We start from the raw sequence: 72,089 nt of genomic DNA on the forward strand, positions 1-72,089 counted from the left end.
AATGAGAGAAAATAGTGAGAATATTGACGAAGCCGTCGAAAGAGTTAAGGCCATAATGCAGCGGCAACGAAAAGGTCCTGAGGCGATAAGGGAAGTCGAAGAACTAAAGGAAGCGATGGAGGAAAGGGAAGCAGATTACATGCGGCAAAACCGACTACTCCTTGATGCTCAAAAAAGAGAACTTGACGACAAAAACCAAAGAATGATAGAACTTAGAGAACAAACAGACAAAGCCCTGCGCGATAGGAACCAAGCCCAAAAGGCCTTCGAACTTGCCCTGCAAGACCTAGACATAAGCAAGGAAGAAGCCAAGGACTTACGTACCACCATAGCTGGCTCTTTAGAGGAACGGCGGCAGTTGGTTGCCGAAATTAACACTAAGGAAGAACAAATCCGGCAAAGAGATCAGGCTATTGAAGACCTGGAGGGGCAAATAGAGCGGCAGTAGGAAATAATCAATGACCAAACTCGTTCCGAAGAAGAAAGGGAGGCAGCCCAAAGGGAAGTAGAAACCCTTCAGGAGAGAGTTGCGGAATTACAGGCACAAAAGGAAAACCTGGAAAGGGAGTTGGGGCTTACCACCAAGGAAAAGGTAAAAAGAGCTCTGGTGAAGTATGGCGTTCCGCTGGCATTTGCGGTCGCTATTTCGAGCGTAGTAGGAGTCATCCTTGACGCGCTTAAGGCTACAGGCGCGGGCGTAAAGAAATTAGGCAATGGGCTGACGGACTTGGGAAAAAAGATGGCAGCCGGTCTTCATGGGCTGCTGGGTTCGGTTGTTTCCTTGGCACTTAGGGCCGGCGGTGAACTGTTGAAGTTCGTGGGGAATAACATTTGGATCTTGGTCGTCGCTATTGGGGTGGTACTCCTGAAGAAGATGAAGGGTTAATCTTATCCTTGTGTATTACTGGTGGCTTATCGTCGTCAGGCATCCGAGGCGTCCTCGACTGGGGATAAGTAAAGATAGTATTCACGCCGCCTTGATAATGCGGAACTAGCGGCAACACACTCATGGTGCTAATGGGCTTGTGATTCCAAGTAGCATCCGTCGAAGGGTTAACGGTCGGGGCGGCATTTATTCGTATGCGTCCGTTACCATCGCTGGGGCGAACTTGAAGCTTCGCATATTGGCAATTAGCAATCATATGGAAAGTTACCGGTGTCATGTCTTCCCCTTGTGGAGGAACGGGCTCCGACGAAAAATGAGTTGGATGCCTGGTATTACTTTTTACCCTGTATGGCGGCAATGGGTGGTTATTCTCATCAACGATCCTAAAGCCGGCATTGCATGAGTACCCCGCCGAAATACAAATAGTGCACATGATCAATCCCAGGCCTCCAACCTTCACCCACAATCCGGCGTCTTGCCACTTGTCGCCCACGTACTCCTTTTCCTCCAGGTAATGGAGAAGCCAATCTTCCTTCGCGTGTGGATTCATATATTTTAGCAAATAAATTTGCTTCTAAAGGCTAAGCACCGTAAGAGTGCTAATGGTTGCGTGATTATAAGGTCGATCTCTTTGGTCATGTATGCTATTTATCGTTACTACGCCCGTATCGTCTACTCTCATTTGCAGCTTTACCTTCCCGTGGCAATCAGCAACCATGTGGAAAGTCCAAACCGAGATGTTTTCGGCGCTGCCGGGGTTGGGCTCTACGGAGAAATGCGTAGGCTCCCTGTTGTTTGTCTTCACACGCATAGGCTGCAGTATGCCATCGTCATCCAGGAACCTGAAGCCCACGTTGGCATGGCTACTCGTGCCAATGCAAATACTACAAAGGATTAACTTCTTTCCTGAGTAGTTCAGATCCACGGACATCCCGGCGACATCGACCCAAGATGCCTGGGTGTATTTTTTCTCGCCTGTGTAAGTCGTATAGACACAATCTACTCCAGCTACGTAGGGGTTGTTCATCGCCATATATAATAGCTCAGAGCAACACCCGCGACTGCTAGGCTGGCTTTTGATAAGTTATGGTCATATTCCTCTTCTTTTTTAGGCGCTCGGTATACTTCTTTTGTTAGCTGCACTTTCTTAGGCGGTTGCGTATGGTGCACTTTTTTAGGCTGTTCAACAAAGTGCCTTCTAATAGTGTCAGAGTTCACGTCATTCACCCCAAACTTCATATCCTTAGTAGCTCGTTGAAGTTTGTTGTTGTATCCTACTACAGAGCCAGTATTTATAGATAAATTACTGGGCATTAACCAACAACCCGGGGCTACTGCGTAGTCCAACCTCGCCTTAGAATTTTGTATAGCTAGTTGGTAACGCTGTACGCCCTTGCTAATGTCGCCCTCCAAGATTGAACTTTCGAATAAGATCAAGGCTTCGGCTCGCGTCTCTTCTGCGGCGCCCGTATTTCCAATTATACTTGATCGGGTATTTACTTGGGCTCCAAGGATAGAATACACGTAAGCTTCTATGCTGCGATTCAAACGGGCAAGGCCGGCTCTAGTTAGTCCTTTACCTTCTGGGGGTATGAAATTAAAATATTGCTTCGTTTTCTCGTCGTTGGTAATTTTGATAATCAGTGGATTAGCTCCACCATACTTATCACCCTCGTCTTTGAACAGAGGTCCGTCTCTGACTTCCTTAGTGGTTTTGGCATTTGGTTCAAAGAAGGTGCTACTGTCATAGGTTTCTTTGGGATACCCAGTGTTCCACTGCAACCGCAGCGTATGCACTTCCTTATCGCTTAGCTCGTGCCCACCAATCTCCCAATAAGCCCAAACGTGTCCCAGCCCATTGTTAGCGCCCGTAGTGCATCGGAAATCCTTCCCTACAACACCAAACTCCTTACAAAGTCTATCATAAGCTGGCACGCTGTATTTGTTATCTCTTGGATAAAACGTGGCATCTCCCGGCAGCGCAATAACACCCATCTCATGCAGTATTCTTCTAACCGTGAAGTGAAAGTGAAACATAAATATCGAATTCTTCATCAACTTCGCACTTACACCGCAGCCGCTGGTGGCACACCAAACTGCGAAGTTCAATTGCTGCGGCCAATAACGCATGTTAGGACCACTTAACCATTCATGAGATTCCTTAGCGGTGGTATGAACAATGGGAACGTTTTTGAAAATATCTCGCACCTTTAACGGAAAGGAATGGTTGTTTGAGATCCGCATGTTCAACGTTAGGTCCAAGCTTGGATGTTCATCAAATGGAACCGCGGGTATCGGATAAGTACTGGTACCCAGCAATAATTCCTTTGACCAACCTTGTACGGGCTTAGACTTATGCGGTAAGATCTTAGGATGCTTCAGCTGAGAGTCTATCTGATCAACCAGCGTAGGCTTCAAATCGTCATTGCTGTACATCCTAGAGCCGTTATAGTAAATCCCATCGGGTCTCCTTTCGAACTTACTGGGGTCTGCATGCGGAAACATCTTCCTAAATGCTCTCCAATTCCAGTAATCCCGGTTGTCGTGATGTGGCTGCTCTTCAATATCATTCCCAAAAGCGTCGTACATTAGTATATATAATGGATGTTATACCATCAGCACCTCCACTTTATCCTGAACTTTCCAAAGAGGGTCCTAACGAATTAAACGCTGAAAACTTTCGTCTGAATAAAGCAAATTTAATCCTGGCTTACTTGGAAGGGCAGGCAAAACACTATGAAAAAGTTAGGAAGAAATACGTCAGAGCCCGGAGTACGCTACATAAGATTGCGATAACTTCAGGATCCATATCTGTTGTGTTAACGGGCTCCGGCGTTGCTACTTCGCTTACTGGGCCGGGAATGATTGTTGGAGTTCCTTTGGCCGGCGTTGGGGCAGCCTGTGGTATTATTTCGGCTGTTGCTACGGGCATTATGAAACAGTTGTCAAGCAAAATATCCAAGCATGACACGACAATAGCTCTGTCAAGGGCTAAAGTAAATACTATTATCGATCTTGTCTCAAAGGCTTTGCGTGACAGAAAGATAGACGACGTAGAATTCTCGCTTATTCTGGCCGAAGAAGACAAATACGAGAAATTAAAGTCGGACATAAGGAACAAAAAAACAGTCGTAAAAGATCTTTCCGAGGAATCTCGCAAAAAGATCTACCAAGAAGCGAAAGAAGAGCTTCAAAGAAAGCTTGCTCAGTAAACATCTGCTTTGAAAAAAGCATGACAGGATTCTATTTACATATCGAACGTCAGTCTAGAAATTATGCAGATTAAATATAATATTTTTCACATACATAAGCGTCCAGATGTGTCTGGCGTTCGCTTGTGATCGTGGACTTTGGAGCTGGGGAGGCCTAAAGTCCCGAGTTCGAGCCTCGCTGTAGACGCATTTGGACCGGTTGCTGTGAGTGAAAAAAAAGCCTCCCCCACTCACAGCAACCGTGGGGGGAGGGGTGGAAAAGATAGAAAGTGCGATTCAACCCCGCGATGGGGGGTTTCGCGATTGGAAAAGTCAGGGGGTGTCTCGGGACGCTGTCCGGAGTTCACCCTCTGGTGGGTCGTAAGAAAGATATATGTGTATGTACTAGAGGGCCTCTGGCGCGGGATGAAATAAGCGCCGTAAGCCCAAAATGCAAAAAACCCCACTGGGGATAGCTTGGTGTTCTGCGCGATGCATTCCCCAGTGGGGTTTCTGGCAAAATAAACGCCAGTTTTGCATTTTTATTTTCTCGGAATCCATCCTAACAGGGGGTGGTTGGGGTCTATTTTGTAAAATATTTCGTAGATTACGTCAGGGTAATAAGGAATATCCTTATCCAGCCGACAAAACATCCACTCAGCTCTGCTCATATCAGAAACCTCGGGAATAGACTTACTGGTAATTTCAGACAAAAGATAGGGAATAGCTTTGTAATATTTCCCTAGCTTTAATTTTTTCAGCGTTTTCCGTAGACTTTGCGGGGTTGGCTCTTCTAAGTGGTCTATGATTTTCTTCCTTACTTCGTTATTTAAATATACCGGTCGATAACCTTGGATATGACTCATCCAGTCCCTAAAGTATTTTATTCTCTTATAAGGCGCTTTTTTACGACCTCCATTGGCGTAATACTGCTCTCTGGTAGCATTTGGTACGGCATTACGAATGTTTTTACCACACTCGTAACACTGTGCTGACGTGTCGTCTTCTATTTGCATTTTCTTACCACAACACCAGAAACCCTTGGGCTTGGGTATGTTAACTTTGGGTCTTAGGCAAATTATACAGAAGTCATTGGTGAACTTTTTACATTCATGCATATATAAGACAAATATTCCCAACATAGCAGCAACAAATAACGAGACACGGGTATTTCCCGTGCCAGACCATTCCTCAAACCGCCCGTAAAACCCGTAAATCTTTGACATCCACCGCGAGTCCCCCTTACTGCTGCTGGCAAAAGTTTACGATTTATTTTCGTCCGGCTTTAATTTTGTTGATGTTATAACCAGAATAAAAAATCCATAACTGGAGGTAAAACTTCAAAGACTTCCCATAGCCAGTTGGGAGAATAGCTAAGACGTCTTTTTCTTTAAGGCAAATGGCTTCTAGTACTTGGTATTACTTTTCTTTTAAGTTTAAATCTCCTTTTTCAATTATTTCTAGTCCGTAATCCAATGCATCACGAAATGAATGTAATTCTTGACGCCTGGCCGCCATTTTGAGAATTTTGTGCCTTGTTCCCTTTATGCCTGTGATTTTTTTAGTTTTTTTGTTTTGTTTTGTTTTGTTTTTTTTTTTTTTGTGGTTCCCCCCCCCCCTCTGTTTTTTGTTTGCTGGAAATGCTTTCGTCTTTGGCGCTTGTAGGCCTCCAAGGTCCTTACCGGCACTTGCTGCGCAGCAGCACTCTCTTTATTGGCTCTGTAGGCCTGGGCATGCGACACTGTGTGGTCAGAGTTAATGAAGGAGAGCTCCATCGCAGACCATGAAAGGTTACAGTTGCTGTTCGCGGGCAGGAAACGGTGGGGCATCCTCTGCACCTCATCGCCCTCTTGCTCCAGTGCAGCCACCTGCACATTCGTCTCTTCAGTCAATGAAGAGACTGAGTCCTCGCGATGAGGCCCAAAGGAGCCGCCAGTGTTTGTCGGTCTGGTGGCGGCGATGTGATATTGGATGTCATCAGACAGACGGTACAGCGAGCATGAGTCTGCAGAAGATGAGGGGATAGAGGATTATCAGCCTCTGGAGACGGTAGCCGTTGATAGGCATTTTCTCTTGCAATGCTGCAAGTTTCTTGTTTAGTCATCATTGTCATTGTTTTGCAGCATTGCGATGGAACTAACGTAGCAGAAGATGGTGATTGCCTGCTCCCTTGTGTACTGACCAATGTTCAACTGGTCTGGCATCCATGGACATCCATGATGTCTGTAGACACGTGATGTTTCTCGAGTAAGAGACGTTGCGCCTCTCCAAGGTGTCCAGCACCTCTTGAGTGTAGTTGGTGGCCCTCGCCGCCACCATGGGAGATCGTCAGAGTGTAAGAGATTTGAATGTACTGACGAAAGTTCCAGGATAGAGTGTAGTTCTTCCTCCTGTCTATTGTGCTGAAGCTGGGGAAGAACTTGAGTCGCAGGGAGTTTAAACCAAGGGACAGCAGTTACTTGACATCCAGTCCTTTTCTCACAAGCAATTCTACGGCTCTTCCCAAGGTGGCAGGGTAGGGGAACTTGTTTCTGGTGTCAAGCAACTTAGTGAGCAAGTGTGGAAGAGTCATATGACTAGTCAAGGTGACTGGTGGTTGATATACTGACTGGCCAATAGCTGCCATTGGGAGGCAGTCGTTGTGCCCCCAGAGATCCTGCAGTACGAGCTTGACCAAGGCCTCTCCCACCACGGAAGGGGAAGCGCCCAGGTTTTCTCGAAATGCGAAAATGCGAAAACCCGCTCGATCCTCAACTTCTTGCCTTCCTGGTTGGTCCAGTTGGTGAGTGGAGGCGGGGAGAGGCCAACGGACGCACTTTGGTGTGGAGACAGCCCCAAGATGCATCGCTGGTAGGTGGCACTGTCCTCGTGGCAGGGATGGACGCCCAGGGAGGCTGGAAGCTGGCGGTCTCCAGGCGAGATTTGCTGCCCATGAAAGAAGTACTCCAGTGCCAGCTCCCACTGGTACGCTCGCCACTAGGCATCATAACCACCTACTCCGCGTTTGCCGTTGAAGATGGTCTTCAGTTCGTTGAGAAGGTGTCCCAGTATGGCGGAGAGGAATGCAGTAAATGTAAGGGGAGAGGTGGAATCGATATCGTGTACGGGCAGCAGCATGGGTGTCGATGTGAGGAGATGGAGAAGTGCTTGTCAATCAAAGAAAAAAGAGGGAGACAGGACAGCGGGCAGGTGGTCTAATGAGTACGATGCATTTCATTCTCACACTCATGATGTGGTTGGTCTTGGTCGAAAGATCGGTGCCACGATGGATCGTCTCCCTGCTGGTATCTGGATGCATGAGACTTTCCAACCCCCCCCCCCCCCCCATGAGCAAGTAGATCGAAGTAAATAATAGTTAGGGTGTTAGTAGTGTTTCTAACATGTAAAATAGAAGATATGATGATAAGTTTTAATCGTATTTCATGCAACTTTAGAGCAATAGACCAGTTTCGAATTCCAAATTACCGCTGTGTTCCTTGATTACAGACTCATCTGCACAGTGTTAGCCTCGTATCAGTTTTTAAATATTCACAAATACCAACGGTAAAGTAAAGAATGCACAACTTCAACAATACAAACATTTTGAAACTTGACAGACCTTGACTGGAACACGTGAATATTCTGCACAAACTCGAGGCTAACCCTGAATTCTTAGGCTAAGTTGGATTGGCAGGATTTGAAGGATTAGAAGGAGAAGCGATACTCTTAAGTGTTGTTGTAAGGGTACCCAGCCAAAACTATGAAATATATCATTTGTTCTTTCATCATAATTTGAGAAGGTTATGATTCGCGCAGCACGATTTTGAAGCTTCTGTAGTTTATCTGCAAGACCTTTGTTGCATCCATCCCATACTGCGCTGCAATAATCAAAATGCGGTTGAACGAGAGCATTATAAACTACAATTGGTGTTTCTCTTGGTACGAATTGCCTAATCCTTTTTAAAGCACTTATACCTGATGCAATTTTTTTTGATACTGACTGAATATGGTTCCCCAAACTCTTTCATCTTTAATCACGCCAAGAGATTTAGTTGAGGACACCTGAGTTACTGTTTTGTCATTGATTGTAAGGTGAGGGGGAGCAGGAAGTCTCCATAACCGCTGTAGCTTTGAAACTATAAATAATAGTACTTATTCATTACAAATGTTGCGTAATTGAAAGTACTTGCTCAAATGAAATGAATCTGATGCGATCGTGAGCTTGCGTGTGTTTGTCCTATTTCATGGGTTGCAGCATTTACACAAGTCTGCTGAGCTCGTAATGTCTTCGTGATTACTGCACCATGCATGGACAGCTCTTTTACAAATTGTGCAAATGTGTTCCCGATCCACAGGAATACTTTGTATTAAACATACGCTGCATAGGTTTACAGGGTAAACAGCATGCAAACCACCAGTTGATGGTATACCATTGTCCAGGGTATTAGTTAGATTGTCTGCCAAATCCTCTTCAATGTCACAAGGACTGCTAGCTTGTCGGATGCACTGTCAATATGATTCCGTTGAATCTGCAACTTCCTCTTTAGAGACCAGCACAGGGAAGGTGCCACCAAGTATTAGAGTTGTCACAACAAATGCTGTTTTCAACTTTTGCATTGGCGATCTCAGGAGGCTCTAGTATAACACTTTCACTCTTTGGACACTGGTAGATATCTCTATACCTTAACAGGCAGGGAAAAATATACGTCTTGTAGAACAGAGTTATGTTATTTACTACATTGCTACAGAATCCTCTGTCCAACTCCACCCTCATACCTTGGCTTATGTCCCTTAGTCCACACAATGAAAAGACCATGGTCAGTGCCAGTTACCCGCATCTGAGTGTAATATTTGTGAGAGCGCTTTATACACTGTTGGAACAGAACATGTGAAATGGCTATGAAACACCTGTGAAAACTTTCACAGGGTTGTCACATATTGTTTTTCACATGTTGTTGTAATACAAATTAATTTCACATGCAAGAGAACGTGAAATCACACGAACTGCAGATCTGAAAATATGCATGTGATCCGCATGATCCAACCTTTGTGAAAAATATAACAAAAAAATTTGAAACATAAAAACATAAGCATTTGAGTATGAAAATAGTTTCATTAAAATAAAAATGATGTTTGATATATAATCTTTAATAAAAATATGATTCTACCACTTATATCATACATTTCTATATAGGGTTTATTTATATAATAAATTAAAGGCCCTCAAGAAGCGCATATGTTTAGTCCAAAGAAGTAAAATGGACGGCATGAGGACAGGAGAGATCATACTAAAGTTATTAATAATTCATGAGTTCAACCATGTGATCAGGACGGACCAAGGAAATAAACTTGTATAGAAAATCAAGAAAGGGTATTTCCCATGAACTTTGAAAATTTGTCAAAAGCGAAACGTAAATCCTCATTACATGTATACATGGGAAATTATGCGCATGATGATCAGAAAGGCCTAAGGCAGTTTTCATAACTTTCAATTTTTGTACACCTTCGATTATCTTATTTAAAGTTTTTGGTTTTATTAGTGGTGAAGGTTTTTAATGACATATAAAAAAATTCGAACCATAAGTTTTATTAAAAACTTTTACATTTGAATAAACACTGCTGCTCGTTTTTATATATAGTACATAATATTTCTGAACGACTGTTTTCATTGACCTTTTTTGTTCAGTTTCAAATCTGCTGTATATATAACAAAAACCTATCACGTGATTGCAAAGAAATAGAAATAGTTTTAAGACAATGTTGCCTTGTCGATCGTTATCGATCACAATAAACTAATATTAGATTATTTCAAAGATATGGTTTTTCGATTGTTCTAAGAATGAATTTGAAAATCCCATGAGCAAAAAGCTGAATTATCTTAAAATTCATCAGAAGAGATTCAAGATACATTCCACAATTGGTCTGATTTAATTCACAACCGACAATGCGTTTTTTTTGTTGGTTTGTTTATATTAATGAATTCCCCGAAGGGCTGAATATGTCCCGTAAAATACGGCCTCATTTATCCTCCAATTAGGAGGCTCAGTATAGTTTTCAATATCGTTTTCAATATATATATACATTTATAGATTTCAATATATGAGAAATGAGTTTGTTTTGGATGAGACTATCTTGTGGAGATAGCACTGTCGTGCGCTCTTACTTGGGCCCAGACTTGATTAAGATGGCGGAAAATTTGTTGTAGCAACTCGAGCCATGAGGAAAAGAATTGATTATGATTTATACGATGATGCAATACACGAGTGAAAATGGCATACACCATTTTATCGGAAGTTTATTGCAGTGAACATGACTGAACATCAGGCCTGTATAGTTGACAGGAAGCATTTTTGTGTGGCACGATTCCAACAATTAACCCCATGGGGGAAGGTCTAGTGGCCCACAGCAGCACGTCAAAAATTGGCCAGCCGTTTTGTTTTTGCAACTCGCTGTCAAGATCGGCCATGAAAACTCTTATTCCACTGCTTAGAGATGTATAATGAAAGCTCTAACAATTAAATGAACTGATAAATTCAGAAAATTAAAAACTTGCTGCATAAAATGCGAAAAATAATTCACCCTACCAGGGGAGGGGAAGTGGCCCACAGAAGCACGACACCAATTGGTCATCGTTTTGTTTTTGTTTTTTTTTTGCAATTTCGCTGTTAAGATCGGCCATGAAAACTGTTATTCCACTTCTTAGAGATGTATAATGAAAGCTCTAACAGTTAAATGAACTTATAGATTCAGTAAATTAAAAACTAACTGCATAAAATGCGAAAAATGGTTCGCCCTACCAGGGGAGGGGAAGTGGTTCACGCTACGCGATAGCATAGTGGTTAGCCGTCTATCGACGGACTAACCACAAAAATCAATGCCAGAATTAATTATATCAAATCAATAAATAAAATTTGTGAAATATATTCTAAAACAAATTATTGAAGGTTTCTTGATGACAAGAACTATTCTCATCTAATTATCATAGTCATATCAATTTAATTATAACTTCATCCTAAACAACTCTCATTATTATTATTATTTTATTTACTTTTCATGACAAATTTGGTCTTTCATACAACAGGCTCAATTCATTATCATCATCATCTTAAATATAAGTTATTTGAAAAAAATAACTTTAATCAATGCATTTTTGTTTAAAAAGAAAAAGAAAAGTGTCTGTATAGCCTTAATATTGATTGCTGAAATTAGATTGCTAGATAGTTAATCAAAATCAAAGTCTAACCTATTTTGGCTGGTATTCTTTTTTGTTTTGATGGTAGGTTTTCTTGGTTGTGTCCCTCGACCACATCATTAGTTAACCACCACATAAGCATATTCCTTATATTGTTTAAAAATAGTATATGTAGGCTTAATATCGATTGCTGAAATTAGACTGCTAGACAAGTTTAGTTAATAATCAAAATGAAAATCTAAACTTTTCTTAGCTGGTGTACTTTTTCGCTTTGATGGTAGCTTTTCTTGGTGGTGCCCCTCATGATCAGACTCATCATCTTATCACCCATATTCTTAAGCAGTTCATCAGTATAGTGTAGTAAAGCAGCTTCAGTGGAATGGAGTTCTTTTCCTTTTCCCACTTTGCGGGTTATGAGAGTGTGCGGATCTTTCACAAACTTTAGATACAACGTGTAGTAGAGATACGGGACGTGTGTCTGTTGGGCCAAAGGACTGTAGGACTGCAGCCACAGACAAACTCAGAACTTGAGCAGCTAGGTTTACTCTCATAACTGAATATGAATTTAAATTAATGTGATCATATGTAAGTCTTGGCAGCAGCTTCAACCCATTTTCTATATCTTGGTAGAAAAGGGATGGGATGCAAAGAGATTAATAGTACGATAGCACGCATTAGTGTTTGCATTCCCATCTCACAAGGAAGGCTTAAAGCAAGCCAGAGTTAATTTCAGGATCACCAAGGTCAGCAAAACCTATGAGTTCCCCAGTAGCTTTGTCAAATACAAGATTACACATAACCTTCATCTCATCAAAGAGAAGGACAACATATCTTTGTACATCAAAGTATGAGTTTGTTTGTGATTTCAAATCCTCAATAACTCTGCCTGAAATCCACGTTGAGGTTTGATGGCATTTCTTTAGTCCTTAAGTCTTCGTTGACTTGGCAGTTTTAACATGCCACTATCTCTCAGCTCTTTATAGCACGAAGGTGACTTGGCAGCAAGTGAAAGGCAGAATCTGATGATCATTGGGTGGTAACGAATACCAGTACTACTACTTGACATCACTTTCTTCTGTTGTTGTCAGAACAAGGACATGAATGTAGTAAGTTTGTTAGAACTTTCTTTAAGCTAGCTTCTTTTTAAAGCGTCGACATACTCGAACAGGACGAACAGGACACCATTATCTTCTGCAACGGCAATTTTGTCAGCACAGAAGTTCAAGCCATGGTACACTTTACAGGAGCACTCGAATAGATTTTTGTTCTTCACCTGAGGTTTTACAGTTGACGGATCTATGCCGTACCTGCTCTTGACTGTAGGCATGCGTTCTTCGTTAGATGCAGCCCTCATGATGGCACCGGTTTCATTAAGAGGGAGGTTAGCCTTTCAAAAGATGTCTTGTAGGTTTGTTAGTGGAACAGATTTGGTCGGTATGTTTGCCTCTTCCGCAGTAAAAAGTAGACAGCGGGGATTGTTGGAAGCAGTATTCTAACACACAAAGAATGTAAATCTGCTTGCGCTGCAGCAATATTACTTGGAAAGCGCTCGTTACTTTTACTTATGCGGTCCAAACTAGCGGCAACTTCTGGGATTCGCTTCATACCTACCTTGCAAGACATCTTACACAACTCAAGAATGGGAAATCTGTAAATACTGAAATACTAAATAGTGTGCCTTTCCATTCGTTTGCTGAAGATTTCAATCTGCTTTGCCATTTCCAAATGCTGGAGAAAAGATTGCCTCTTGTCGATCACCTCGACATTTTGCCTCATCGCTTCAGTGTTTTGTATCATCGCGTTTGTTTTAGGCGTCGATGGGAGTAATTAGGGAAGGCACCCTAAAAAAGGCTCTGAAAAGGAAACAAACTTCAAGGAAGAAAGTATATCGTTTTGCAAACCTTTGATATTCTCGGGGTTTTGGGAACCACCTTGAAAAACCTGCTCGTCACTGGTATTTCTTCGCTGTCTCCTTTTCCTTGGCATAGCCGCGATCGTTTGGCTGTTGGTGTCGCTATCGCTATCACTAATTAACGCTACATCCGCCTGAAATGGCGAAAGGGAATCTTTTTTGGAATTTTGCTCTAGCGTGAACACTGAAGCCGCCATTGCAGTAAACACCATTTCTTATAAAATCGTTTATGAAAAATTTCATTGGTAGGGCTTCTAAACCAGCCTGAGTTGTAACGGAAGTAATCATGCATGGCTTCATACGGGTAAGGTATACTCCTAGCCCAGATGATTGAGAGAGACTAGGGAGGGTATAATTGTCAGGGAAATTTTATTTAGTTAGCTAGTAGTCATACCTACGATAGCATAAATTAAGCTATAATAAATATTTATGTGCACAAATGTGACTAAAATATGAGACCAATCAAGCGAATTCCCTTCGTGGTCTAGTGGTTAGGGTAGGTCCTTTGCAGTTTGATCTGTAATCCATCGAGGGGTGATAGCGCTGAAAACCACTACCCCAGATAGGATATATATTTAGAAATCACCACCCTCCTAGAGAAGATGCATGAAAGATCACCACCCCCAAGAACAATTATTAAGACAGTCAAATTGAAAACGTACCAAAAGCAAGAAAGTTTTGCTGTTCTCATTGACTAACTTTGGCCTGTGGTTTTCCACATGGTCTTGCAATATATGGCACAGTTCATGGTCATTCTGAAAAGAGAGGCGGACAGGATTAGCAATGCTTTTCTTATTGCAATGCATTACACAGACAAAACAGTACCTGCAAAACTTTAGTGTCTGTACCATAAGTCTTTTTTGTTTTGTAGTTCTTGAATTTAAGCAACACAGTGCCATCCTCAAGCAATTGTACGAGGTTCTCGTTGGAAATTTCTGGACTGGCCATGGTCAGTGCTTCTGGCCATGGTCAGTGCTTCTGGCAAGAGTTTTAAAGTTCTTATTTCTAGGCTTCGACTAGGCGGTAAGAGAACATAAAGTGAAAAGACTAAAAGGTCTCCCTGGCTTTGGTAGCAGCTGTGCGAGCCATCTCGTTCCGGTCCAGCCACCGTTTCGGGGATTCGAGATCTTTGGAAGAACCCTCTGCAAGTTTGCCACCTGTCTAGGAAGCTGTTTGATGATGGGAACATCAGGGAAATATGGTGAATGTTCCAGGTGCAAGTAATTTTGCAGGATATATAAGGGCAGCTGCGTAATTAGCCATTGTGTTTGAAGATGATTGCCTGACTTCCTCTGAAGCGAGAAAATTACTATTTTATTTATTGCACTAAAACTAAAGTGATCATATTTTTTCCTTCTTTGATTCAAGATATACATTACCCTGGTCCAGATGGAGCATTTACAGTACTATATTAGTTATTATCTCGACTATCTGTAGCCTTACCTTTGACCTCATGCAAATACCCAAATAGTAATTTACCTTAATTTCGTTCGTAAAGTTTTTACACACGTCAGTATATGATAAAAAGAAAGCCGACAATAAAAATATGTTTTAGCCATCCATCCATCCCTCCCTCACTGCACTCGGCCACCCACCTACTGCAGGCTCAGGAACTGGAGCCACTCCTGGTGCACGGCTTGGTCCTGCTCCAGGGCAGTCCTCAGGGCTTCAATGGCAGCTCGTCCCGTCTGGACAGGGCTGCTTCTTAACCGCTACTCCCTCCTTTCAGGCTTCAGCCCAGAGGGAGGACCACCTGCAAGCCAGCTGGATGCTGAGCCACTGCGGCATGGTATGGGCCAGGCTGCCCACATTGATCAGGCAGTTGACTTTGCTCTGGCGAATGTGTAGCACCTGGCCGAAGAGAGGAAGGACTTGCAATGAAATGAAAATCAGCCAAGATAACACCATTTTGTGGATGATGGCGATGAACGAGCTTACCTCGAGCTGGGCGCCATCAAGCCTTGTGGACAGTTCGTGGAACTGTCACAGCACTGGAACCTTATTGAGGAGAGTGGCCAGACGGTGGTGTTTGGTCTGGGCTGAGGCTGAGGAGAGGCTGGGGAGCTCCAGAGCACCCAACCTCTGATGGAGATGACAGGTGGGGCAGCTCTCTTTGGTGCAGGAACAGGTGGGGCAGCTGCGCTGGGCTTCCGCGTCGCATCTGCAGGTGACCGACAACAGCTCCCACAGCCTTGTGTGACTGGTGCTGGCTTCCTCTTGCCAGCCATCTGTGGCCAGCCATCTGTGGCCTCCTCCACTGTGGATTCCTGGAATGAGAGAGAGACATTGAAACATACTGGCTTTTCCAATGAGCTACCTTCTAGGTATGCCAGTCACCATTATTGTTCTCTTGCATTCCTGTCGCTGTGTTAGGTCGCATTGCAGACAGACAACAATGGTTTGTCTATGAACAACGTTAACGCAATCTAAAAATCTCTTACACTACCTATGCTGTGGACTACTGTGATGCGGTCTGGAACTGTTGTTGCGCGGGAAGGTTAATGTTCATTCGCTTGAAAGATTGCATCGAGCAGTAGTGATGATCCAACGTACACAAATTAGATGACCCAAACTGCAGTGTGTATAATTTAATTCGTTAGAAAACGCGCATCTCAGTTCAAAAGCAAAAACTATATAGACAGCATGAAAAGAAAGATTTACGCTACAGTAATTATAGCGTTATTTTACCGCAAAATCCTTATTTACATATCTTTACGCTATTCTTTAGAATACCGTGAAAATCGTATTAACGATATCTTAACGGTACTTCGCAATGATCCGTCGAGATATAATTTTCGGAATGTTTACGTGCATCTCAAATATCGTAAATTAAGCATTAACGTAATCGTACAGGCTCGTAAAACTTTTATTTACTATGTTTTAATGATCTTTAAGTAATGAATGTGTTTGCGTAAACAAAGCTTCTTGGACGCAATATACTTATTTACGTATATAGGTATTGGCGACAGAATACACCTGAACGTAAATTTTACGCCAAATTACGGCCTTCCCGTATATTTTCATTATCCTATGCGGAATTAGTTATTCTAAGCTGACCGCTAAATTTACCCAAAATAGCAAGTATTCCGTTTGTTTGCCCATGGTTGTTTATCAAACAATATATATGATATCTGTAAGAATATTTCTCAAATGCATGTTTTCTGATCTCCAATCAAATCATTGTTGCGCAAACATCACCTGGTTTAAATTTTCTGTCGCTGGAACTGAATTAATATATGTTACAATACTTTAACGACACAAATGTAACAGTAAAAACATTTATCAAAACATATTTGCAATTTTTTTTTTAATATTTAAAAAACCTGAACCTCTAAAAATTATTAAAGTCTTTATTTAGAATTATTAGATATCATCATAAATATCTTGTTACCTTACAGCAATTAAAAAGTATTTTTCATTGTTTAACATTTTCGAGAAATGACAAATTAAAATAATTGATGGAGACAGATTTTTGATTCTCATTAAATGAAATATTTTGTATGATGTAAAATTGCACATAAAGCACGTTGGTTGGCACAGAGTCTAACTTTTATTTCAAAAGTGAAAAATTGAAACTGGAACTGTAACCTGAAAATATCTAAGGAATAAACACTATCATTATAAAGAACTCAAGCCATGCTTTATTTTAAAAATGCTTGATAAAAGAGAAATTGTTCAAACAGAACCTTTCTTGTTGATTAACTCTAAATTTTTTAGCTGAATTTACATCATTTAATCGTATCATTTACACATAACTTTACGGATATTGGTAATTACTTATCTATATGATATAGAATATGGTAGAAACCAGATAAACTAGTTAACCGCGTCGGTGTTTGGAATTAGAACAGTAGGAGAATTGATTTAACTTAATACACCGTATGATATGTGATGTTTTGAAACTGACGTTTCGGACGTCAGTCCTTCGTCGGAGTAAATATAAAGTGATGGAAGTGGAGATGTGCATGTGTATGGAACAAGGAAGGAATAGACTAATTAAAGGCGAAGCACTCGTTCATGCCAAGAGGGTTGTGCGTACCTAAGGTGTGAATAAGCCTCATTTCTTTAGTTTTGCGACAATGGTTACCGCCGGTAATTAATGATAAGCCAAAAACAATTAGTCCGAATATTATAGAGATGATCCCTTATGCGGTCACCTTAACGGCGTCCAGTTTCACCGATGTATAACTGATTACAGTTAGAGCATTGAATGCAATAAATAACGTTAGATGTGATACAATCATAATGGTCAGTGATGGTAAAAGTAGATTTGGGACCTGTTACAGAAGTGTTGCAATGTTTACGAGAACAACGAAAGGTGCCAGGTTCTTTATCAGAGGGAAGAGTTCCTTTAACTAGGAAAGCACGAAGGTTACACATCTCCACCTCCATCACTTTCCACAGTACTTTTCTGCTAAATCCATCTATACCTCCATGGATGGGGAAAACCATAAGGCTTCAGCTTATCATACCCTGTAGAGACAAAAAGTATACGTAGGATGTAAGGTCCAACTATTTGAAAATTCTCGGAATGATATAGTTTGTTCACTTGAAGGGCAGAAATGAGCTGGGTTCATAATCATTTACTGAGAAACTAGAAAAAACTAAAATATAATCTCAGTAAGTTTTGCTTCTGTCAGGAATAAGCATAGTGTTAATTATACCATCTATGTGCCAACATTGATTTGGTCCATGGGATCTGTACTCTCTTCGTCTGAGCTTCTTTTTCCTTAGCTTGCTTGCATCTGGGTCTAGATCATGAAGAATTTTTGCAACAAGGGTTCTTGGAACATGTAAAAATGATGCTTAATTCTTAATGTGTGCCACATCTTTCTGTATCCATACCGGGAGCCACAGCCTTGGGCTTCATTTCTTATGATAGCTCTGAGATTGTGCTCATCAACAGAATTACCTTTTCGCTTAACTTTCATTAAGCCAAGTTTGCGTTTAAGAGTTCCCACACATATATCAATATTGTGTTTCGTGCGTAGTAAATGGGTAATAACTGTATCCTAGATGGAAATAATATCCTATCAAATCACTCTCTGGAGAAAAAAAAAAGATTAAATATTAACGAATTGATCTTAAGGAATTGTCAGTAGAGGGACTAGATGATTGGAGGAGAATGGAAAAACAGGCCATAAAGTTTTTAGTTGATAGAGGGGGGTCTATTAACTATGCTTATAAAAGAGAGGGTTATGACAAAAAAAAAAGAAAAAAAACCATTAAAAAGGGGAAAGTTTGCTATTTTAGGCAAATTCTAGTGTAGGGTCACGAAATTTCAAAGTCATATTTTCAACGCTCAGCGAAGTCCTCTCAGAATTGTATACAATTAAGTCAGCATTTAAATTTACCTGAAGAGAGCCTTGCTCCACAGTGTAAGCAAAAATTTGCATCCTGGTTTGCTGATAGTTTTTGTCCGCAATGCTGACGAAAAACCTTTAGATTTGAGTTGGGTTTGGAATCCATACTGTTCTCCTTCATCCATGGAACCAACTTCGTGTTTTGCCGCGAAAACTACACGAAAGTGGGCATGCGTAGCAGCATCGCAGGCTATATGTAAGTCTTATCATATTGTACGGGATACCTGTGGAAATATACTGAAACTTTCTTCTACGGAGAAGATTTACTTCTACGGAGAAGGTTTTCCCTTTTACGGGGAAAGTTACTTCTACGGAGAAGGTTTTCTTCTGCGGAGAAGGTTTTCACTTTTACGGAGAAAGTCTTCGCTTCTTCAGAGAAGGTTTACTTCTACGGAGGTGTTTGTTATGCGTCGAACGCGTGCTTTTCAACGGAGAAAGGATACGTTTTAGAAAAAATATCTTGTTCAAAGAGAGAATTGTTTCCGCGGAAAGAACTTGTAATTTTGCATAGAAATGGTAGATATTAGCAGAGAACAACTCGATTTCCAGAAAAGAAAGTATTTTATTTGTACAGAACACATTTCATTTTAGAGGGAAGTGGTGTCCCTTGTGGGCCACCGTAAGAGATAGATAGAAAGACACCTTTATTTAACCTTACATTGTAACGGCGTATACGTTTACACGCGAGTTCCCGGACTCGCACAGCAAATAACCACGGTTTTGTCACTATGATGGTTTATTCAATGAGAGGTCGACTGAAATACAATTATGAATAGCACAATGAATATTACAGTCCACTGGTTACACTTGATTATTATAAGGATGATGGTATTATAAGGTAGTACGACAACTGAGTTACACTAACAACATAGTAATGTCTCTAATCAGAGGCTATTAGAAATAGTCTTATTAACTACTAAAGGCTATAGAATAATGATAAGGAATCACATGGTGCTTGCTAAGTGTGTATACAATCAATGGGTATAAATGGTTGAACAATACATAGACATAGAAAGGGGTATTACGTACCAATATTCGCGGCTAAATCGGCTGTTACATGTTCGTATCAAGACTTGTGTAAACTAAACTAATGAGGCACATGAGCGAAATGAAATATGATACGTGTATACGGTAACGTGGCTCCCCTAAATTGTGACGTCAATTTACCAATTAAAATTGATTGTTACTAACAAGAATTGAAGGAAATTGAATCATTTCTTTCAAATCTGTTGAGAATCAAATTATAAATTTTTGCTGCTTGTTGTGCTGCTCTGCACAATCTTTTTTCAAGGCTCTGCGCCAGTAAAGTTTCGGCAAGTTCTCGAAAGGATTTCTGCAAATAAAATGTTTACTTCACCACATATAGATGTTTGCGTCTAATTCGGCATTTACCTTTTCCTTGAGGCTCAAAATAAACGTGTGACATTAACAAAACAACGAGAAATCACCAGATAGGTACTGGAAAGTCCCTTACCATGCCACCATCTTTTTTGGGATTATGTATCTAATGCTAGTGTCATCAAAATCTAAATAAACGTTTAATAAATTCATATCAGTATTATTTGTTGATACTAACTGTTGTGCTGTTGCTTATGTATAATATATTTAAGAGGCAGTCTCTGTAAAAGCGGTCCGGTGCAATTCGGGTAGGGAAACAGATTCCCTTTAAACTTTGCCAACAAAACTCTCTTACTTCAAAAGTAATTGGAATGCATTTAATTTTTAGAAATATTTCAAAATGATTTTTTTACACGGTTTTCTTTCCAGAGCCGAACTTCGCTCGATTTTGAATAAATTAAACGGGAAAAATAGCCGATATTCGACGGGTTGCGGCATCAAATACAAAAAGTATTTTCACAAACAATTATTTTTCCAATGTAAAGCAGTTCTTAGATAACAATTTGAAAGTACTTTGAAATAATTTGCTTTTTTTGAAAAAAAGATAAAAATCATGACGCGAGGGCTACTTTTAGAATACGTGACTGAGGGCAAATAGAAGTGATTTTCGTGGGTCGATTTTTTAAAAGTCTGGCGTATTTAATGCAATCTATCGATTGGATCCTACTAAAGAAAGACTCAACAGCAAGGAAATGTAAAAATATCTTGCGGTTTTTATTTCTCTGCGACACAGTGAGCCAGTAAATTCAGTAAAACTTTGAGCATGTCATGGGGATTGCGTGACGTAAAGCGAAGCGTATGGCCCCTTTCGAGTCGAACGTAAATTGGTATTTCTCACCTGTTAAAGGTTTTATTATCATTAAAACATGCAGCACGAGTGGCCTACATTGACAGCAGTAAAACCTTTAAAGCTTTTGACGATTACAGTGGTTGACATTTCGAATTTATTTATAAGGCCCCGTCCACAAGTATCCCGCGGATATTTTTGAACAAAATTTGTTCTTTACGGATTGGCTTTCCGTTCGGTGAATACGCCACTTGAAAAGGCAACGTTTCGACGTGTGGATGGGCCAAAAAAATTCAAACACTCAACGTGCAGATGATTACTTAAAAAAAAACGTACGGATTAAAAAATTTCCGTTTGTGCCGGTGGATGGGCAATCTCTTTCAGCCACACGTACAGCTAATTATATATAGTATTGCTCTTTTGACTGCCTAGTAAATTAACTGCATGAAAAACTCTTTGTTAATTAAATGGATTCGGGCCCAGTTCCTTGCTCGTTTTGGAAATGTCTAATGACAACTGCAGCTTGAGACCATATCAGTCACTGTACTGATGAGAACACCTTTAGTGTCTCTATACTTATGAGGAATCTCGAAGTAGGTACAGATCTCCCTAAGCATTTTCACGGTGAAGGAAGTAAGCTTTTGCTCATCTGTCATCTTGCATAAGTCGAACACATCATACATCACAGGGTGGGAGATGTCAATATCAGCGAGTACAGCTTTACTAGTCGCTCTTATCTGTTCTTCATCTTCAAGATAAGAATATTCCTCGTCGCTATCATCGTCTTGTTCGCTTTCAACATCATCCTCTGTTTCTTGATTATTTGGTAAAATTCCCTTCTTCGCCTTTGCTGCCATTCTTGAAAATAAACCCTGTATCTGCGTTTTACTGAGCCATTCGGTTCTCTTAAACAACCTCAAACCATCTGTAGTACACGCGGTTCGCATGGCTTTAGCAACTTGGGCAGGGTCTTCTTTACGTCCAGTATTTTGTCCGATCTCGAACTTCTTCTGGAGGTAATTTCGAACATTAGGAGAAAAACGTTTCTTGCCACGTTTCTTGTGCAGTGCCCATCCCATACACTCGACGAAAAAATGGATTTGTCATGTAGGCAAACATATAGACAAATATATGGGCAAATATCATATTTGACTAATAGTAGACAATATTTGCCCAATGACTGTATATGATATGTACCTACACATTTATCCCATGGGCACAGATGGCAAAGTCCGTATGGCCCAGTAAAATCCCAAACGGCAAATATATAGCAGATATCATATCATCCATACATTTACCCGGTAGTAAATGTGAATGCTCATTTGATATGTGCACGTATTTGCCCAGCCCGTATATGTGTTTTATGCCTTACGTATACCCTGTGTTTCCCCAGGCCGTATATGTGATTCATGCCTTACATATACCCTGCATTTTCCCAGGCCGTATATGTGATTAATGCCTTACATATACCCTGTATTTTCCCAGGCCGTATATGTGATTCATGCCTTACATATACCCTGTGTTTCCCCAGGCCGTATATGTGATTTATGCCTTACATATACCCTGTATTTTCCCAGGCCGTATATGTGATTTATGCCTTACATATACCCTGTCTTTGCCCAGGCCGTATATGTGATTAATGCCTTACATATACCCTGTCTTTGCCCAGGCCGTATATGTGATTAATGCCTTACATATACCCTGTATTTTCCAAGGTCGTATATGTGATTTATGCCTTACATATAACCTGTGTTTGCCCAGGCCGTATATGTGATTAATGCCTTACGTATACCCTGTCTTTGCCCAGGTCGTATATGTGATTAATGCCTTACATATACCCTGTATTTTTCCAGGCCGTATATGTGATTAATGCCTTACATATACCTTGCGATATGCTCTGACCGTATATGTGATTAATGCCCCCTTAATGCCTTAGATGTACCAGCGCGTCTTAGCCATATTTGCTCAGTTGAATTATGCTCATCATATTTGCTAAATTTAACTATGTTATCAGTCTTCAACTATTGTCACTTATGGCAGGCCAAAAAAAATAGAAACGATATATGTCGTGACAACCACCTCATACTTTAAACATAGCTAACCTATGCTAAGAAGCAGGAAAAAAGACATAAATTATACTGAAACATTTTTATTGTGAATTTTCTTTTCTTGACGACTGATTAACTATGAACAATTTGTTAACTACAACTAATTGAAAATGCTAGTTCTGTAAATTAATTATAGGTGTTTGATTCATCTTGTGACAGACTTTGTGAAAGAAGATCATAATATATGTAGTTTTCAATCGATCTGTGGCTTATGTACGATTCTTTTTAGATATTCTGTAGTAGTACACTTCATCTATAACTGCAAAAATTTAATTAAGGACACCGAACGAGGTTGGGTTTCTACGAGTTTTATGAATTAAATCTTGTGTCACTGTTCCTCCGTTCCTTTGGCCTGATTTCTAGGGTTTTCCTTCTTCTTTCGATTTTTTGAACATTATACTTGTTTACTTGAAGAAATCCAAAGGTCAATAGGCTTAAATAGCCGCTGCTATACCGTTTGAAATTATATCAAGTACCCATATATTAAAACTTGAGACAAAATTTGTTAGAAATTTTGGCATTTGGACGACAATTACTCCTTTAGCATCCATTTGTTTTTGCTTTGTTTTGTTTTGTTTTGTTTTGTTTCGTTTTTGTTTTTTTTTTTGTTTTTTTTTTTTTTCCCATGTTATTTTATTTCAAACTGCTTCCCCTCCCTTCGGCATTTGAATATTTCTAAAAGGATTTCGTTACCCCCTCCCCCCCCCTCCCACCACCACCCTTTGTCCTCACCCCTCCCCCCCGGGTTAACTTTGATAGGTGCATAAGGCCTTTCGCACTTCGTAATATAAAATACATAAATACCTTCTAACTCGATGGCAGAGACATCCTTATGAACATTCAGAACTCTATCCCTTATTGCGTTATTAATCTGTTCGTTGACGTCATCTCTTAAACTAATTAGGAAATGCCATATTTGAGTGGTAAGTGGAGAAACTATGGATGATTCAGACAAGATCATTTTTATTAAATTTTCATACTTACGCTTTAGTAAAATCCCATATAAGAGGGTTTTCTTCCCTGTCCCGTAATTTCTTTGCTACCAAGCGTACTTCAGACTTTAATAACATAATATAATTCATTAAAATCATAAGATGTACCTTAAGTTATTCTTAGACATAGTAATAATGTTTTCATTATTTTTATGGCTGTGATTGTATAATATTGGGAAAAAAATCGAAATCAAATCAATTCCTTTACAAAAGAGGAAATTATCATTATCATTCAGTGTCTTGTTATTGGAAATCAATAGTAAAGTTTGGTAGCATTAACCACTACCATGGCGGGTTTCCCGCCAATTTTAGCATCGCATAAATTATACCGCTGCATAATTATACCAACTACTCTTCGCGCCAAGAATTCCCAGTAAAATTATCAATAAAAATAGCCTGCTTTTTTAAATATTGCCACTTTACTTACTGCAACAGCCTTTGAGACAGTAATCTTGGTCTTGCTGTTGTCCTTGTTCTGCTGGCTTTCTTTTAAGGCCGCTAGTATTTGGCGGTTTTGTTCTTGCAGTTCTTTAAACTGTTTTACAATCGTTTCGAAATTTGAAGAAATTTCTTCTTTTTCGCTGTCGGAGTCAACGTTCTCATTCTCTCTTGTTGCTTGCAATAGGCGATTTCTGTGTTCTCTTAGCACATCCTCGTTACCACCAGGGACAGAGGGAATAAGTATATTAAGCCTTTGAGAATTGGCGCCATTTTCAGTATGTCTACTCGTACTGCTTGTACTGGTAGTTGCAGTAACAGAATGGATTGGCATTGGGCGTCCTGGTTTTGATCACGACGAATAAACGCAATTTATAAGCAAAGATATAGAATGTGCGGGAAACTAGATGACCGACAGAGTTTGTTACCTGTTTGTGACCAAAAGGCGAATGAACGAATAAGTACATCCACTGAACAAATCTACCCCCTATCTATCACGGCGTATCACGTGACTTGTGATGACATATACGTTCATATAATGAAGTCTAATAATAAAAAAAGGAATAACTGTCTTATAAAAATGCTGAAGTTGTATCCAGGATTCATGTTAAGTAATATATCTATTATCTTAAAGCTATTTGCTCCATTTTATAAAGTTATGAAATTTTTTCTATCGCGTATCACGTGACTTGTGATGACATATACGTTCATATAATGAAGTCTAATAATAAAAAAAGGAATAACTGTCTTATAAAAATCCCACTGGTCTTTCCTTTAACGCATTATGCATGTCCTCAGCACAGATAATGTCATGGCCCTCGTTGCAAAATCGTCTGATAGCAGCTTTCATCGGACACAGGATTCGATCACAAATATTTTTTCCAAATTGCGGCTCTGAGTGGTCGTACCTAACAATCTGAATGCTATGTCGTTTTCCTAATTGTTGAAGAGATGCAATCAGTTGACTGTTATGATAGCAGCCCGCTTCATCAGATCTGAGATAAGCTTTGGTGATGCCTGCGTTATTGGTCTTTATGATTGAAAGTAAGTTTTCTAAGACAGACAGAACAGCATACCAATCCTGCTTACATTTGTCAAATAAGTGGGCATAAGAAGTTACCTGTAGCTTCTGGCCTTCTTTGAAGATGACACTGCTGATATGCCAATTCATTCCCCTTTTCCCATACGATTCTGCTTGCTTCTCTCTGAACTTCATCGCAGTAAATTTCATCGCCCAATCAACAATAAGAACCTCCTCCTCTCCAAGAGACTTCAAGACGCCATGCTTGCTACTTTCTTGATTTTGAGCACGAATAACATGCGCTTTCCAGTCAAAAATCTTTTTCGAGGCGGCGTTTGCATCGAACTGCAGGTCTTCCTTCTTTCCTTTGCCGAGTGCTGACGAATGGTTTCGAATTTCCGACTAAACATGGTAAAAATAAGGCCGAAACGTAAACTCAAGAAAATGATCTAGCTTTGCTTTGTCTATTCGAACCCTGTGTTGTAATTTTTTTAACGCGGGGGTTCCAGGTCCTTGAGCTGCCGAATGCTGTCTGGCCTTTTTTATCTGTCTGTCACTTAGCCGTTCAAATGGCTCATGAATGGCCTTCAGTTCCCTAGCAGAATATCTGCTGACGTAAATACTGAGTATTTGCGTCTTGAATGGTTTAGATGGCGCATTCTTATAAGCTGCTACGAGAGCCTGCAAGCCCACGTCGTTATCATTGCAGCATCGATTTTCCTGAAAAGCTTTAAGAAGGTGATTACTATCATTCGGTGCTATAGCAAGGCATATCAATCTGCAGGCATCTTCGGTTGTTTGTAAATACATTTCTTTTTCTGAATTGGTACATCTATCCCGAGAGACAACTTGAGAGCTCAAGAGCTGCATTCTCGGTTTATTGATAGCATCGGCAAGTTGTGCCATTGAGCTGTTGAATACCTCTAATGCGTGTTCACTGTTATCTTCACAGTTCAGTTGTAATTGTGGCCCTGGTGTCCATGGGTCATCTGTGCAGCTTTACGCTTTCTTAACTTGTGGAGTAAGAAATGGGGAGTCAGCACACAATGCCTCCAAGGAAGCTGCGGCCGTTACTTTGGACGACCTTAGAATTATTAAAAAGATAGCCGTCTCAGTCTTGTATATGTTGATCAGGACAGGGTTGTTATGTATAAAATGAAAAGCAAATGCGAATGTTTTATCATGGTTCCAAACACCGATAAGCTGATGATAGCACGAGGCCGTAGGTTTTTCATTTATTTATTCATTATTCACCTGCTTTCAAACAGAGTTCTTGTTTACTTCCGATCAAAATAAGAAATTGTAATTTTTGGCAAGTCTTTTAACGTATGCGCTCTTATACCGTAAGTCCAATAAATCCTGGTCTCAAAAATGGATTTTGCCAGAGCCCTCGTTCTTCGCCGCAGGCCAGAAGAAACGCAGGCTCTGGGTACGAGATAAGTTCGTACACAGAGCCTTTATTTCTTACTGCGAATGCTCGACGAAAAAAATAGCATGCACACAATCGTAGTTGCAACAAATAAGGTATTTTTGGACGTCAATCAAAGCGTTTGCATGACAATTCCTAGGCACGTGCCATTGCATGTGTTTTCCCACAATGTTATGGAAATACTGTGATTGACGTATACCAAAACCGGCCGTATTTCGCGCGTCTCTTTTTGAAGCAATATAGAAATGGTTTCACTATTATCAAGAAAACTGAATGTCAGAGCATAGGATGAGAGGTGCCCACATCTCACATTAAGAAGAATCCCCTTCTGAGGCCTTCCAAGAAAAATCGTTTTTCAAAACCTGCGCGTACTCATAAATCAGTTAAAGCTAACACACCTTATCCTCTCAGCTGAAGGTTCACTATCAGTTTCAGGTTTAGGCAGTGCTTCTTCGGCAGTCCAAGTTAATTTGTCAAATGTTGCCTTGTGGTATCTGCGACAAGTGCTGCAAATAACTATTGATAGCAATAATAGATTTCGCCTTATTACATCGTCATCAAAATTGCCATCTGATCAACATAACGATAGAAAAAAGTTGCGAGTGAACAGTGAGTATTAGTTGAAAAACATAAATATTCGTAGTAACATCAAGTTATTGTAATTAATGAAAGCAGTTTCAGTATATATATACATCAAATATATTGCGTCATACCTGAACCTACTGGAACAATAACACCATAAGCCTGATGTATAACTTTAGACATTGCCAAGTTGCACACATCTCTGCCTTGTACTGCAGCTTTGCTTCCCTTGTGTTTTGGATATTGACAAGTCTTCCTTGCTTGCCAATATTTTCCAAGGCTATATCGGTGTTTTGGGCAAATCAACAATTCCTGCACTTTTGATGTCCCTTTCAAAGCGAAAAAACCTACTCCTGCAAGGATAAGTTCGTATTCTATTAGCTTCTCGTGTGATAAGTGAATAGAGAACAAATGATTTTCAATGGGGTCTGTGCACCCAGAAAGTCTTACAAGTTCTGTCAAACCACGTGAATCACCACAGTTTTCCAAATAAGATAAGAAACACGACATTTTCCCTTTTGACCTTAAAAGTTTGTTCGGCTGAGGTTCTTTACGTCTTTCATGCTGGCGAAAAAATTACCAAGTGTGAAATGTACTAGACAGTTATTTGGCGGTAAAATAATGATAAAAGAAAACCATTTCAGTGTCTCGAACCACTATTTTTCTAGTGATTTTCATCTGGTATAGCATATTTCACTTAAAAGATAATGTTCAGAAAACATAGAAAAAGAGAGTTCAAATTTAATCATTTTAAGTCAGTTACAGCTACATGAGTTATGGGCAAAAACAATGTGTTTGAATATCACTAGCTTGCCTAAAGTTTTTTTCTTATCTGGGCACACTAATTAGTTCAGTCTGGACTTTCGACATTAGACAGATAAAATGTAGGTCCCAGATTTTTAGTCGGCGTACCAAAGTATATACCTGTGTTACGGAGTAAAGAGGGCTATACATAATAAAAATTCTAGTAAGTTTGCTTTTCCTAATTTTTCGGGTAGTTTCCGAAACATATCTATTTATATTGTATGACCAACAATATAATTATTGAATGCTGAACACATTCCATACACTTGCTTATTTACTCAGGTTATTGCAGAGAAAAGCGCTCAATAATGATGGTACATGAAGTCCTTATTGAAATTATACACCATAGAAAATATTACGCTCTTTATTTCTCGAAAAAACCATTTATATTGAGTTTTTTTTGGTTTGGAACTAGTCAGCGACTTCGCTTTTATATCACGCAATCCCCATGACATGCTCAAAGTTTTACTGAATTTACTGGCTCACTGTGTCGCAGAGAAATAAAAACCGCAAGATATTTTTACATTTCTTTGCTGTTGAGTCTTTCTTTAGTAGGATCCAATCGATCGATTGCATTAAATACGCCAGACTTTTAAAAAATCGACCCACGAAAATCACTTCTATTTGCCCTCAGTCATGTATTCTAAAAGTAGCCCTCGCGTCATGATTTTTATCTTTTTTTCAAAAAAAGCAAATTATTTCAAAGTACTTTCAAATTGTTATCTAAGAACTGCTTTACATTGGAAAAATAATTGTTTGTGAAAATACTTTTTGTATTTGATGCCGCAACCCGTCGAATATCGGCTATTTTTCCCGTTTAATTTATTCAAAATCGAGCGAAGTTCGGCTCAGGAAAGAAAACCGTGTAAAAAATTCATTTCGAAATATTTCTAAAAATTAAATGCATTCCAATTACTTTTGAAGTAAGAGAGTTTTGTTGGCAAAGTTTAAAGGGAATCTGTTTCCCTACCCGAATTGCACCGGACCGCTTTTACAGAGACTGCCTCTTAATACTTATTATCATAATCATGTAACGGGAAATCGAGTTTTCAATAATGGTTTAAGAAATCGTTATCATTGCCGGATTTCAAGCCGAGAGAGACTGGGCTCTAGTGTTAAACTTTCCGGACGGAAGTGATTTTCCCTCGCGTATATTCAATATGGCGCAGCAGGTGGAAAAGTTAGTTGAAGATAAGAAACCTATTTCTTTAAAGAATCTGAGAGAGAGAATAGCAAAGAAAGACCCCAAAGGTTGGAATAATGATACTTTAAAGAAATGCTTGAGTGAATTACGGTTAAGTGTAGCGGGAACAAAGGAAGAGCTATCAAAAAGGGTATGCAGATTGAAGAAAAACCCGGAATTGTTAGATAAACTTATCGAGAAGCAAACAAACATATTCGAGTTCAAGACAAGGCTATCCAAGAGTGATATACCTCCACCAGAAGCACAGTGGCTCTCTGATACTGCTTTTTACCCTAAGGTATGTGTATTTCGCTTTTCTTTCGTTGGCATTTGAAGTTTCCGGAAACCCAGTCGTTTGCATCGTACAGTTGTTACATCAGTCTATATCTTTATACCACATAGGTCTCAGAAGATGATGTTCAGTGCTACCAAAAGCTTAAACGTCAGGGCAGTGAAGGACAGTATCGAAAAGCGCTTAGGATGTTCAACAGCAGAAGAGTGAAAACAATAAAAGTTTTAAAAGATGGAAGTAAAGTTTTTGTTAAGGCAAACATTCATAAAAGTTTCAGCAATGGCATAACCAGGCCAGCTGTCATTCTCTTTAGAAATGGCAAACCATCCCAGGGACATTGTGAATGTGCAGTTGGTTTATCTGGAATATGTTGTCATGTTATTTGCATTTTATTATACCTTGAACACTTTTCAAAGACTGGTACAAAGTTTCTTTCCCTCACTTGTACTCAGAAATTGCAGAAGTGGCACAGGAGAGGCAGAACTACCTCAATCCAAACTCGGTTATTTCACCTTCCAATATCTCACTTTAGAAACTTAAGATCTTCAAGAAAAAAGGCAGGTAACTTACGCACCAAAAGGAAAGTAAACAAGGGTCAAGTAATTAATGAAACTTCAATGGATTTCAGTGATTGGATGAAAAGAGATATCAATGACATGGTATCTAAAATTGAAACAGGTATCAAGGGAACCCAAATAAACATAGAGAATCATGTTTTACACTACACTGAAAAAACATGGGTTAAATTCTGGTTTATTTGGCCAACTTAATTACAACTACCATTTCAGGGTGAAGCAGGCTCTAGAAGATCATGATTATGTACCTGGCTTGTTTGATCCAGCACCCCTAAAGTCCAAATTTACCCAGCATAAGGATATCTGGCATGTGCCACTGCAAACAAATGCTGATGTTGACACTGGAACAACTACTGGTAATTTCAGTGATATACATGATACCATTGACACTGAGCAAAAACCCATTTATGAGCACCCAGAAATAAAACAAAAGGTGGAAATGCTGCAGACAATAATAGCGAATAGTAAAAATAAAAATGATGCAGATTGCAAAAAAGAATTAAAAGAGCCAGATGTTTTATACTTATCTATTCCTAAATGGCCAAGATTAAAACCATTTGGATACAATTACCATGCTGTTGAACAAAATTCTAAGGAATGGCTGGACTTAAGAATTGGAAAGGTTACTTGTAGCTCAATTGGTAATCTAATTGGTCTTTCAGGAGAAAAAGAGCACCTCCACATACTAACATGTATTACCAACAACATTGATCCATGCAAAGTGAAACCAAAAAAATTCCAGAGTTTTGCTAGGGGACATAAATTTGAAAATGAGGCCAGAGAGGCTTTTGAAACATCCACTGGTGTGCCTGTTAGTACCTGTGGCTACTTTAGTCATCCCGATGATAACAAATATGGTGGAAGCCCTGATGGCATCGGACCAGCATATTTGCTAGAGATCAAAACAAGAGTTGCAGGAAGCAAGAGTCCACTAACAGCAATCACTGCAGATCATTTATTGCAAACCAATTTCCAAATGGCTATTACAGGGGCAGCTGTAACATTTCTACAATCATATCTACCTGAAGAAAAGTATTCTAATGTATTTCTAATTGAAAGAAATAATCTTCTTCTAGATGTAGTGAAAATGGTGATTGATCACATGATAGCTAACACTACAATTACATATTGGGCTCACGAGGAGAATAATCTTTTGAAGAAAGTAGGTGAACAAAACCTTAACAAAGTTCCCACATTTGCATCCCTAAAACCACTGAGGGCTTGGATCAGGAAAGAAGCAGCAAAAGTTAAAAGAGTACATTTTACATAACCCAAATCCATTATTGGTATATATACTGTATATCATACAGGGTTTGCTAGTTTCTCATGTCAAAGTAATACACAAATTCATGTTGTAGTTTAACAAAAGGAAGAAACATGAAATATATTCACTTTTTTTTTGTAAGTTTAAATTCATATCCTGAAGTTAATCTTATTAATAACTTTGAAAATTATTATTAATAATGATCATTCATAATAACTTAAACACAAACAAAGAACAGAAACTTGATATAGTATCAGACCAAAATGCAATGGCAAAAATAAACCATATTTACATTTGTTTAAGTACTCAAAATATTAGTTTACTCTGATTCCTGCTCACAAGGCAATACAATAATTATTATTTAATCTATAGAGCTGGTCACCTCTAATGACCTACTGTAATGAATATAATTAATAGATTATATTTCTTTGCATTCATTGATATTAAAATCATTCATATTATTCATATTGTATTTATTTATTCACTTTTCATCTTTTGGACCAACTGGTGCTTTCGTAACATTAACAACATGTGCCAGTGCAATCCAGCAAGTGCCTAGGAGGTCCACTCTCCCTGCAGGCCAGCACGTGTTCAATATGGACCAATCACGGATACGACCAATTGCATTTTCATTGTATATCCTGAGGGTGGCAATGTCAAAGTTTAAGTTTACCTCATTTTCATCATATTGTTCATTGAACTTCATTGGTGGCCTGTTATGGTGAAGGCCCTTATCATGGCACAGATCAGTGATTGCAAAACCTTTGTCTGTCATGACAATTTTTCCTTTTGGACATAAATCTAGTACTTCAATTTGCTCTGTGATATGTTCATCAGAGATTGTTCCAGGATATGCATCAGAGCACTTGCAGAGTGAACCATGGGGATATATCCAAACAGAGACTTTTCCCGTTGTGTGATTCTTGTAATGAGAAAATGTTATATTATTGATTTCATAGTTTTCAAATTGACTTACCCATGTCTCAGTATTGTCACCAAGAATGCCACATTCTGAATACCCAGCATCAACAAATTTCTTCGGTAGAAAAGCTTCAATAAAACCAGGCAATGGCTTTAGATTTATGCTTTCAAAAACGCAACGTATTAAAACCATCCATGCAACGAACACTCTTGACATTGTAGATGCACTTGCTCCAACTAGCTTTGCCATAACTCCAAGGTTAACACTGTGTCTTGCTATCGTCAAAGCTACAATAAGTTCAGTTTTCTCATCAAGAAGCTTGTTATTAAAATCTTTATTCTTGTCTTTATGGATACAATCAGGGTAAATCAATAAGTGAGTGAATGGTTCAAGACAAGCGAAAACACAATCAAATTCATTTGTAGTTAAGCCACATAGGTAGAAAAAATCCTTAGCATTCTGAATTAAACATTTGTAAGAAAATGTTTTCTTGCTGAGTTCAAACTTCATTTCTTTAAGTTTCTTTTCAAAGATACTTGTCTGTGATTGAAGTTTCTCTTGTAACGCATCGATTTCCTTTTCCAGTCTCTTCAGTTCAGACAATTGTGTGCCCAATTGTGAAATCAAATGTTGATTTTCTAATCTAAGCTGATTTTTAAGCTGATCACGCTCTGCCTTTACTTTTACGACTTCTTTCTCCAAATTCCTATATGATTTTCTTCTCTTCTTCTTTATAGGTTGTATGGTTGATCGATCTGTAGGCGCTTTTCGTTTCAAACTAATCCGGCTGTCTTGCTTTCTCGTTCTTTCGGCACATACCAATTTTTTCTTTATTTCGGTGTTTTCTGGTCGCTTTTCACTGGCCTTTTTGAATTTTTTCACTTGTTCCTCACTGCAGGTGATGTCTGGGACATGATCTTTCGACAATCGTTTACCTCCTTTCCAATGTGCTGAACAGATTACTTGTTTGTTCCAGTTTACATTGTCATTCTTCAGGACTTTCGCATATTTACGTCTTAGCTCGAAATCTGTAGGTAAATTACAGTAATGCAGTCCTTTGGTTCGCCAGCTATTGTGGCACAAAGCACTAGCACAATTCCAATGCCAAACCATGAAGTTGATGAGCTAAAACTTCAACAAAAATAGAACTAAAAAAAGATCAGAAGAAGAGTATGAAAACTTCACTGTCCGCCATTTTGTTTCTTGCGTCCGAATTTTTCTGAGCTAGATCCCAGACTCTCTTGGCTTGAAATCCGGCAATGATTATTATATGAGAATACTAACTTTGTTTTCTTGTACCGGTGACGACACTCGCTGTGATGGTTGAAGGAAGTCTGTTACAGAACATAATTCAAAATTAGACAGAAACGGTATAGCTTATTGACTTTATTATCCGTGGTTTATTATCCCGCGACCCCATGGGACGCGATGTTGTTTGCAACGCCCTCCGTGTTCGGTGCCTCTGCACGGTCTGCATAGAAATCCGTGCACAAACTGCACAGAGGCCTTGTTCCAATCTGGAGCGCTGAGGATGGCCACGTTACCGAAACTGGGGGAGGAAAAGTGTGTCCATCAACAGCGGAAGTGAGAAAAAACGAACGAACGATAACAAACGAAATAACTCACTAACTCACTGACTAACTCCCTAACTCACTAACTAACAGAAAAAACTACCAAGTAATATACAAAAAATCCTCACCAATCGAGCAGTACCCAACCAAGATTGGCGTCCAACTCCTCGACGCCACACATTAATGTTCAAAGAGCACGCCGGGGCCAAACCACCCCTCCCAGGGAGCTTTTACGCGTGGTCATTTTTTTCAAGATGGCGGCCCTTCTCGTTTCGCAAAGATTCATGGATGATAATGGTTGTCCTGTGTGGTGAAAAACCGAGGTTTTTAAAAAATAATTTAGAAGACTAGGTACAAGTTTGTAGACTTTGGCGGGCTGATATGTATTCTATGGAAGACAAGCTTTTGAATGATATATTTTGAGCCATGGTTAGCCACGTTGTTTTTGCAAGAAAAAGATGATAGGAGCTCCTTCTCTTGAGCAATCTTTTCCAAAAGACAGCCCAAGGTAATCACTTTTTTGTGTTAAAATTGCTTTTTATACCGATACTTAAACCAAAACCGAAAATCATACGATTTTAGTTTGGTTGTCCATCTTCTTTTTTATGTGCTTTTTGTTGAGCTACGTGATTTTTTAAAAACAAATTGTCATGGCTTTCATAGGGTACCTACGAGTACAAAGAAGCAAAGGTTTCCACTTGGGGCTTATAATCAACTAAAAAAAGAGAGACTGCAAGCAGAACTTGAGAAAAAACTCGAAACTGACATCAAAATCAACCAGGTGAAGGCTGGTATAATCGAGAAAGAAGCCGAACTGCAAAGACGAAATGAAGAGCTTCATAATATCGAAGAAAAATTAAGAAGAAAGAAAAGAAAAGTGAGTTTCAGTTTATAAGCTTAAAACTTATTTTATGAATTATTACTTGTCTCAATAAACAAGTTCATGACTTAAATATATCTTTAACAGATTGCTGACTTAAAAACTGATTTGGAGGATAATTCAGCTGAAATGAAAAAGATCAAGTAAGCTTGAACAAATATTTGTCTATATTTCAACACTCTATTTCCATGCACCAGCTAATTAGGATATCTAGCTGAATGATATCTTAGAGTATAGTGACAACCACAATTGTACTGGAGTTTTAATTCCTCCATGCCCTAATTTACAGGGATTGGCCTAATTAATGCATGCAAATATTCCCTAATGACCAAACAAAATTACCTTTTAAACTGGTTTATTACCTTATGTGAGGGTTATCACACACAGCATAGCCCGCAATGAAATTATCCTTTTGTTTTTGAATCATTCATGCAAGAATATGGGGTTAATACAATGTATCAAGGCTCATTTTCATCTCATCTGCTTGAAGCCATAATATTAAACTATTACATATTAACATTCAGTTAGAGTGATTACCATATAAATACTAGCAGCTAGGTAAAGTGCTACAATAGTTTTTGAGTTACTATGTGCATACTGTGTAACATACAGTGTACGAGAAGGAATTCCTTCGTCTCAGTGAAAGAATAGGCAAACTTAAAATATTGTAGGTTAAGCCCTCAAGCCATGGTGTTTTCTTTTTGTTATTTATTGACTAAGCAAAATCATTTCTGCTACTGATACTGTTTTACCTATGGTTTTAGAGAGAGAATTTAGTTTGGATTTGTAAATATAAGAATTTAACATTGGCAGTGATTGACTTATATTTTGATCTTGTTGATTTCTAGGAGGCCAAGATTAAGCAGTGTTCTAGATAAAACATCAAGTGACAAATTGAACCTCTCAAGGCATCAGTTTCGAAGAAGAAGAAGAAAAACACTCAATGCTCTGCGTCCAATTCACTGTTCCCCTTTCTCAGTAAAAGATAACAAGCCAATATATGCTGGAATGTGGACAACTCTTGTATCAGATGTCAGCAAAAAAGATTTAACTACTTATGTTGAGAAATCAACGAGGTGCACGGAGGAGGTAATACCAACAATTATAAAGAAAAGAGTTAAATGTTATGAAAAAAGCATGCAAAACAAGGTTAGAAGTATGAGAGTATTGTATCAAGGTGGCCTCATTAGCAAAAGGAAGTATAGCAGTATTAGAAACAGTACAGATACCATAAAGGAAACTGAGAAAAAAAGGAAAAAAAATCAGAAAACTGAATTCATTAAAGGGTGTGAGATCCCCAAAATATTGCCCTATAAAGATCTCATGGCATATATCTCCACTATAAATATTGGTAAACTGCAGTCACTGGACACACTGGCTGAACAATACTCTACTGAATCAAGCCCTGGGGTGTACAGACCATTGAAACCATTTTTGCTAAGACTTGCAGATTTATACATACAGCTAGATGAGAAAATCCCATGCCTACATTGGTTCAATGGAAAGCACGGAGTGATGTACATAGCTATAGGTGCAGATGGCGCCCCCTTTGGGAAAAACGAAACTTCCACTGGTAGAGTATTAATAGCAATAAATAAAATGAAAAACAGATTTAATTAGATATATGTACAGTCAGGTATCTACAGATAGTCAATTGCAAGCAGACAACTCTAAATAATTGAATCTTTGATCCAATTAATATGTTGTCTTGTGTTTTATACTGATTTTCAAAAACTCATTAACTGATTCATAAACATTTATCGACAAAACAAAATAATGACTGTGACAGGTATTTTAAACAACTCTGATAAAGTTTCATTCCTAATTTACATAACATAGATGAAAATATTTTGTATTTATTATGTAAATTAGGAATGAATGTTTATCAGAGTTTAAAATACCTGTCACAGTTCATCATTTCTTTTGTCAATTCTTTATGACTCAATTGATGAGATTTTGAAAATCAGTATAAAACACATGAAAACATTAATTGAATGAAAGATGAAACATATTTAAAGTACACTGTTATGTGATATTGATTTTATTTTCCTTCTTTCCTTTCTCGTAGCATACTTAGTTAGCATTCTAAATTTGCTGAAGAGAGTTCAAAGCTGTCATGAGAATCACCTGTTAATGGGTGCAAAGGTTGCTGAAGACCACCCCTTGATGTTACAATACACAAAGCATTTGAAGGAGGAAATGAAGGACATTGAAGGCAAAGTTTTAGAAACTGATAATGGCCATAAAATTGTCTTTCAGTTTAAATTGATCCCATGCGATATGAAATGGGCTTCAGTTATGTCAGGTGAACTGAATAACTGCGCCTACTATTTCTCACCATTTGCAAATGTCCACCAAGATAACAAAAATATCATTGGTGGTTCAATAGGTGGTTCTAATGCCACATGGAAGGAATGGGATTATCAAGAAAGAATCAAAACAGCTGAAGAGGTTGAAAAGTTCAAAAGAAAGTTAAAGGATCCTGATGGTAAACAAAGAAATCAGGTTACCAAATTCATCTCAAAGAATAAATCCAGACAAGAACATACACCCCCACTGGGACAATATCTTGGCATTATCAAAGCAGAACCACTACATAACACAAACAATGGGTGGCAGCAGTGGTTCAATAATGTACTAACTATTGCTATGGCACACACTAAAGTACCTCCAAGTGCATCACTATCTGGTATCCAAGATAACACACCATTAATGAAACTCATGAAATGTGTCAAAGATACAGCACACTGCACAAGACTTTTCAAGAGTTTTGAGCGATGGTTCAATGAGAAGAGAACAAAGGGGCTTACCTTCTCCTACAGATTCACAGGGCTGGAATCTAAAAGGTTTTCATGTGAATAAAATTTATTTCATTGTTGTTTCAAGTATTAGCACTCCTACGAAGAGCTAAGGCTTGAAACATCAGTGAAATAAGTTCTTGTTTTATATGGTGTTATATATTTCATTTCACTTCTTATTGTATGGCCACATGCCGATGCAGCCCTTACTAGTTCACTCGCTAGTTTCTATTTGTATTTCAGGTTTTCGTGGCACTTCAGTTCAATGGTTCATGAAGTCTTAGCATTTCCTACCTTATCAAAGGGGTCAGTGTTACAAATCCATTGCCTAGCATTCATTGGATTACAGCTCAGAGATGCTGCCTCCATTTATTCAAGAGTTGAACTTGACAGGTATTCATAAGTAAAATAAGTGAATAGACATACATTCTCAAATATGTGATAAATTTACAAAAGAAAATAAGGACTGTAGCTTTGGGATGCATGGGGCCAGCGACGGTGCAGCCCCACCCCCCACAGGAGCAAACAGTACACTTTTTGTTTCATATTTTACTAAAACGACTCTATGATAATTGTGTTTTGGTCCATTTTGAAAATATTCGCACCCCAGAGCCCAGAATGCAAACCCCTTTTTTTGGTTCGGCATTTCGGAGGGTAAACAAAATTGTAGAACTTTTCGGAAACGTTGGTTTCTCTGGGACCCTCATAATATCAATATTGATGGTAATAGATAGTGTTGGTCTTGCAACAAAAGTATTCTAGGTGGTTGCACTTAAACCCTGCAAATGCACTAAAATTACCACTAAACCTTAGAAACATAGTACTAAATCATGTTCAAATAGTGCTATTTGGCACCATTTACTTAGTGCTTTGTATAGTTTAAGAGCTATCACCCCAAAATTATCAACTGAATTTATTGCATTTGCTTTATTCTAGGTCTCAAGTTGATGACTTGAAGACTCTTTGTCAACATTATTTCAACACTTATTCCCAACTGCTAGCTAAAGTCAACCCAACCATTTGGACAATTGGGTATGCAATACCTCAACACACCAATCAGTTATTTGACGAGCTTGGCTATGGTCTAGGCCTGAATTCGATGCAAGGCCGAGAGGCAAAACACATACAGCTCGCCAAGTACACTGAAAACACATGCAATGTCCAAAAACATCTAAGATGGTGGATTGTATTCCGACATGAATTTGTGTGCCAGATATGGCTAAGGGAGATGAATCCCTTCAGTACAACATATGAAGAGAATCGTACAGAATCCTTTATACCTAAGAAGGTCCAAGAGAGTGACAAAGCAATGTGTTACTGTGGCATGCCAAAAGAAGCAGCTGATGAAGGATGCAGAATCTGCACAAGTGATCTTTTGATAGCTATCAAAGGAACTGCTGTTTCTGGAAAAATCAGTCCTCAGATAAAGACATTTGTTGATCTGCCCCCATTAGCAAATGGGAAGAAATAGTAGGCGCAGTTTTTCAGACACCTGAAATGCCTGGACAGCTTCGATAGCTTTCTGATTAGCTATCAGTGTAATAAAGCAGCTTTCAAAGAAACTGCTATTAGTCCTCAGATAAAGAAATTTGTCAATCAGCCCTATAGAGTGCATTTAGTCAAACTGTGAAATAGTTGACGTTACCTAAATTAGATAACTATTTTACTATTTTAGGTGACGTCACTTAAATAGCTAACTAATTAAATAAATTTATGCTGCTAAATTCAAATTTATGTGACGTAAGCTAAAATAGTAAAATAGTTATCTAATTTTAGGTAACATCAACTATTTCACAGTTTGACTAAATGCACTCTAAAATCTCTGGACAGTTTCATAGCTTTTCATATTTAATATAACAACAACAAACAAAAACAAAAACAAAAGAAAATAAACTTACAAAACAAAACAAGAAACAAGAAAAATAACAGCTTTTACAACCAAATATATTTTTTCAGTTAAGATGTTCCAAACAGATTTGTGAAAAGTGGCAGTTCATTGAGAATTATCTAATATTTGAAAACATGTTGGCTAAGGTTTTGTGAATAAAGAAAGTTTTGTATAATATTTACTTTTTCAGTGTTCAATTCTCTCACTGTGTAGAGTATGATAATTCTGAATAAAAACAAGGAATGCTGATAGAATAAAGCAACGTGAAATTCAAACGAAGTATCTGGGTATAAAATGTACAGTACTTTTTAGTGTTGGGGAATGCCATTGCGATTCCAAAAACCATATGAGAATGATATTGACAAAACTTCACTGTTCTTGTTGTACTTTATGTCGAAAGGTTTGTCTCTCGACAATACAACTGAAGCACATTCTCCGTCCTTGAAGTTCTTTCTCAACAGCATACACTTGTCTATAATAACTCCATCTTTGTTCATATAATTAAATAAGTAAACAGCTTTTCGCAAATCATAGATAGAAATGTTCACTTTAGCCTTGGTTTCACTCGTTTCGTGACCAAATCCATTTCGCTTGAATATCTTCAAGATGATATTAAACACCTCAACGGGAACATCTTTCTGGAAAAATGAACGCCATGGGGTAGATAATGAAGGAGTTGACCTCAGTCTTTTAATGATAGCTTGGTGTAGGCTTGAGAGCGTCCGCTTTGCCATTGGCCACAAATCAACTAGCACATGGTATTCTTTCAACGTAGAATTCTTCTGTTTCTCAATAATTCCCTCCGTGAGAGAGTCGAGTTCTTTAAATAGGTTTTGCAAAATAAATTCCTCTTCTTCGGACTCGGAATTAATAGACAATTTGCAGGTCATTAACTTCGCTCGAACCTTATGCTCTAAACGGGCCGCCATTTTGTTTTGAGAGCATCTCTATCCATAATGCATTGCGCGCTCTAAGTGCTCCAATGAGGGGGTGGTTTGGCCCTGACGTGGAGGTCCTCTTTGGAGAGGGGGGCGCCCCTCTTGCGTTGTGTACGGTCTGTGGGCACCTGCTGACTGGCAGACTAGGCTGACAGCTGTCTGGGCAGGTAACCCACCGTCTCCTCCACCGAGCTTAACACCACCAGGCCGTCCTCCCGTGACCCGTTGATCAGGCAAGGAAGGCTGGGAGTGTCCAGCTACCTCAGCTGGAAATTAAACTGCAGCGGGTCCTCGCTCATGACGAAGAAGGCCGCATGGAAGTAGGGCTGTATGCCCCTAAGCTCCCTGAGGCCCTTGAGTGCCCTATAGAGAGACGGGTCATCGTCGTGTTCATCTGTGGATATTTTCCTTTCCATATTTTACACACACACACACACACACACACACATATATATATATATATATTAGTGCATTTTTTCTTTCTGATCTAGTTTTATTTTACATTATATCTTATGAAAAAAATGCTTTACATTCAGAAAATGACTAGAGGCACCCACGTCCGTCATCCTGCACTATGAATCCAGGCAGGTCTTCGTTCTCCTCCTCCTCGTCCGCTCCTCCTTCAAGTGCCGAGAAGCATTACACTGATTTGTTGAATACAATACTGTCACATCAAGGTGAGATCATATGTTCGACCTCTTCGAGCACGCACTATGGTTCTGATGACATTCATTCCAATCCCTTTATTTATTCGCAATGGCTATCTTGCTGGCTGCAGCAGTAGTCGCCACCGCCGACGACTACGGGTAAGGTGTGCCCAGCCAGAGGCTAAGCTATTTACCAGCACAATTATCAAAAAAACGTTTGTTCTCTTATCCTGTAGGTCTTTCCATGGCGGCCTCGGTGTCCTGGAAGTTAGAGATGCGTCAGCGTTTGGACCTGGCTTTTGCAGATATGTAGACAAACACGATGATAATGAGATGTATAACAAATATGATAAGTTTCGGCGAAATTTAATATTGGAGACTTTTCTATATGGTTGCCACTCACTCCAAAAGCAAGAGAAAGACTCTGCTTAACATTTCAATACGAATAGATATGTTCAGCTAGTGTTGTGAAGCACTCCCGGGGCTGTGGCATAACAGTGCATGTTGATAATATAAAGAAAAAATTTGGACCCTTTCCCTGTGTTGTGGCGCCGACGCTTTTCGCGCACGCTTGGCTTTTGTTGGCGGACTGCAAATGCAAGGCACAGATTAGGAAAATGGAATGAACGAATGCATTGTGCAGCACTGGGAAGCTTTACGTACCTATCTCCCAGTCCATCTTGCGCCTCTCTCTCCGACTCCCACTGACTGCAAATAGAAAAGAATAATATTAAAGTTAAGCTTATTACATGCACCCAGAGGATCTGAAATGGAGAACTAGAAATGACGTAGAAATATAATATTTTTGACTACTTATTTATCAAGTATAAATATACATATAAAAACATTTTGTAGCTTAATTTTGTGAATTATGATTGTATTTATTGTGTGTGAATATACTTGGTACTTGAGACTTGTTGTTTTTTTTTTCATATACGTACCTCACTCCCTGAACAGCCTCCCTCTTTCCCCTACTTCCTCCTGACTCCGACTCCGACATACTGTAAATAGAAAATGTTATAAAAGTTAAGCTTCTTACATCCACCCAGTGGATTAGAAATGGAGAAGTAGAAATGACGTAGAAATGTAATATTTTTGACTACTTATTTATCAAGTATAAATATCCATATATAAACGTAATTTATTTTTGTGAATCATAATTATATTTATTGTGTGTGAATATACTTGAGACTTAACTTGGTCCCGCTTCATTTACTTTAACTATTTCTTTCTAAGATCAGTAAAACCAGAGACTTGTGTTTGAATGGTATTTGTTGTACGATACCACTTTCAGTTTCTCTTTCTCAGTTACAGGTGCACCCTATCATAGGCATCCCCTAGCTATGATCACATGCATGATGTACTTACATAGTACCTCTTAGAAATTAACAAGCACGCAAGCAACTAGCACCATTTGTGTAGCTAATGGTGCAATCGAAAGAGGGATTTTCCTTCCCACAGGCTTAAACTGTTGGAGTCTCTGATTGAATCGTTCAATGTGTATTCTCGCCTTTTTTATAACTCTTGTGTCAAGTTCTTCTTGTGCTGATAGGCTCTTTCTCCCCTTCAAAAATGAAGGAATTTTTACTTTGGCTTGGAGTGTGTACAAGTTATCTTGAACTGTAAAGCCTCTGTCAGCTAAAATAACATCCCCTGGTTGAATGTGCTTCATAATTTTACTTATCTCAAAAATTTCAACGTCAGAAATGTTTCCCTCAAACAGATCTGATATAAAACATGCTCCGCCATTTGGTGTACATGCAATGAGACACTTAAAAGTGTTGGCGTGTTCGTACGAGGAAAAGGTATTTCCTTGTTAAGCAAAGTTCCTCGACGTGTCAACACGAAATTCTGTGCAGTCAATTCTGCATCGCACATTTTTAAGGGTCTTGAAAATCCTTGGTAGAAAGCGGCTCAGTAGCTGTCTCGATGGGAGCATCACCGTCTCCATTTGTCGAAAAATCTTATACATCAGCTGAATAAACGTTGTAAATATTACTCTGATATAGCTATCTTTGATTTCCTTGTCGGGAGAACTGAGTAATACAGACAACGTCCTGATGGTGAACCCAGTTTTTAGCCTCAAGAGACAAATGTACAACTTCTCTCGAGAAGACCACTTGGACATTCCTTGCTGGCACTTCACTTGAAAATTGAATGTCCAACTTGAAAATGGAATGTCCAACTTGAAAAATGAATGTCAAACTTAAAAGACGACTATGTCCAACTTGAAAGACGAGTGTCCAACTTGAAAGACAAGTGTCCAACTTGAAAGACGAGTAACAAACTTGTAAGACGAATGGTGAATTTGAATTTTTGATACGAAAAACACGCCATATACAACAACAACAACAACAACAACAACAATAATTTTATTCGTACTTAATTTTACAATTACAATTTACAATTACAATCATATCGTATATATATATTTAAATAAATAACCTATTTACAGTACAGGATTTTTAGGTATAGCAAAACTAATCGAGCTAGAAAGCCATCTAGAGGAAATTGACAAACGTAAGGTCGCAAAATTAATAATTAACAAGAAGAGTAAACTTAATTAATACAATCAATAAAAAAAGAAAAACAAGCTAACAAACAAAAACAAAAAATTGAAAGCAAGCGAGTCGTATCAATAAGTGCTTAATATAGAGGAAATTATGTTTCTTAAATCGAGATCTAGAGAAAGACTTAATATTTTTTATCAATTGAAAGACAGGCTTTAACACCTACATATCTAAGATTGAATTTGCCATAATTCGTTCTAACAGGTGGAAGATAATAATTATTTTTAGAAGATAACCTTGTATTATAATTGTGTAAAGTTTTAACACTCTTAAACAAATCATTAACCCTTTCGTGTTCCTATTTTTTCTGGTATTTTTGACCCTCTTGCTAATAAAAATAAATACAGCTCCATTGTAAAAAAAACCTCATTATGTATATATTTTTCATAAAGCTTAATGAATAAGCTTTCGTCACAATTTTTTAAAAATTGTAGTAGAGGGACCCCTATGAGTATATGACGTCATCAATCACGTGATTATAAATAAATCAACATTTTCAAAATTGCATTTTTTATTCTAGCATGAAGTTTCAAACAGCTGAAACAGTTTTAAAAGCTCCAAATTAATCATTTTGAGATATATAGCTTTAGAAAAAACTTTGGTTAGACTTCAAGAGTTTTTTTTGGATTTTTTTATTTTTTTATTATTGGAGCGGTTAATTTATGCAAACTAGGCAAAATCATGCATATTATCTATTTTGAGTCTGTCTTTTCTAGAAACACTCAAAATGATTGTTTTTATCCACATAAATTAAGAAAAAACTTTCCCAAGGCAATATTTAAGGTAAAGTGAAACAATAATAAAGATTTAAATAAATTTTGTGATCTACTATATAAATGATAAAGAATCACAAAATTCTTTCGTTTCGAAATGCTTTTTTCAAACTATGATTTACATAATTTTTCAAAGGGTTACTTAGGATTTAAGGAGTAAAAGCAGTATGGAATCCCAGTTTTTCTGGCTTGGGGAAACTTCTATTCCCTAATATTGTCACAAGCAGCAGTATGCCAATGCTGGAAGCAGTTGCGCTCAAGCTGCAAGCATAAGGGGACCAAACACTTGGAGCATTGCCATGGTGTCCGTTGTTGTTTTTTCTCTCTGATGTAGCAGAGTTTGCAGTTTTTACGTCCAGTTGTTGCCTTGTCAGATTTGTCTAGGTCTGTCATCAATGGAATAGGACAATGCTGTGCTCTAACATCACTTCTTGATGCACGACCAGGTCTTGGGGTAGTTACTTCAGCTTCAACATCAGTATTGGTGGACACAAGATCTATTGCTATTTGCCTTCGAAAATTCTTATGGTCAAGAGTTCCACCAGCTGTTTTGTTAATAATGTAACCATTCACAATAGCTACATCTATGAAGTGAAAAAATAAAGTCTTCCACCATTTTCTGGTTTTCTTTAGCACTTGGTAATACTTTATGAGCTGATCGGAGAGGTCAACCCCACCCATATTCCTGTTATAATCTACGATTGGTGGTGGAATGTTGACATTTTGCACAGTATATTCTCCATTCCTTTTTTTCTTGCGCTGTACTGTATCAGTCCCAGTAGCTTTCCAATATGTGCTCATAACTGTAACTTCCTTTGTGTCTTTCCATTTCACAAACACCAGCTGTCCATCACGAAACCATCTTGAGGATCCACGTTCAGCTCTTTTAGGTAAAGGATTACCAAACCCTTTTGGAAATCCAGTCCTATTATCACGAACAGTTCCTGTGCAGAAGCAGCCCTGAACAAAGAGGTCACAAAATAGTGTTGGAGATGAATAAAAGTTGTCAACGTACAAGTGATATCCCTGGTTGAACAAACCCTGCATCAAGTCCATAACTACATCATGCCCAAGACCATTTTTTGTTTTGGTAAGACGCTTTCCAGTATATATTTGAAACTTGTAGGTATAACCTGTTGTTGAATCTGCAAGGACCCAAAGTTTGAAACCCCACTTTGTGGGTTTGTCTTTGAGATACTGCTTCATGCCGATTCTTCCTTTAAAAGCTACCATCCTCTCATCAATAGAAATTGCCTGACCTGGAACATAATATGATGAACAACAAAGTACAAGTTCATCTAATAGAGGTTTCAATTTCAGAAGTGGGTCATGGATCTCTTGCCTTTGCTTTTTCCTTTCCTTTTCTCTTTCTTCTTCCAAGTTACACAAGTGGAGACAGACAAGAATATTGGCAAATCTTGTTTTGCAAATTCTTGAATTTCTAACAAATTCTTGTCCAAAAAATCCATCAGAGTTCCAGTACTCTGAAACAGTTGGTACATCAACCAATCCCATGAATATTATTATACCCAAGAAGGCATAAAATTCTTTGACTGTCAAAGGATACCATCTCAAGTATGGCCTTTTTGCTTTCAGTGTAGCAGCATACTCTTCAGTGTTCTTGATTATAGTTTTCACACTGTCTACAGAAAAAAACAGTTTGAAAAAATCTGTTGGCTTCCACTCTTGATCAACTGGTAGCTGAAGCCCTGGCTCTCGCAAAGGTTTGAATCTCCTCCTCTCTGGGTCCTTGTCAGCTTTACTTGGGGAATTCCAACTCTGGGGCTGAATTTTATCTTTTTTCGCTGGTTTATCTTTTCTTGATTTTTTAGGTGCTTGTGCAGAATACTTGATTTCGGCCAAAGTTCTAGGCGCAGCATCTGTTTCTTCTGAACCGTCATCACTGCAATATTAGTAAATAAACCTGGATAAGCATGACATTACAACTTTTTGTAGCTGCTGTTCTTTCTGTGATGCCAATGAAAAATGACAGCTATTCATTATCAAAAAAAATGGAATGAAAATCAAAGTTCATGACATATCATATTATTGTATAGTGTGTTCAAACAATGGCATCAGAATTTCTGACAAGCCTGATAACTATGTCTGATAAGGATATTTTGTTGTTTTTTCTCGCAATATTTATATCAAATATTCCTGAAAATGTGAGTTATTTTATTTTCAGACAAACAAATAGATAAAAAATTAACAGTTGAAGAAATTATGAGCAAACAGAAATCGAATTATAGAGCACATTATATCTGCAAGGTACAAAAGATGACGGTTATTTTACACGTGAAATTTACATTTTCATCCAGCTGATCAACGACAAGTGATTGTTTTCAGTGTGCACGAATATGCGCAAATTTGACGAACATTACACAAAGTAATTGTATTTCTTTCATAATAAGGACACGAAAATATTATTTCGATTGTTTTGGATAAAAAACCATCAAGATAATGAAGGGATAGAAACATACCTTGGCTGATCGACGTCCAATTCAGGGTCAAGTCCTTGGTTGATCAATTCCTCCTCATCAGAAGACAATTCACCGAGTTCAGAATCCGAATCAAATTCAACATCGCTATCTAAAACATCTTTAAGAACTTCTTCAACGCTGTGATAGGTTTTATTTTGGTTTTTAGCCATTAATTTCTATTCTTTTTCCTACAAACTTTGAATGTGTTACGCCACGTTTTTCCATCATGGCGGCTGGATTGGTTGGCGTCGCGACAAAACTCACTAACGGTCCCCTCGGTGTGTAAAACTTATTTTAGCCAATCAAAAAGCCCGTTATATCTAAATAAAGATAAATTCTTATGTTTGATATGATTGACTAATTTATTCATAATGAAATAACAAAGGGATCCCAGTCGAAATTTGTCGGTCGCCGGCGACCGATAAACATTGGCGCGTAATGTTAAAGGGTTAATGACTTATGGAAGATTGTTATTAAAACAATGTACATCGATAAAGAATGATGAGCGTATGTCTGTAACGGTCGAGAAACCCAAGACAGTTGCAAAAAATCAAAGTTGATTTTATTTCACCAAAAGAACCTTTATAGATAGGTATTTCAGAAAACACGATCAAAAAGTGCAAGCGCAATTTTATTTTTGTGAAATTTACGAAAGTTTGAAAAATCGATTAAAATATTGATTTTTCCTAATTAATATGCATAAATCGAAAGCCAACTTCAATAAGCACTAGACGGCGTAAAAAGTAACCAATTCAAACCATATTTCCCATGAAGCTAACTTAACATTGTATCTTTAATATGTACTATTTGTTTTTTTATCAACTATTTTATTTTCACTTATATTTAGCTTCTTAAAACCCTCTTTCTTTTGTGATCAATTGACGGTCAAATTTTAGACGAAATTTAGACACCAATATCTCTGCTGGTACCTAACAAATCGAAAAGTAATCCACATCACATTAAAGAACATCCCTTCAAGTGTCGTTAGGCCAAATCGGAGCTTCTACAAATAAAACGCCAACCCGCGAGCGAATTTTATTTGGAGGCGGTGAAACACGAAATGCGACTAACTAATTTCCAACGCTGGCATTCATTATTGAGATATGCAAAATATGAGAGAAAAAGAAAGCTGTTCTGTTACATCTTAAGTGTTATTGTAGAGTAAAATTGTGCTTTTTAAACTTGTTAATCGTAAATTAATACAAAATTGATAATAAAAAACTGCTACGAGTAAAAAAGTATGTCACACAACAGGTCAAGATCGTTTACATATCAACGGAAGTAATGTATTCTCTAGGATTCAATACGTAAACTTTCAACATTAAATGCTTTAAATCTAGTAATATTTGTGTTGAGATAAACATATCAAATCACGAAACAAATACAGTTGTGTTTACTTTTTTCTGGTAAAGTTGGTGTATTGCATATCAGTTGCCGATTCATTATCAAACTGACTCGCTTACTGACCATATATATTAGTCATCTCGCTCTATTACTATGCTCAGACTAAGATACAACTAAAGAAATATATTACCTTTACCTACTTACCGTTAGCTAGGTCTTTATACAATTCATATCTTCTTAACTCTCTTTCATTTTTGTGGTAAATTTTATGCATCACGTTAAAAGAAGAAGATATATTTTTGAACAGAACGAACCACACAAATCAGACCATGGAATAAATTACCGCAAAGTTAATCCTTACCTTAGGGAAATTTCGAAACTTACAAGATTGCATAAGAAGTTACGCTCTTATGAAGTGAAATAAGATCCAAACATTTAATGATACTAAGTTGTTTAAATAGAGGACTAGTATGAGCATCAAAGGGTGAAAAAGTGAAAATTCTTACTACCCATTTCTGGAGAGTAACAAGTGGATTTAAATAAGTTACATAGGTATTACCCCATACATTAAACCATAAGTAAAATAAGGATAAATTAAAGAATAATACAAGTGTTTTAGGCGTACCAAATTTTCGAATTTGAAATAAAGTGCCTATACTTCTTTTAACTTTCCCTTCTATATAATGGATGTGATGTTTCCAATTTAGATTGGAGTCTAAATAAGTCTAAACCTAAGTACTTCACTGTTTTTACTTCCTTAATACTTTTACTATTTATGTGTAAATTAATATGAAAGTTTCGATTATTTTGTTGAGGATGAAAAACAACAAAGTTTGTTTTATCAATATTAAGTGACAGACTATTACAACACAACCAATTACTAATGTCTTTTAACTTTTCATTAATTAGTGACTCAAGAGCTTGTAGGCTCTTATGAGAGCTATAAATATTGGAAACATCTGCAAACAGATAAAATTCCAACATTTCAGCACACATGCTAAAATCATTCATGTACAATAAGAACAAAAAATACAAACAACAATACAAACAGCAGTAACATATTATTTCAAAAGTTGATATCATGTGATTAAAAATGCATTGGCGTGCGTTACAATTTTGCCAGAGGTTCAATTTTGGCATTCTCGAATGGAATGAAAGTTGTGTTTAACGTTTCCTTTTTCCTTTAGTGGTACACTATATATATTGCGGTGTAATATACCTTGATTGAATTACGTGTGCATAATATAATTTTTGTTTTCTTTTTGTCTAGATATTTACTTTTTCTTTCTTGCTTTGCAGAATGCTTTTAAGATAGACGTTTGTCTTCTTTTGTTGTTTTGCATGTGATAAATAGCAATAGCCCAAAGTAAAATAGAATAAGGTAGCCATGGGTTTGGGGCACATGTTACTTTAATAAGTGGCGTTTGCATATAATTGCGTGGTTGGCAAATTGCCAAACGACACTAAAGTGTGTGTGTAATTGGTTGTCGGTCTTGGTTTGCTACTGTTGCTGTCGTTGCTACTGCAACTGTTTCATGGTCTGCCGTTTTCTAATTATCCGAGAATTTGAATCTAACTATGCCTTGTAACTTGCTAGAATTTTTAGATACGTTAAGTATATGAAGTAGAGTGATTCTCATATGACTGTGAAGGAAAATAGACCATTTAGTTTGTACTTTTCGATAAAAAACAAAAGAAGCAATGGGTTTAGAGTCTACTACTGACTATTAGTTTGCCTATTCTTTCACGGTCATATGAAAATCACTCTAAGAACGATAAAATATAAAAAATAAAAGGATTTGTGCTATAACTGGCTTTTGACCCAGGCCTTAAGTATCTTGAGATTGCAAGAACGTTATTACAAGAAAAATAACATTCGTGCGGGATCGATTAGCAACGTTCTGGCAATTTTCCAGTTTCGAGTTCTATTTTGCTCTAAGTTAGCCTCATTAGCATGTAATATATTCTGTAGAACAAGTAACAGCCTGTGGTAATCACACATGACGACCCGGAATGTCTACAAATGGACAACACCACGTTCACTGCACTAGATTATGATTCCACGGGTTTTGATCTCAGTTCTGAATATTTTACGCTCAATCAGGGCTAACACAGAGGAAAACAGAACTCGAAGTTGGAATATTAGATGTAGACCTTTTGCAATACTGTAAATATTATTTGGCAAGACTGGCTAGTACATTCATATTGTAAGAAATAGCACCATACCTAATTTCGCTTTCTCTTAAGGGTTGGCCAAGTTCAGTTTTAAGTTTTAGAAGTTCTTCTTGGCTCTTTCTCCTGGAACATACTGCTACGATGGGTATGGCAGGTCTGGCAGGTGTCAACTCGGGTTTTCCGGAATGAAAACTGGTGACTCATTTTTTCAATAAAATGTTTTCTGAATGCCGAGTAACTGAGAGGTGCGCCTTTGTTCTTCATTTTGAGGCCATTGCTTTTAAGGTCAGAATGCTGTTCTGTGACATCTTTCCAAATGCCACTTAAGCTATGTCTAGGGTCAAAATATAGTTTTACAGTTGTTTGGCGCCTGTAATGACTTGGTGCAGGATTGTAATCTTTGATGAAATTAGTTACTAACTCGACGACAACTGGAATTAATCTTCTTGCATTGTTCTTGTGTTTCCCTTGTTGATCGTGTTGCAATGTTGGAAAGCCCACTTTTTGTTTTCTCAAAAGGACCCATATCTTTTTATCCGATATTGCAAACACCTTTTTAAAGTCAGTCTTGCAGACTATACCAAGGCTAGGAAGTGTGTAGATGATCCTCCTTTTCACATAATGATAATGATTTATAATGATTTATGAATAAATTCATAAATCATTATCATTATCATTATTATTCATATTATCATTATTATTATTTCACATTCTTAACATGTGAAATAACCTGTGAAACACCTGTGAAAATCAAATCCATTTTTTTATAATATAAATCCATTTCGCATGGTAAAAAGCCTGTGAAAAACCTGTGAAAAACAAATTCATATAAATCCATTTCACATGCTAAAAACATTTGAAAATCCTGTGAAAACCGAATCCATATAAATCCATTTCACATGGTAAAAACCTGTTAAAAAGAAATTTACATGGTGTAATATGCAAAACAGTAGTATCTAAACCATAAGTCTTTTTTGTTTTGTAGTTCTTGAATTTAAGCACCACAGTGCCATCCCCAAGCAATTGTACGAGGTTCTCGTTGGAAATTTCTGGACTGGCCATGGTCAATGCTTCTGGCAAGGGTTTTGAAGTTCTTATTTCTAGGCCTTGACTTGGCGGTAAGAGAACAAAGTGAAAAGACTAAAAGGTCTCCCTGGCTTTGGTAGCGGCTGTCCGAGCCATCTCGTTCTAGTTCAGCCACCGTTTCGGGGATTCGATATCTTCTTTGGAAGAAGGGGTTTCTTTCTGGCCAACCCTCTGCAGGTTTGTCACCTTTCCACGAAGCTGTTTGATGATGGGAACATCAGGGAAATCTGGTGATTTATCTGGTTGCATGAATTATGCTGAATATATTAGGGCAACTGCGTGTTTGAAGATGATCGCCTGACTTCCTGAAACGAAGTTTTGGTGAGGCAAAGGTAAATTCCTTTTCGTTTTAGAGCGCGTGTTGTAATCATGAATTAAATTTATATCTCTGAAATAGTTGTCAGAAATATTAGGCAATGGATGACTAATGTGCCTATACGAAATAAAGGTCTACTATGAGTTCTGAAATCTGAGAAGGTGATTCTTAAGGCTCGTTTTTGTAAAATGTGAATAGGTAATAATCTTGATTTATAGTTCCCCGAATTGATGAACCATAGGATATATATGAATATATGAAGCTGTAATAAAGATTTTTCAATACCTCAAGACTGAGGTAGTGTCGGCATTTATACAAAATGCCGATTGATTTGGCAATCTTTCTAGAAATAAAAGCAGTATGAAAGTTCCATAATAAATTTTCATCTAAAAGCAAACCTAAGAATTTTGTGTTGGAAGTTCTGTCATCTATTTTTGCTGGCGTTAGGAATAACTGTTATTCGACTATCAACCACGACATTCCTTGAACGCTGTTTTGACCCAAAAAGTATATACTTAGTTTTGGTTAAATTAACAGTGAGCTTATTCGCCTGTAACCATTGATTAAGAGAAGCAAGTTCTTTATTCAAAACTCCAAAACCTTTCTTGAGACATTTATTGGAGTATAGGAGATTCATATCATCAGCATACAGCAATAAATGGATAGCTTTTGATACGAATTGTACATCATTGATAAAAATGAGAAACAAAATAGGTCCAAGAATCGAACCTTGTGGTATCCCATAAGATTGCGGTAGAAGATTAGAGCTAACCCCCTCAATGCAAACATATTGCTTGCAGTTTTTAAGGTAGCTTTCAAACCATTTCAACGTATCCTGAGTGAGTCCGTAATACGAGAGTTTATCCAAAAGAATGTCGAGACTAACAGTATCAAAAGCTTTTGATAAATCAAGGAAAACACCCAAAGAAATATTGCCATTATCAATTGAGTCTATTATTCGATTGACAAAATCAAGAACTGCCAATGTTGTATTCCTCTTTTTTCTGAAACCAAACTGATAGCTATACAAGTGATTTTCTTCCAAATGATTAGTTAAACTTTCACACACAATTTTTTCAAACATTTATCCTCGATATCATCGAATTGCTGCTTCATGTCATCTAATTTCTTCTTCACGGACTCGAGAAGCAGTTTGATTCTTGAAGTCTTCGATATCTTTCTGTGATAATTCAAGACTCCTCTTAATTTCACCAACCTCTCGACTCAGATTATCCAAATGACTATTAAATCCATTCATGAGTGTCTTAAGCAAAGCATTGTAACTGTTTTCTTGAGTTTTAAGAAGTTCATTTACGATTTCTAAAGTAACAAAACTAGAGCTCTTCTGTTCAGCGTCCGCCATCATGCAATATCATGACTAGTCCACAGTAATGATGAATATACACAAGAAATGAATAATCACATGAATATACACAAGAAATGAGCAAAGAATCAGAGACAGAGACAGTTTTTGTACTCTCTATAGAAAAAATAGATTATCATCACTTTGGAATATTTTGGAATGTCAAATCTTGAAAGTACTCTAACAACGAATGTTCCACCTTCAAATGCAAAACCATCTGGAAAAAAAACGTCGGCTCTATGATAGTGCAAATCATATCATAAGGTCATTTGTTTTTGAACAAGATAGTACAAATACACCATCTCATCAAAGAGATCAACCAGGTAAATTTTGAGTAAAAAAAAAAAAAAAAAAAAGGAATAAAAAATGATTTTTCATCCAAAGAACCATGACTTCTGCTATGCGGACACGAATTATATGAATAGATGGATGCTTAAATTTTAAACGTTACTTTCCAGCTATGCAAACAGGTGATAGTTGTGATGTTGAAGAATATGACCTAGATCATGATGATGAGAGTGATTGTACTGATGATGAGAATCATTCTAGTGATAGTAGTGATGATTATCGAGAAGAACTTGGTACGAAAGCAGAAGGGAAACGAAATGAAGCCATAGACTTAGAGAGCAAGAATCGACGAGCTGTCTGGTGGGTGCGCGTGCGGGGGTGGGGCTCAGGGTGGCGGAGGGCTTGTCTCTCCTTTATTTAGTACATATTCATATACTTATACTTCATTTATAGAGCATTTTTTGCTAATTACGCTGCTTAGGGTCTTTCTTTATAATGCATTTTTGTCATGTTTTGTTGTTTTTCTTGGGAGTTTTCACATAGGGATAACCTCGTAACTTCCTTTCAAGTCGCCTATTATTGTGCTTTGTTGTCTTATTTGTATCGCTTTTTGCTAGCCTATGCTCTTACTTGTATTTTACTATTTGTCAATAATTTATTTGCGATTTGAATAGACTATGTATGTATGTAAGCTGTTAGTCTATTGCCATGGCTGACGAAACGAACTGATGAACCAACAGCAAAGCAAGGACGCATCGAAGAAAGAAAAGGAGAGAAAAAAAAAAGATGATGATAGAAGAGATCCAGTAGATTATATATTCGACTATGCTTGTAGTATTCTGTCATTGGGGTTGATAGTGAAAGAACATGAAGATATGATTCGTGAAGGAGATGCCATAAGGGAGGAAATGTGTTGGAAATTGATGTTCCTTTGGTTCGAGGTCGAGATCGACCACGAAATGAATGAAGTTAAGTATGCCCATAAGGCATTCGAATACCTATGCCTCATTGAGGCATGCCTTAATGAAGAGTGTCATGTTACACCACAGTCCAGTCATCATTCCACTGTGCTATCAGATGACAGATTGAGCTGGAGACAGCACGAGTATTTACAGAAACGCCTGGTAGATGTCGCAATGCTTTCCCTGAACGCTCGAGGTCGCCCCTAAGTCGTTTGAATATGGCACAGGTTTTAAAGTGGATGGAGACTTTGATTAGAAAGTTTTCAAGATTGCGATAGCTTGGTCCAGCCTGATAATGAAGACATCGATTGAATTAAAAGAACAACAGGAGACACAGAATCCTAAATACCCAATTTACTATAATGACTGCCATTATGTAAGATGTTTTAAAAAGTCGTTCGAGCACTGCTTTGTAAAAGAGCTGCCTCATTTTTTTTATGGTGTACACATGTATAAATCCCCTTGTTAGAATGATATTTATTATGCGAGAGGCAGCTGAACATGAGTATTTATATCCCTGATTCGTGATTGCTTCGAGCACATGCCTCGGGGACTGCAGAGGGGAAGGACCTGGTAGGGCTATAGGCCTACTACTTTATTTGCTGGTGTTGATTTTTTTAGGGGTCCAGATGGTGGAACGGTGACTCCTGATGCTTGTTTGTTTTGGCCAGATCTTTTAGCGTTACCTCTGCGGTCCCTGCACATTGACCTCTATGCCCTGATATAGATACTGTTTTATAAGACATTGGTGTTCTATGTGGTACACTTGATTATAGGTAAGAGTTATCTTAACATTACAGACTGCTTGGCGATAACTGTCACTGGAAGAGGTATCAGTTTATATATCACATCACTGATCTTTACTAGGTAACTATCTTGCCATTATAGAAACAGCACCCTGTATCCTTTATAACTTATTTCAAATGAGGTGCAACATGCAGGATAAAAGGGTAACAAACGTTAACCCTTGTCTGAATTATTTTCTAACTTTTCAGCCACGTTCTAGGTTTAAATAAAGATGGCCTTCTTTAAACTAACTAATTGGGAGTTAAAGGGTTAAACTTCTTTTGCTTGTGACAAAATCGACAGTATATTTTCAGCTTGATTTTCACTCCACACCAGCTTTGTCAGCACATCATTAATTGAAAAAATTTCATCACACATACCAACAATATCGTTTATCAATGCAAGTGTGAATCCTGTGGAGTAGTCAACACCTAGAACAGAACCATCTATTAAACTGCTTCTGTAATTCTCAAGCTTCTGCTTTAAGAATTGTTTTTGAACTGTAGACAAAGGAACATAGTCCTTTTCTAAAGAGGTAGCAGATGTTACAGTAGATTGTTGATTATTAAACTCAGCCCTGGATTTATCACTTTTGCATACCAGTGAACAAATGTCACAACACATGTGTGGCCTAATAGTAGGACGAAGGGATAGGTCAGTTTTGGCATTTTGACTTCCATCAAAATGTTCCAACAAAAAATATCTCCTACAATGGCTGTTGTTTTCACAATACCTTTTCATGTCCTCAAGGTCTTTAATGTGCATTTCACTGTTCTTTCCCTTATTTTTCTTGAACTTTGATAATCGGTTTCCAAACTCCTTAGATGAGTAAAATAGGAATGCCTTAGAGGGTAGCCCGTCTCTTCCTGCACGGCCACTTTCTTGCATATAATCCATTAAGGATGGAGGTGCTCGAAAATGGTATACTTCCCTAATGTCAGGACAGTCTACACCCATTCCAAAAACAACAGTTGCCACAACAATGCGTAAACTTCCAACTATTGAAGTAAACCGTTCTATTATATTTTTCTTTGTCATCTCGTCAGTCACTTTCACATACATTTCAATGATTCTCTTTTGATCTCCTTTATCTGTATCAACCCACAGTTTTTCTCCAAGCTTCCTTTCAAAAAATTCAAAAATATCACAACAACAAGACTTTGTATAGCAAAAAATCAAATACTTTTGACTATGCAATCCATTTTTCTGTACATCACTAATAATATGCTTAAAGCAATCCGCAAAAACGTGATCCTGTCTATGAAAATCATAATCCTGATATTTTGGAAGCTTTTCCACATAATAATTGATATTTGTCCTGTTTGTTGAGCCTCTAACACCACTACATCCTTTCATCTCCAGTGTCGCTATTATTGTTGATGTTGTTCCCTGTGTTGCTGTTGCAGTTAGAGCAATAACTGGCACTTCAGGCATTAATAAACTCCGTACTTTCCCCAGACTTCCATATGCTGTTCGAAATTCACACTCCCTATAATATATAACAACTCTTTTTTTGAGTCTTTTGGGGCATTCACATTGTAATCTAGAACCTCCCTATCATTTTGATATCTTTTGAAGGGTATTAATTAATTACTAATGATAATAAATTATACAATAAAAAACAATAGGAAGAATACTATTTATGACAATTATGCCAGTTAAGTGCCAATTATGACTTGCAAGCTTTTAGTATTTGTACTCTCAGTATACATTCAACATATCAAAACTTTGCAAAACATTTTTGTAACTACAGCTGGCATCATATAGGGTTATATATCATGTTCATTTAGTATTTTTTAATCCCACCCAACCTCCTGTACTCAAAAACACATTCACCATTTCCATACACCAGTTAAGTGGTCAAACAGAAAGCACTCAAGTGAGGCACCAAGGTAGTTTCAAAGGATTATTCAACATTGAACCTTGTAATTTCGACTGAATGCTTTTTTTCCTGACCAGTGAACTGATGAATGGAAAGTGGTGAATATATCCCGAATGTTTGTAATGTCAAACTTACACCAAAATGAAGTGGCATACAACTATTTTAAATCAAATCAAATGTGAGTAAAATCAGTAAAGCATATACAATTAATACAATAAAAATTAAGATATTTAATTTCTCAACAGAAAATTATAATTTACAATAGTTAAGCTTACCATTGCTCTATGCAATGTGCCTCATCTACTGCAACGCACACCACGTTTTTTTAAATTCTGATGATGGCCTTCTTAACAGAATTATCTTCTAAAGCCTCTGGTGACATAATGATCACTTTGTAATTACAACTATTTACGCCGTCCATGACATTTGTATCCGTAAGTGAGGCTGGTGTCAGTTTCGTGCACGATAGACCATGATTTTCAATTGGTCATCCATAAGAGAAATCAGTGGCGAAATTAACAATAACACTGATCCATTACTGTTAGCTGTGTGACCAAAACGAATATAATCGCAGAAATAGGGAATTATCATATAGAAAAGGCTCTTTCCGTAACCCGTTTGGAGGTTAACAAACACGTCTTTTCCAGCAGAAAACTCTGTAATAACTTTAATCTGTTCTTCTTTTGATACATATTTTTTTGGAAAGTTAGAAAGACTAAAAGACAAGGCTTCCAAAACACTATCATTCACCCTTCGATCGCTATTACAAACAGCCATATTTGAACCGGCAATTTAATATACCAGCGGTTACTGGTACTCATGTTGATAAATTCTTGAGCATGCGCAGGCAAACCCTGCTGGACCCTCCCCTTCCGCGACATAGGAAGCCCAAAAACAAAAGCGGAGCGGCAAAGGAGAGGGTACAGCGTCTGGACTAGCAATGATCTGGCATTTCATGACAGGAGGTCTACCATTTAGACAGTACTGTATATGAGTACAATAACTAGCCCCTCCACGATTTTTTCTCAACACAAAAATCACCATCCTCTCATCTACACAGACCCCTGTATGGTAAATTGTTGAAGAGACCATACCATCAGAGCCACTATCCATGCCTTTTTTATGTTGACTGTCAATGTGGACCTTTGACAAATAATAAATTATGCTAAAACAAAATTCTTGACCATTTGCAAGGGGTAATGCACGGGTAAATATTTAATCACAATTATTTGTGGTGCAAAAATACCTTGAGAGAATGAGGATGATTCACGAGAGCAATGAGGGCACGATACTCGTTCAGATGAGCTCTGCTTTGTAAAAGAAGCTGGTGAAGGTCCAATATTATGCATGGTCATAACAGCTGAATTGCTGTTTTCAGGTGAAGGGTCTGTTCCAAGTGATGACGAATGCGGTGAATGTGAGCCTGTTGGTGATTGGGGTGGTTGGTGTTGACCATTTAAGCCTGTGTGAGTTTGCAGTGGCTGTTTGATGTGGGCTTGTTGGTTGTTGAGATAACCGTGTTTGTTGTGTATGTTTTGGCTGTGTTGTATTCACTGTCTGCATTTGTAAGCTTGTTGGAGTTTGTTGTGAGTGTGCATGTGTTGGATCAGTAGTTTGCATTGCATGCAAATGATAGTGTTTTAGAGCACGGGATCTATTGAACAGGTTGTTGCAGCCAAAGCAGTGATAGTGCGGTTTGTCCCATAACACTGATTCCTGTTTGTGGCAACTGCCCAGCAGCTGTTATTGCATTTAAGAATATTATATCCTGATAAATAGAGTGCACGTCACATAATTTGAAAAATCACGTGCCAGCGCTCTGAAAATCAGGGGGGCGTAGTAAACAAAAGCTAAGCAAATGAAGAGTGCGAATAAGTCTTTGAATTTCCGATAAATGTAGCATAGGATCAATAATGAGTATGCATTCAATGTAGCAGCCGATGAAGTCATGAAGTTTTCTTTGATTAGGGTTTCCTCCAACACCAGCTCGACAACTTGCCGTTGCGCAAATTTTTTCGACAATTTTCGAAATCACCTAAGTAATTAACTAATTTAGATAAATGTATCTATTTCACAGTTTGACTAAATGCACTCTAAACACAATTTTTATATTAACAAAATTAACATAATAATTGTCGTGCAATACACTGGAAGAATGATGGAATTCTCTTTATAGTAAAATGAAACTTTAAACTGGGAATGCACAAAGAAAAAGATTTGATAATGGTACACCTTTAGGCAGTAATGAGCGCAAACTCCAATGTCCATATATGGGGGGCTAATAAATTCCTATGTGACACGCCAATTATGTATGCAGTGAGAATAGCCACGCATATGCGCATTTGTAGCAAAATAGATGTTGGCATGCAGACTGTATGGGCTGATTAAGAATGAATTAACGTAGAATGGCTGGCATTTCTTCAATTATGGAGAGTGATATAGCATGGGGAGGTATCCCAACAGAATGAGTGGACAGACCATTTTGGAACGCTTTTGAGTGACCTCCAGGGCGCCCCCTTCTTTTTGCTAATTTGCGTTTTCTTCCTCCGGAAAGTTTTTTCTCGAACAATTTACATATTTCACAGTTATCATCGCTATGTTCTTCCCATCTAATTGGTACAGTAGCAGTCTTTTAAAACCCATGTTTTTGTGCTTTCAAACACTTTGGATAGCAATTATTGCATATTCTACTTGGGTGAACATCCTTTTTATCATCTGATACGTCTACACCAAAAACCAAAGAAATTTTTATTATAATTTTTAAACTTGAGCAGTTGTAGAATTGTTCTTTGCGCTTTTCACCATTAAAATGGCCACATACTCGGCAAGATTTATTGATAAACTCCAGGTGAAAATCCAAACAAGACATCCGTAGACGTAACAATTTCATCGTAACCATTTGTAGTCGTATAGTAACAGCAAAAACATAAATGAAAGACGGCTATTTTGTAAGCTAAAAAATAGTTAGCTGCTAAATAACACTGATGGCGATAAGTACGACAACAAAAGCAGTTTTTCTTCACATTTCGGTAATTCAGATATGTGTTAAGCTAATTGTCATGTTTTTTTTTCTTGAGAAAACGAACTGAAGGAAAAATAATTAGCAAAGTTTCACGTAAATATATTTTTTGAATTCGCAGGCATTTTGGTTACTAGGGAAGCAAGTTAACATGTTACCGCGCAGGGGGTTGGAACCTAATGTCCACCACGAACCAGCCGTGTAAAGCCGGCATTGCAGTAAACACCATTTCTTATAATGTATCACGCCATTATCAATGAAGTGCAACCCTCGAAGTTTAATGTCTCTTTCGTCGACCAGCATTTCAACGGCCGTCAATCAAAGAACTAGAATCGAAAATGTACGATAAATTCTTATCTTAAGGGAGATGTTATACTAAATTAAAGTGCATATCAGGGTTCGCTGGTTTCAATTCTAAAATAAAGTTTGTGTTGTATAAAGAGGATTTTAGGTATTAAAATTTCAAAAATTATTTTTCGTGTGTAATTTTTTGAGGGTCAAAGTTGGCAAAAAAACATGATTTGGGCTCCCTTTAGAAACATTTCGGAGCTGTTGAAAGGGATTGGTACCGAGTTGTTGTGACTTCATTTACGGGACTTCTTGATCGACAGTTCAAGGGTTTTTCCTAGTAGAAATGTTCGTAGTGTTACAGAAGCTTATTGAAAATATTGAAAATCAGAGATAAATTTAAGTTTTATTATTAAGATGCCCGACCGTTGTGTTGTCGGAGGTTGTGGTAGTGAAAACAGCCGTAAGAACGGCATCTTGTTGCACAGAATTCCGTTTTTTGATGATGATCGTCCAGAATCCGTGAGACGCCACAAGAAGTGGGTTGACTTCGCTCTTCTCAAAAGAAAGAAATGGAGTGCGACTTCTATATCTGCGATTTGTTCCGACCATTAATTTGCCTATTCTTTCACGGTTATATGAAAATCACTCTAAGAAAGAGAAATAGGAAAAATAAAACGATTTGTGCTATAACTGGCTTTTTTGACCCAGGCTTTAAGTACCTTGAGATTGCGAGAACGTTACAAGAAAAAGAACAGTCGAGCGGGATCGATTAGCAACGTTCTGGTAATTTTCCAGTTTCGAGTTCTGTTTTGCTCTAAGTTAGACTCATTAGCATGTAATATATTCTTTAGAACATGTAACAGCCTGTGGTAATGACATGTGACGACCTGATGTGGAATGTCTACAAATGAACAATACAACGTTCACTGCACTAGATTACGATTCCACAGGTTTTGTTCTCAGTTCTGAATATTTTAACGCACAATCAGGGACAACACAGAGCAAAAGAGAACTCGAATTTGGAATATTAGGTGTAGACCTTTTGCAATAAAGTAACTATTATTTGGCAACACTGGCTAGTACATTCATATCGTAAGAAATAGCACCATACCTAATTTCGCTTTCTCTTAGGTGTTCGTCTACTTGAGTTTTAAGTTTTAGAAGTTCTTCTTGGCTATTTCTCCTGGAACGTAATGCCATGATGATTATGGCCCTTTCAAGGTCTCGGATTTTCTATGCATACTTGTCGCAGGTCTGGCAGGTGTCGACTCGGACTTTCCGGAATGAATACTGGCGACTAATTTTTTCAATAAAATTTTTTCTGAATGCCGAGTAACTGAGAGGTGCGAGTTTGTTCTTCATTTTGAGACCATTGCTTTTAAGGTCACGATGCTGTTCTGTGACATCTTTCCAAATGGCACTTTAGCTGTACTTACTGTCAAAATATAGTTTGCAGTTCTTTGGCGCCGGTAATGACTTGGTTTAATCTTTGATGAAATTAGTTACTAACTCGATGATAGCTGGAAGTAATCTTCTTGCATTGTTCTGGTGTTTCCCTTCAAAAGGACCCATATCTTTTTATCCGATATTGCAAACAACTTTTTAAAGGCAGTCTTGCAGACTATACCAAGGCTAGGAAGTGTGTAGATGATCCTCTATTTCACATCCTTAACATATGAAACAACGTGAAACACCTGTAAAAACCAAATCCATTTTTTAGTAATATAAATCCATTTCACATGGTAAAAACCTGTGAAAAACAAATTTACGTGTTGTAATAACAAATTAATTTCACATGCAAAAGAACGTGAAATTAATTGATCTTTAGATCTGAAAATATGTATGTGATCCGCATGATCCAACCTTTGTGAACAATATAGCAAAAAAAACATGAAAACATAAAAGCACAAACATTAAGTATAAAAATAGTTTTGTTATAGTAAAAATGCTATATAATATATAATCTTTAATGAGATTCTACCATTTATTATATTACTATACGCATCTAATTATCATAGTCATATCAAATTAATTATAATTTAATCCTAAATAACGCTCATGATTATTTTTACTTAATTTACTTAATTACTTAATTTTAATTAATTTACAAAGTTTTCGAATAAAGATACAGGTCCTACTAAATAGAAACAATGATAATGAATATGAAAAAATGTATTGATAATCTTTTACCAGAGTATACAATAACAAACTGATACCATGATTATTATTTTGTTAATACCAACTGTTGTGTTGTTGTTGCTGCTGCTGAAGTGAAGGTACTAAAGAGAAACACCGAAAAAATACGAATTAACTCTTGTAGTACACGTAATGTTGCTGCTGCTACAATCATTGTGTATTGTAGAGTGAAGGTACTAAAGAGAAACACCGACAACAAATATGAACAAATATATTTAGAATTTTTTACCACAAGTATGTATAAAAAATTAAAACATTATTGAGAATTCTCTCTTATACACAGGGACAAACTCTTAGAGTCCCGCTTCAGGTCCCAAATAAAATTGGTGGCCCCTTCCCTTAACATATCATAAGCTATTCCTAATAATACTAACAGTCTTGCTGTGTGAGTCTTAAACCTTGCATCAAATTCGGTACTAAGAAAAAAGGAAAAAAGACTTAAACATTTATTAGCGGGATCATGTATCTAATACTAGTGTCATCAAAATCTAAATAAACGTTTAATAAATTCATATCAGTCTTATTTGTCCATACTAACTGTTTTGTTGCTTATATATAATATATGATTAATACTTATCAGAATCATGTAACGGGAAATCGAGTTTCAATAATGGTTTCAGAAATCGTTATCATGATTATTATTCGACAATGCTAACTGTTGTTTTCCTGTACCGGTGACGACACTCGCGGTAATGGTTGAAGGAAATCTGTTACAGAACATAGTTCGAAATTAGACAGAAACGGTCTAGCTTGGACGAACCACGTCCCCGATCGCCATTCACCACAGGCAATGGTTCGTCGCCTTAGACATGGCTGCCACGTTGCCTGGTAGTAATCTCCCATGTTCGGTGCATCTGCACAGTCTTCGTGGAAATCCGTGCACAAACTGCACAGAGGCCTCGCACCAATCTGGAGCACCGAGGATGGCCACGTTACCGAAGCTGTGGGAGGAAACGTGTGTCCATCAACAGCGGAAGAGGAAAAAACACAAACGAACTAAGTCACTAATTCACGAACTCACTAACAAACAAAAAACTACCAAGTAACGTACAAAAAATCCTTACCAATCGAGCCACACCCGGCCAAGATTGGCGTCCAACTCCTCGAAGCCGGACGTCAGAATGTTCGAGAGTAGAGTGCCCTCCTCCCCAAAGAGCTCCTCTTTGTAGAGGGGGCGCCCCTCTGCCGTTGTGTACGGTCTGTGGGCACCTGCTGATTGGCAGACCAGCCTCCTCCACTGAGCTTAAAACCACCGGGCCTTCAACCTGGGACCCGTTGATCGGGCAAGGAAGGCTGAGAGTGTCCAGCACCCTCAGCTGGAAATTAAACTGCAGCTGGTCGTCGCTGCTGATGGGGAAAGCTGCAGGGAAGTAGGGCTGTATGCACCTAAGCTCCCTGAGGCCCTCGAGCGCCCTGTAGAGAGACGGGTCATGGTCATCTGTGGATAAGAAGAAGAGTCGAGAACATCGACGGACTTTGGGTTAACTATCATTGCGTAAGTGAAACTCCATGCATTACTGCATTAATAATAATAATGATAATAATAATGATAATAATAATAATGATAATAATGATAATAATAATAATGATAATAATCTTTATTGCCATTTACATATTTTAAATATTTACATATACATATATATTAGTGTATTTTTTCTTTCTGATCTTCTAGTTTTATTTTACATTTATATCTTATGAAAAAAATGCTTTACATTCAAGGAAAAACTAGAGGCACCCACCTTCGTCATCCTGCACGATGAATCCAGGCAGGTCTCCATCCTCCTCCTACTCCTCGTCCTCTTCTCCTTCCTGCAACTCCCTGCGCAGAAAAGCCGAGAAGCATTGCACTGACTTGTTGAATACTGTAACATCAAGAAAAGATCATATGTTCGACTTCTTCGAGCTCGCACTATGGTTCTGATGACATTCATTCCAATCCCTTTCTTTCTTTATTCGCAATGACTATTTTGCGGGCTGCAGCAGTAGCCGCCACCGCCGACCACTACGGGTAAGGTGGGCCCAGCCAGAGGCTAAGCTATTTACAAGCACAGTTATCAAAAGCGTTTGCTCTCTTACCCTGCCGGTCTTTCCAGGGTGGCCTCTATGTTCTCGAAGTTAGAGATGCGCCAGCGTTTGGACATGGCGGTTTGAGATATGTAGACAAACACGATGATAATGAGATGTATAACAAATATGATAAGTTTGGGCGAAATTTAATATTGGAGATTTTTCTATATGGTTGCCACTCACTCCAAAAGCAAGAGAAAGGCTTAACATTTCGATACGAATAGATATGTTCAGCTAGTGTTTTGAAGCACTCCCGGGGCTGTGGCATAACAGTGTGTGTTAATGATATAAAGGAACGATTTGGACCCTTTCCCTGTGTTGTGGCGCGGACTCTTTTCGCGCACGTTTGGCTTTTCTTGGCGGACTTGGCGGACTTGGCTGGCTGACTGCAAATGCAAGGCCCAGATTAGGAAAATGGAATGAACGAATGCAATGTGCAGCCATGGGAAGCTTTACACACCTATCTCCCGGTCCATCATGTGCATCTCTCTCCAACTCCGACTGACTGCAAATAGAAAAGAATGCTATTGAAGTTAAGAGGCAATGTCTGTAAAAATCAAACATAATCGAAAATACGTGGCCAAGTTGAAAAAATCGATTTTTTTCATATTTGGTCCAAAGATGTAGAATATCATCCCAATAAACGTACTGATGTTCATTTTGAATAATTTCACTTTTATTTTGAGAAAATCGTGAAAATCGATTTTGGCCGTCGGTGCCCTCATTTCAGCCTAAATCCGAGGTGAAAATGGTAGGTCTGAGAAAGGCGATCGCGTTTAAAAATGAAGCAAACTAGAGAAGATCTGTTTTTGAAATAAAGTAAAGGAAAGATTAATGATTATTTTAAGCTAAAAAATGAATGGGGAAACGCGTTCTAATAAGCGAACAGGAACGTTTTGTAAACTACATTTTTCGGGTTCTCAAATATTTAAATTTCACCCTTAGTTTGCAAAGCGCATTTTCATGTGCACCGGGTGTTCGGATTTATCTGAAATTCCAGCCATAATACCTTCGAATGTTCAGCAAAATGATATGTAAAATTCAGCTTGGGTTATTCAATGAGCGCTTTATACGAAACTCTCGAATTCAGAGAAATTTGCGTTGTTTGAGCTCGGCATCCGACGAAACCTTTTCGAGGCAGACATAAATATATCCTTAATATATTTTCTTGCTGTTCAGTTCTGACATTTGTTTTGATATTATTATTTATCGATTGAATATTGAGCAATAAATTGTATTTTTTTGCTCTTTTTCGACATTGGTTTAAAATGCTGTTACTTATTAAAAATTATAATTTGAAACAAGCATGTAAACACACGCGTCGGCACGATCTATATGACACTTATAAACAAGCCCATATAGCTTCAGAGTTCTAAAAAGAGTTACATTTATCTCCAGATTTAGGACATTTAGACTAAAAAACACCGGGAGATCCTACTTAAAAGATAAATTACTTGATTATTGTTCATACCTAGTACTGAATTTCGGCTTCTATAGTTTTTGCTCGTCGTATACTTAGACAGTAATGCTATGTTGGTAATCATAGCAAGGGACGTAGCGAGGGGGGGGGGGGGGGGGGGGGGGAGGGGGAGGGGGAGGGGGGGAGAGTGGCGATCCAAAAGTTTGACTAAAGAGACTAAAGGCTCGTTACGGCCCTTGCAATGATTACCAACACCCGCTTGACTAGTAAGAACATTAATTTTCTTTTTACTGCTTTCTCATTATTTGGATTTTCATTTATAAAACCGATTATGACAGCAGGAATTTTCAAGAGAATAGATATTCCATTTACGCCATTACTACATTTCATAACTGAACCAGCTAGTATTTTTACGACGAAGTCTGGAGCTGAGGTCCATAAGCAAAATGAAGAGCCGTTAAAATTGATCTTGGGCTTCCTCGAAATGAAATTTATGAATCTAAAGAAAATACTTTGCTAAATTAGACAATTTTCTACTCCTCAGCAAGGAACTGTACGTAAAATGAAGTCACCCGGCCTCTGCTGAAATGCTAGTTGGATTAAAGGTAAATTACGCATTACTGTCTAAGTATTATACGACGAGCAAAAACTATAGAAGCCGAAATTCAGTACTAGGTATGAACAATAATCAAGCAATTTATCTTTTAGGTAGGATCTCCCGGTGTTTTTTAGTCTAAATGTCCTAAATCTGGACATAAATGTAACTCTTTTTAGAACTCTGAAGTTATATGGGCTTGTTTATAAGTGTCATATAGATCGTGCCGACGCGTGTGTTTACATGCTTGTTTCAAATTATAATTTTTAATAAGTAACAGCATTTTAAACTAATGTCGAAAAAGAGCAAAAAAATACAATTTATTGCTCAATATTCAATCGACAAATAATAATATCAAAACAAATGTCAGAACTGAACAGCAAGAAAATATATTAAGGATATATTTATGTCTGCCTCGAAAAGGTTTCGTCGGATGCCGAGCTCAAACAACGCAAATTTCTCTGAATTCGAGAGTTTCGTATAAAGCGCTCATTGAATAACCCAAGCTGAATTTTACATATCATTTTGCTGAACATTCGAAGGTATTATGGCTGGAATTTCAGATAAATCCGAGCACCCGGTGCACATGAAAATGCGCTTTGCAAACTAAGGGTGAAATTTAAATATTTGAGAACCCGAAAAATGTAGTTTACAAAACGTTCCTGTTCGCTTATTAGAACGCGTTTCCCCATTCATTTTTTAGCTTAAAATAATCATTAATCTTTCCTTTACTTTATTTCAAAAACAGATCTTCTCTAGTTTGCTTCATTTTTAAACGCGATCGCCTTTCTCAGACCTACCATTTTCACCTCGGATTTAGGCTGAAATGAGGGCACCGACGGCCAAAATCGATTTTCACGATTTTCTCAAAATAAAAGTGAAATTATTCAAAATGAACATCAGTACGTTTATTGGGATGGTATTCTACATCTTTGGACCAAATATGAAAAAAATCGATTTTTTCAACTTGGCCGCTAGATGTTTGATTTTTACAGACATAGCCTCTTAAGCTTCTTACATCCACCCAGTGGATTTGAAATGGAGAAGTAGAAATGACGTAGAAATATAATATTTTTGACTACTTATTTAACAATTATAAATATACATATAAAAACATTATGTAACTTAATTTTGTGAATTATGATTGTATTTATTGTGTGTAAATATACTTTGTATTTGAGACTTAACTTGTTGTTGTTGTATTCTCGCCTTTATTATAACTCGTGTGTTAAGTTCTTCTTGTGCTGATAGGCTCTTTCTCCCATTCAAAATCTTGAACTGTAAAGCCTCTATCAGCTAAAATAACATCCCCAGGTTGAATTTGTTTCATAATTCCACTTTCCTCAAAAATTTCAACGTCAGAAATGTCTCCCTCAAACAGATCTGATATAAAACATGCTCCGCCATTTGGTGTACATGCACTGAGACACTTAAAAGTGTTGGCGTGTTTGTACGAGGAAAAGGTATTTCCTTGTTGAGCAAAGTTCCTCGACGTGTCAACACGAAGTTCTGTGCAGTCAATTCTACATCACACATTTTTAAGTGTCTTGAAAACGCTCGATAGAAAGCGGCTCAGTAGCTGTCTCGATGGGAACATCACCGTCTCCATTTGTCGAAAACTCTTATACATCAGCTGAATAAACGTTGTAAATATTACTCTGATATAGCTATCTTTGATTTCCTTGTCGGGAGAACTGAGTAATACAGACAACGTCCTGATGGTGTACCCAGTTTTTATCCTCAAGAGACAAATGTACAGCTTCTCTCGAGAAGACTACTTGGACATTCCTCGCTGGCAGTTTACTTGAAAATTGAATGTCCAACTTGAAAATGGAATGTCCAACTTGAAAAATGAATGTCAAACTTAAAAGACGACTATGTCCACCTTGAAAGACGAGTGTCGAACTTGAAAGACGAGTAACAAACTTGTAAGACGAATGGTGAATTTGAATTTTTGATACGAAAAACACGCCATATACAACAACAACAACAACAATTTTATTCGTACTTAATTTTACAATTACAATTTACAATTACAATCATATCGTATATACATATTTAGATAAATAACCTATTTACAGTACATAGATGATGGCTAGTAAACACTAGCGTGGACTGCATCGGTGTTTCTAATGAAACAGTTATCGTAGATTGATAAGTTTTACACCGAAGTGAAAATAGGAACTGACGTTTCGGACGTTAGTTCTTCGTCGGAGTCAATAGAAAGATCTAAACCAGTTGCTCGGCACTTTAACTCTGCTAATTACTCTGAGCTTAATGCTTTTATTTTTGGTCTGTGTTTAACTCACGACAGCAACAATCATCGTAAAACAAAAGAAATGCGCTTAATTCATTCACTTGGCACCGTTAATCCCAACGGGATAAACGAACGCTTCACTTATAATTAAGTTATTTCTCACCTATTATTGCTTTCGATCCTTTTGTTTTCCTTTGTTTATATAATAACAACTACAAACAATAATACAAACAGCAGTAACAGACATTATTTCAAAAGTTGACGTCATGTAAAAATGTAAAAATGCATTGGTTTTGCCAGAGGTTCAAATTAAGCATTCTCAAATGGAATGAAAGTCGTGTTTAACATTTCCTTCTTTAGAATGGTACACTATATATATCGCAATGGAATATACCTTGATCAAATTACGCGTGCATTATATGACTTTTTTTCTTATTGTCTAGATATTTACTCTTCCTTTCTTTCTTGCTTTGTAGATTATGCTTTTAAGATAGACGTTTGTCTTCTTTTGTTGTTTTGCATGTGATAAATAGCAATAGCCCAAAGTAAAATAGAATAAGGTAACCATAGGGCTTGGGCACATGCCACTTTTAATAAGTAGTTTGCGCATATAATTGCGTGGTTGGCAAATTGCTAAACGATACTAAAGTGTGCGTGTAATTGGTTGTCGGTGTTGGCTTGCTACTCTTGCTGTTGTTGCTGCTGCTGCTATTTCATGGTCATTGATTAAGCTCTGCCGTTCTCTAATTATCCGAGAGTTTGAATCTAACTATGCCTTGTTACTTGCTAGAATTTTTAGATGCGTTTAGTATATCAAGTAGAGTGATTCTCATATGACCGTGAAAGAAAAAATACCATTTGGTTTGTACTTTTTGATAAAGAACAAAAGAAACAATGGGTTTAGAGTCTACTACTAACTATATTAGTTTGCCTATCCTTTCACGGTCATATGAAAATCACTCTAAGAACGACAAAATATGAAAAATGAAATGATTTGTGCTATGACTGGCTTTTGACACAGGCCTTAAGTACTTTGAGATTGCAAGAATGTTGTTACAAGAAAAAGAACATTCGAGCGGGATCAATTAGCAACGTTCTGGCTATTTTCCTGTTTCGAGTTCTATTTTGCTCTAAGTTAGCCTCATTAGCATGTAATATATTCTTTGGAACAAGCAACAGGCTGTGGTAATGACACGTGACGACCTGATGTGGAATGTCTACAAATGAACAATACCACATTCACTGCACTACATTAGGATTCCACGGGTTTTGCTCTCAGTTCTGAATATTTTACGCACAATCAAGGCTAACACAGAGCAAAAGAGAACTCAAAGTTGGAATATTAGATGTAGACATTTTGCAATACTGTAACTATTATTTGGTAACACTTGCTAGTACATTCATATCTTAAGAAATAGCGCCATGCCTAATTTCGCTTTCTCTTAGGTGTTCTTCTAGTTCAGTTTTAAGTTTTGGAAGTTCTTCTTGTCTCTTTCTCCTGGAACATACTGCCACGATGGGTATGGCCCTTTCAAGGTCTCGAATTTTCTTTGCGTACTTGTCGCAGTTCTTGCAGGAGTCGGCTCAGGCTTTCTGGAATGAATACTGGTGACTCATTTTTTCAATCAAAATGTTTCCTGAATGCCGAGTAACTGAGAGGTGCGAGTTTGTTCTTCATTTTGAGGCCATTCCTTTTAAGGTCAGAATACTGTTCTTTGACATCTTTCCAAATGCTACTTAGGGTCAAAATATAGTTTTGCAGTTCTTTGGCGCTTGTAATGACTTGGTCCAGGATTGTAATCTTTGATGAAATTAGTTACTAACTCGACGACAGGTGGAAGTAATGTTCTTGCATTGTTCTTGTCTTTCCCTTTGTTGATCGTGTTGCAATGTTGGATCGCCCACGTTTTGTTTTCTCAAAAGGACCCCTATCTTTTTATCCGATATTGCAAACACCTTTTTAAAGGCAGTTTTGCAGACAATACCAAGGCTAGGAAGTGTGTCGAGGATCCTCCTTTTCACTTCCTTAACATGTGAAATAACCTGTGAAACCCCTGTGAAAACCAAATCCATTTTTTATAATATAAATCCATTTCACATGGTAAAAACCTATGAAAAACATCATTACATGTGTTGTAATAACAAATTAATTTCACAAGCAAAAGAACGCGAAATTATATGATCTTTAGATCTGAAATATCCATGTGATCCGCATGATTCAACCTTTGTGAACAATATAACAAAAAATGTGAAACATAAAAGCATAAACATTTGAGTGTAAAAATAGTTTTATTATACTAAAAATGATATGTAATATATAATCTTTAATGAAAATAAGATTCTACCATTTACATCATACATTTCTATAAAGGGTTTATAAATTTAATCAATACAATGTAATATATAATCAATGCCAGTATTGATTATATCAAATCAATAAATAAAATTGGTGAAATATACCTCACATGGAGGGTCGATACTTTTTAATCCCTCCTTCAATGTCAACGTCCTTTCCGTGCACAGTGAGTCTTTGGTTTATTGGTATCAAAATAGATCTAAATGTTTGTAAATACGTTGTTAAGCAAATAGAACAAAATGTCTCTTTGGTGGTGGTAAGTTTAATGATGCTATCATGCTAAATTGCCTGTTGCAGTTATAGCAGCCATTGTACTTTGCTGAACTGGTTTGGGAACTGATTATTTGCATCCATTAACAAAATACGGTAGGCCTCATGCACTAAATAACATATGATTAAAGGTCCCTTGAATTTATACTACTGAGAGGGACAAAATAATATTTTCTGTGTCAATTTTATTTTTTTGGAAACTTGAAATTACCAATCGGTGATATTCGATCTATGGGTGGTGTCACGTGATCAGTTAGTGCAAAAGTTCTGTTTCTAAGTATACTAGTTTATATTACATTTTGTAAGTTTTCTAACGAAATCTAGAAACTAAATAGCATTTCATCTAGATCTTTAAATATCTCCTCAAACGTATTCAGCAGAAGTTAACGGATATTCACCATCTCCCGTTGCAATTTCAAACTCGCCACGTGAAATAGAGAGAAATATTGTAGTCAAAAATAACAATTCCTCTAAGCATAACTCAAAACCATGAGCAACAATAAGTTGGAAGTCTGGGTAGGAGGACAGGCCAAACATAAAACTGAAAACTGCA

At 37.8% G+C, this 72,089-nt stretch overlaps 3 protein-coding genes across 3 annotated transcripts; 2 read left to right on the forward strand and 1 right to left on the reverse strand.

Moving 5' to 3' along the window:
* The first annotated feature begins 29,242 nt into the window (after positions 1 to 29,242).
* LOC148908218 (uncharacterized) lies at positions 29,243 to 31,402 on the forward strand. Its single transcript, XM_089035799.1, has 3 exons — positions 29,243 to 29,563; positions 29,668 to 30,235; positions 30,399 to 31,402. Exons 1-3 carry the CDS (start codon positions 29,243 to 29,245, stop codon positions 31,400 to 31,402), a joined length of 1,893 nt encoding a protein of 630 aa, XP_088891925.1.
* A 475-nt stretch (positions 31,403 to 31,877) lies between these two features.
* On the reverse strand, positions 31,878 to 33,431 carry LOC148908219 (uncharacterized). The gene has a single exon (XM_089035800.1). It carries the CDS (start codon positions 33,429 to 33,431, stop codon positions 31,878 to 31,880), a length of 1,554 nt encoding a protein of 517 aa, XP_088891926.1.
* A 916-nt stretch (positions 33,432 to 34,347) lies between these two features.
* Positions 34,348 to 39,176, forward strand: LOC116293771 (uncharacterized). Its single transcript, XM_031701237.2, has 7 exons — positions 34,348 to 34,397; positions 34,553 to 34,766; positions 34,857 to 34,912; positions 35,621 to 36,342; positions 36,838 to 37,615; positions 37,811 to 37,960; positions 38,504 to 39,176. Exons 1-7 carry the CDS (start codon positions 34,348 to 34,350, stop codon positions 39,036 to 39,038), a joined length of 2,505 nt encoding a protein of 834 aa, XP_031557097.2. The 3' UTR covers positions 39,039 to 39,176.
* The last annotated feature ends 32,913 nt before the right edge of the window (positions 39,177 to 72,089 follow it).

This window comes from Actinia tenebrosa, unplaced genomic scaffold (assembly GCF_029948245.1).
Source record: "Actinia tenebrosa isolate PJP-AT-01 unplaced genomic scaffold, QUT_ActTen_1.0 PGA_scaffold3__52_contigs__length_22856419, whole genome shotgun sequence".
Classification (NCBI taxonomy): Eukaryota; Metazoa; Cnidaria; class Anthozoa; order Actiniaria; family Actiniidae; genus Actinia; species Actinia tenebrosa.

Bases quoted from the DNA above. Each gene is read 5' to 3' on its own strand.
- LOC148908218 (XM_089035799.1), top strand. From the start codon at position 29,243: ATGGCGCAGCAGGTGGAAAAGTTAGTTGAAGATAAGAAACCTATTTCT. The intron at 29,564-29,667 runs GTATGTGTATTT...TATACCACATAG, and splicing joins ATACTGCTTTTTACCCTAAG to GTCTCAGAAGATGATGTTCA. The intron at 30,236-30,398 runs GTATCAAGGGAA...TGTTTGATCCAG, and splicing joins GGTATCTAAAATTGAAACAG to CACCCCTAAAGTCCAAATTT.
- LOC148908219 (XM_089035800.1), bottom strand. From the start codon at position 33,431: ATGGTTTGGCATTGGAATTGTGCTAGTGCTTTGTGCCACAATAGCTGG.
- LOC116293771 (XM_031701237.2), top strand. From the start codon at position 34,348: ATGATAGGAGCTCCTTCTCTTGAGCAATCTTTTCCAAAAGACAGCCCA. The intron at 36,343-36,837 runs GTAGAGTATTAA...CCTTTCTCGTAG, and splicing joins GAAAAACGAAACTTCCACTG to CATACTTAGTTAGCATTCTA. The intron at 37,961-38,503 runs GTATTCATAAGT...GCTTTATTCTAG, and splicing joins TCAAGAGTTGAACTTGACAG to GTCTCAAGTTGATGACTTGA.